At 40.9% G+C, this 72,089-nt stretch overlaps 1 protein-coding gene across 2 annotated transcripts; it reads left to right on the plus strand.

Annotated features, from left to right (window-relative positions):
• Nucleotides 1–23,396: 23,396 nt before the first annotated feature.
• On the plus strand, nt 23,397–58,956 carry DAW1 (dynein assembly factor with WD repeats 1). Of its 2 annotated transcripts, XM_019978043.2 has the most exons (14): nt 23,447–23,513; nt 28,063–28,118; nt 28,993–29,065; nt 30,999–31,143; nt 32,720–32,778; nt 35,590–35,712; nt 39,783–39,882; nt 43,878–43,985; nt 46,531–46,637; nt 48,346–48,448; nt 49,386–49,500; nt 54,211–54,287; nt 56,113–56,275; nt 58,544–58,956. In XM_019978043.2, exons 3-14 carry the CDS (start codon nt 28,998–29,000, stop codon nt 58,576–58,578), a joined length of 1,203 nt encoding a protein of 400 aa, XP_019833602.1. In that variant the 5' UTR covers nt 23,447–23,513; nt 28,063–28,118; nt 28,993–28,997; the 3' UTR covers nt 58,579–58,956. The 2 variants fall into 2 exon arrangements, with proteins under 2 accessions (XP_019833596.2, XP_019833602.1); XM_019978037.2 differs by lacking the exon at nt 28,063–28,118 and having other exon boundaries at nt 23,397–23,513.
• Nucleotides 58,957–72,089: the final 13,133 nt, after the last annotated feature.

Below are 72,089 nucleotides of genomic sequence, written 5' to 3' on the forward strand. Positions count from 1 at the left end.
AAGTGCCTGAATTATTAAAAATAATTGTTCAGGACACTGTATGTTTGTTTTGTGCATCCCTTTCGTATGTTGTTATATGTGACTTTTTAAAGGTTAAATTCATATTTAATTACTGAAATTCAAGTTATGACCAACCTAGACAGCATATTAAAAAGCAGAGACATTACTTTGTCAACAAAGGTCCGTCTAGTCAAACCTATGGTTTTTCCAGTGATCATGTATGGATGTGAGAGTTGGACCATAAAGAAAGCTGAGCGCTGAAGAACTGATGCTTTTGAACTGTGGTGTTGGAGAAGACTCTTGAGAATTCCTTAGATGGAAAGGAGATCCAACCAGTCCATCTTATAGGAAATCAGTCCTGACTGTTCATTGGAAGGACTGATGCTGAAGCTGAAACTCGGATACTCTGGGCACCTGATGTGATGAACTGACTCATTTGAAAAGACCCTGATGCTGGGAAAGATTGAAGGCAGGAGGAGAAGGGGACGACAGAGGATGAGATGGTTGGATGGCATCACCAACTTGATGGACATGAGTTTGAGTAAGCTCCAGGAGTTGGTGATCGACAGGGAAGCCTGGAGTGCTGCAGTCCGTGGGGTTGCAAAGAGTTGGACACAACTGAGCAACTGAACTAAACTGAACCAAAATTCAAATGGCTGAATTTTGATTGATCAGGAGGTAAACCCATGAAGTGATAGAAGCATAGAAGACATGTGACTGACTGGTCTAGGAAGGTCAGAGGGAAGGTGACAGAAAAATCTTCGATAAATGGTGGAGGTTAAGCATAAAAAGCAGGAAAACGTTTTAGGCTGAGGTAAGACTGGCTCAGGAGAGTGAGCATGTGGTCTTGGTGGCCAGATGCCAGGTTTCCGTGTGAAGCTGTGAGGAATGGGCTGGTGAGGCAGGTCTCAGAGGCCAGAAGTCTTGTTCATGTCTAGATTTACTGGAGGTTTTTTTTTTGTTTGTTTTCCCCCCAAACTTTAAACTTTGTATTTTGTACTGGGGTATAGCCAAATAACGATGTTGTGGTAGTTTCAGATGAACAGTGAAGGACCTCAGGCATACATTTATATGTATCTATTCTCCCCCAAACTCCCCTCCCATCCAGGCTGCCATACACATTGAGCAGAGTTCCACGTGCTGTGCAATGGGTCTCTGTTGGCTGTCCATTGTAAATACAGCAGTGTGTACATGTCCTTCCCAAACTCCCTAACTATTCCTTCTCCCCGGGGCAACCACAAGTTCCTTTTCTAAGTCTGTGAATTTCTTTCTGTTTTATAAGTAAGTTCATTTGTATTATTTCTTTCTAGATTCCACATATAAGGGGTGTCATAGGGTGTTTCTCCTTCTCTGCCTGACTTACTTCACTCAGCATGACATTCTCTAGGTCCGTCCATGTTGCTGCAAATGGCATTATTTCATTCTTTTTAATGGCTGAGTAACATTCCACTGTATATAGGTACCACATCTTCCTTATCCATTCCTCTGTCGACGGACATCTCGGTGGCCTCCAAGTCTTGGCCACTGCAAACAGGGCTGCAATGGACACCCGGGTGCGTGTATCCTTTTGGAACATGTTTTTCTCTGGATATACGCCTAGGAGCAGGACTGCAGGGAAAGCTCCACTTCTAGTCTTTTAAGGAACCTCCATACTGTTCTCCACAGTGGCCGCACCAATCCACATTTTCACCAACAGGAGGCCCCCCACCCTCCCTGCACACCTTCTCCAGCAGTTGTTGTTTGTGAATTTTTTTGATGATAGCTGTTCTGACCAATATGAGGCAACATCTCACCTATATTTCCCAATAACCAGTGATGCTGAACATCTTCTCATGTGTCTACTGGCCATCTGTGTGTTCTCATTGGAGAAATGTCTATTCAAGTCTTCTGCCCATTTTTTGAGTGGGTTGTTTGTTTTGATGCTGGTGTTTTAAAATGAGGACATTTTTGCTAGGAAGCAAAAATAGGAAGACCCTTAAGAAAAGCGGAGAAAACTAAGGAAAACTTAGAAAACTGAAGCATAGACAGAAAGGAGAAGAGAGTATAGGGGATGAGTTAGGAGGGAGATAGAGAGGAAAGATATTAAAGACATGAAATCTAAAAACATAGGCAAGAGCGAGAGTGAAAAAAGGGAAGAAGGAGACAGAGCAGATCTAAGACATTGAGTTGTGAAGACCATTTCCCTCTCAGGTGAAGGAAGGGAAAAATAAACGAGAGAAATTAGGAAAAAAATGTTAATTTTTCAATGCCATTCTCCCAAATCATCCCACCCTCTCCCTCTCCCACAGAGTCCAAAAGACTATTCTATACATGCATTGACACATGTATAATATCATATAAGAAACGAATCGCCAGTCCAGGTTTGATGCAGGATACTGGATGCTTGGGGCTGGTGCACTGAGATGACCCAGAGGGATGGGATGGGGAGGGAGGAGGGAGGGGGGTTCAGGATGGGGAACACGTGTACACCCGTGGTGGATTCATGTTGATGTATGGCAAAACCAATATAATATTATAAAGTAAAAAAAAATTTAATTTTTATTAAAGTTTTATATTAGCATATAGCTAATTAACAATGTTGTGATAGTTTCAGAAGCACAGCAGAGCGACTCAACTATACATGTACATGTATCCATTCTCCCCCAAACTCCATCACCCAAGCTGCCACATACCCTTGAGTTGAGTTCCCTGTGCTATACAGGAGGTCCTTGCTGGTTGTGGTGTGTACATGTCCATCCCCAACTCCCTCAAACAGAGTTTTAACAGAAGAAAAGAGAGAAATTGATCAGAAATGTCTAATGGGAATGTGAAAGGTAAAAGTTTGCAAGGCAAAAGTAAAATGAGGCTTATTTTTAGAAGAACAAACATTTATAGAAAACCAAGGAGGCTCAAATTTCAAAGATCGACAAAACCAAGTAGTGGAAAAACCTTTACAAAAGAAACCAGAATGGCATAAGAGAAAAACCCTAATACTTTAATCATTTAAATGATAAGGGGAATAACAAGGTGAAAGGAGCAGAAAAAAAAAAAAAAACATTTGTGTTATGAGGCAGGTGAAGTTATAGACGAAGAAAAAGGGCAAAAACTGTTCAATTGTCTAAATTTCAGGACTCTTTGCATCTTACTCTACTAAAAGTAAAAGAATAATGGAGGGAAAGTTGAAAAACACCACAAAGCCATCCATTTTGAGTCACTCCAACTCATTAAAACAGGGGAAAACCAACCATTGCAGGAAGGAATGGGAACCTGGTGAAAGTTGGGAGGAGGATGGGAAAATAAAAGTAGAGAGATGTCAAAATCATGAGTTTACTTTTCCTTGGGGGTGTGACACTCCCTCAACTGGAAAGTCAAGTTCCACTCAAGCTAAGGGAGCAGCTAGGAACTGACTTCATGAAAGCCTTCCTCCCCTCTGGGGTAATTTGTGCCTTTCATGATTTAACTCAGACTACCACATCATGACCTAGTTGAAAACTGGGTCAGACCATTTTTTCCTTCAACGGAAGCTTAAAAACCACCCTTCTTTAAACAAATTCATATTTTGAACTGTATTCTATGTTCAGTTTCTTTTCATCTTTTTGGAGATGTTAACAAAAGTTGCTTGAGCCAGTTGAAGACCTGGTCTCTAAATGTATAAAGATCTGAAAAGAAATCTGGGATTTTACAAGATAGTAGGATACTTACTCACAGCCCCTCCTTGGATAGCCCTGGGTATTAATTTATGTTACACTTAGCTCATCTTTTGGACCCAAATTTTCTGAGCAATTACAGACGTCTATTAATTCCATTTTGGCTCAGAGATTTATATGAGGTGCTGAAGGAAGACAGTGTGGAAGAAGTTGAAAAGTGCAGAGTGAGTCATAAATGAAGCTGCAGAAATAGGTTAGGGACAGGGATTCCTAGGCAACATAACTATGTTTGAGAGGATTATAAAAAGAGTGGTACTATGCACAGATTAGCATTTGGGTGCAGATCAGAAAGGAGCTAGAGTGGCTGCAAAGTGATGTGGAAGAAATTTTCCTGAAGGTAGAGCTAGTAATATGCTGTTCACCAGTGAGCAGACTTTCATCCTGGCCTGGACCATAAATGCCCCTTTGAGAACGCTTGTCTATGCTCTTTTCCCTATCTGGCTGGTTGGAATGGATATGATCCCCAAGAAGTTTGCCAGATAAGATAGAGGATACCAGTTAATTTTGAATTTCAGATAAGCAACATACTTCTTTAGTATTATTATGTCTTATGCAAAATTTGAAGCATATTGATACTAAAAGTATTATGTGCCATTTATCTGATATTCAAAATTACCTAGAGAATTCCATTGACTGTATAGCCTATGGGGTTGCAAAGTCAGACGAGACTGAGCAACTTTCACTTTCTTTCATAGGCTAAATCTGACAATTGGGTCATCAAGGAAGTCTAGGAAGCCAAAAGTAGTAGAAGATATAGTTAAAAGATGAATTTCCGTTTGCATGGAATACCTTTTTCCATCCCCTGACTTTCAGTCCGTATGTGCCTCTAGGTCTGAAGCGGGTCTTTTGTAGACAGTATATAAATGGGTCTGGGTTTGTACCCATTCAGACAGTCACTGTCTTTGGGATGGAGTATTTAATCCATTTACATTAAAGGTAATTATCAATATATACATATTCCTACTACCATTTTCTTAACTGTTCTGGGTTTGTTTTTGTAGGTCTTTTTCTTCTCATTTGTTTTCCTTCTAGAGAAGTTCCTTGATTAAAATAGTATGTTTTGTTTATATTATGTGACTTTTACCATACCAAAAAAATGCTTTTAAAAGTTTCAAAAATAAATATAGAGTTCCGAGGGGAAAAAGCTGGAAAGAGTCTGGTTCTCTGAATCAAAGGCTGCGTGATGACTACACAGGAGGACTGCCTAGATTTTAGGACTTCCAACCTCCAGAACCATAAGAGAGAAAGAAATCATGTTTTAAGCCAGGAAGGTCGTGGTAAATTGTTACAATGACCATTGGGAGAAAACGCATGATCTAATACTCTGGAATTACTGAACCTCTTTTCATCTCTTTTCTTTCTTTTTCTCTTTCTTTGTGTATTCCAGATACACAAAGAATGTCAGAGCTGAAAAGGACATTGGAGGGCATAAAAAACAATTTGCTTGTTTTCAGAGGAAGAAACTGAGGACAAACTCACCGTTTCATTCACTTGCAGAGTAACTCTCAGCAGTTTTCCCCCTCCATGCTACCTATGCAGTCTCTTCTATTTCACTTCCTTTTCCTCCCCCTCGTCTAATTATCTCCTCTTCCCAATTTCTTCTAGTCTTTCTTTCCTTTTCTCCTTCAGTTATCCAAGCTCCATCCATCCATCCAACACTTTTTTCCCTGCTTTGTTCATTATTTCAGAGAAGCATATTTTCAAATTCATGAATCCCTGCTTCCTCCCAGTAGTCATTTTGATGTGTTACTAGTTATAGATCCATTTGAGCAAAGAAACTTCTTTTTAAAAAATGCAGTATCTTAAGGGGTGGATGGGATGAATTGTGAGATTGGGGTTGGCATATGTACACTATTGATACTGTATATAAAAATCGACAACTAATGTGAGTCTACTGTAAAGCACAGGGAACTCTGCTCAGTACTCTGTGGTGACATAAATAGGAAGGAAATCCAAAAAAGAGAGAATATATGTAAACATGTAGCTTATCCCCTTTGCTATACAGCAGAAAGTAATACACTGTAAAGCAACTATACTCAAATAAAAATTTATTAAGAATGTGTATCTTTGCCCAGTTTTCATATGCAAGAACCATCTGTGGCACTTTTTAAGATGCAATTATTTTGGGGAAACTCGTGTGTGTATGCATATATTCATATATTGGTTAATATATGTGTAATATACTTTGTCTATTTGCATACTGTTTAAATATAGAGAGTCCATGACTTAACAATGGCTTGACTTGAGGTTTTTTTGACTTTATGATGGTGTGATATACACTTATTAGAGACTGTACTTCAAAGTGAATTTTGATTTTTTCCTGGGCTAGTGAAATGTGTGTGGTACAACCCTCTCTTATGAGGTTTGGCAGAAGCAGTGACCTCAGCTCCCCATCAACCACACAGTCATGAGGGGAAAACAACCAACAGACGTACAGCCTCTCTGGATCCAGACTACCGGTCTGCTTTTCCCTGTCAGTGTGGGTTCCATAAACTACACGAGATAGCCAATACTTTTTTATAAAACGGACTTTGTGCTGGACAGTTTTGCCCAGTTGTAGGCTATTGTCCGGAGAAGGCAATGGCAACTCACTCCAGTACTCTTGCCTGGAAAATCCCATGGGTGGAGGAGCCTGGTAGGCTGGGGTCCATGGGGTCATGAAGAGTCGGACACGACTGAGCGATTTCACTTTCACTTTTCACTTTCATGCATCGGAGAAGGAAATGGCAACCCACGCCAGTGTTCTTGCCTGGAGAATCCCAGGGACGGGGGAGCCTGGTGGGCTGCCATCCATGGGGTCGCACAGAGTCAGACACGACTGAAGTGACTTAGCAGCAGCAGCAGCAGGCTATTGTCAGTGTTTTGAGCTTGTTTAAGATAGGCAAGGCTAAGCTGTGATGTTCAGTAGGCTAGTTCAGTAGTATTAATAAAAGCATTTGGACTTCTGTTATTTTAACTTACCATAGGTTTATTGGGACATAACTCCCTCATAAGTTGAGGACAATTTGTACTTTGAAAAGCATTTTCAATAGTCTGCCTTTTTTCCAGACTTTGGAGTTTCAGGGATCAGTTTTTAAAAATTTTTATTGGAGTATAACTGATTTGTTATGTGTTAGTTTCAGATGGACAGCAAAAGTGAATCAGTTATACATGTACGTATGCTCAGTCGCTCATTCATGTCTGAGTTTTTGCGGCCCTGTGGACTGTAGCCTGTCAGGCTCCTCTGTCCATGAGATTTCCCAGGGAAGAATACTGGGGTGGGTCGCCATTTCCTTCTCCAGGGGATCTTCCCAACCCAGGGATCAAAGGTGCATCTCCTGCATTGGCAGGTGGGTTCTTTACCACTGGTGCCACTTGGGAAGCCCATACTTATACAGATACTGACTTTTTTTTTAAAGATTCTTTCCCATATAGGTCTTTACAGAGTATTGAACATAGTTCCCTGTGGTACACAGTAGTTGCTTATCAGCTATCTATTTACATGTAGCCACATATATATGTCAACCCCAATCTTCTGATTTACCCATCACATAAATCAGTTTTAAAAAAGAAGTGAGGCATTCACAATGAAGGGAGGTTGATGAACAGAGTTACCAATCCTTTATTTTTCAAGGCAAAGTCATCAAAAACAAATAGATGAACAAATACACCATGAATTTATTAAAGGAAGGATGCTTCCACACCATAAGTATGGGAAGAACAATTTCAGAATACTGGGAAATCCATCTTAAGAAGCATAGGAAGTAAAGTTCTGTTGATACCTAAAATTTTTAAAAAATAATATATTAAATAATTTGGATAGATAAAAATAAATAGCAACATGACAGTTTTTCTTACTTTATTTGAGTGCACTTTGTTTTATACAAGCTTGTCGATTTGCACATCTATTTTTGGGGTGGTGTGACATGAAGTGACAATATCCTACTTCTTCCTGGATTTAATCTTTATCAGTTATTGTTGAAAATCTGTTCTCACATGCATATATTGACGGAAATAGATGCAACTTTCTTAAGGCTATTTTACTCAATCTAAAGTATTCAGGAAAATTATAAAGAAGGGACTTCATGGCTCCAGTCATTTCTCCTGGCTTTCTTATTCTCAGTGACAGAAGCTGCTTTAGTTGGTGATTTTTCTGATCGAGAAGGAAAGAGCCAGAGGTTGCAGAGCTCCTTGCCTTCCTGGCAGCACTTCCCCGAGGGCTGGTTCCCCTTGAGGGGAGCTGAGCTTGAGCACCTGGGACCAGATGAGAGGAGTCTGGACTGGGGAACACATCGTTCCTGACAGGTACTATATCTCAGACTACTTTTAGGGGAGCAAACTTTTCATCATCACCTTTGGAACAGTGATGAAAATTTGCTGGCCAATGGTTTCCCAAAGGACATTGGAATCACCCACATAGCTTTAGAAATATAGAGGTACCTGGTCTCACTTCAGAACTGTGGGATCAGAGTCCCGTGGAGATCAAGGAGATCCAACAAGTCCATCCTAAATGAAGTCATCCCTAAATATTCACTGATTTTGAAGGACTGATGCTGAAGCTGAAGCGCCAATACTTTGGCCACCTGATGCCAAGAGTCGACTTATTGGAAAAGGCCCTGATGCTGGGAAAGATTGAGGGCAGGAAAAGAAGGGGATGACAGAGGATGAGATGGTTGGATGGCATTGACTCGATGGGCATGAATTTGAGCAAACTCCAGGGGATAGTGAAGGACAAGGGAGCCTGGTGTGCTGCAGTCCATGGGTAGTAAAGAATCAGACACTGCTTAGTGACTGAACAACAATAACAATAGGCATGTATCCACACAAGTGATCTTAAGGCAGAGTCATCAGGAAGAAAGGACTGGACAGTGGGGTTTCAAGGTGGTCTGAAAGGACACTTACAGCCAGCTTCCACTGGGCTCTCTTGTAGAAGATGGATTTGATTTGCTGGGTCCAGTCTCAAAGGCTGAACTGGTAGTGGATGCCAGCTGAGAATTTATCCTATTAGAAGAAAGTTCTCCCTAACTGCCCTGAGAAACGTTTATTATTAGAAAGAACCAAGATAGGCTGAACAATGGCCAGGGTTGGGGTGGGGAAGGGGTTAGTACCTGTCAATATCTTTGCAATTGACTTTCTGTGATTCTGTGATGATTCCCATCCTCATTCAGTCAACGAACAGGGCTTATTGTCCTTGAACTAGGCACAAGGAATACAGTGGTAAACAAAGACTTGGCAAGCAGAGAGGAAAGAAAAACAAACAGCTTCATTCCTATACTTATGATCACTTGCTCTAAAAACCTGAATTGGAATTCAGATTATTTAGCAGTGTGTTTATATCTTATTTTAGACTTACCATTTATTATATTTTATATTTTAGACATTATCTCTCTTGGTTTGTTCATATGCCCTATATTTTCCTCTGCTTTGTCTATTTTTAATGCCTCTTTTCCTCCCCCATAACCATCTGTCTTTTTCTCTCTTTTATCCCTTATTTTCTCCTTTACTTCTTCCTGTCCTCATTAATAAATAGGTGGAATTAATACATTTATTAAATAATATCTAAGTACTATACACATAGAGGTATATACCTAAATGTCAATTCATCCTTTTACCATTCCTGGTTATGTCAGAAGCATCAAATGAATATAGTCTGGGGAAAAAAAAAAAGTTGACATGCAACTCTCTTTAGGCTCCTGAAATACTTTAATAAAAGAGAAAATAAATTTCTTCTCTCCTCCAAACCAGTTCGCAAAGGTGAACTTCTGCCCCTCACCTTGGGTCTGGAAAGTACTGAACAGTTTATAACAGAAAATGCATCACATATTGCATATCTTGTTACTTGATAGTGAATAGCTTTCTTGTTCTGCTCTGGATTATCAGAGACCAGATATTGACAGAACAATAGCCTCAGCAAGACAGGCAGCTCTGAGAGGTAACTTCACTTTGTTGTTTCAAAAGTGGTGGTTTCCACTGTGAAGAAACACAGGTAGAATTTTTATTCTTTTCACCTCTGCAGGTTCAAGCCATGGGTGAATTCTGAGAACAAGCAATTCAAACAGTTCTGCTTTAGCATGAAAGTCAAGAGCATGTAACAACATATTTTAGGAACTTTAACTTGGAAAGTACTAAAATAAAAAAAAAAAACGCTCTGAGCAATTGCTAAGTATTAAATGGCACTTCCTGTTTCATGAGAGAACTAAGTTCTACCATCTGAAAACTATGTAACTATGAGTGATGTGGTCCAATGTTTTAATGCGATATTGGCCCTACATCCTAGTGGGGACTTTTGTCCAGATAAGCTTCTACTTCTAAAAAGAAATCAGATCTTAGCTGGAGAGATATTTCCCCTGGTTTTATGCCCGGTTAGATAATATCATAATTGCTTTTCCTTCCTGCAGTATTGCACATTTTTCACTCGTATCTGGGGAAAAGATATGACCAGTTGCCAAACTAGTAAACAGATCTGTCAATTGTTAGGAGATGAGGAACCAACCTTTAGTGATGTGTGCCAGGTACTATACTAGGTGATTTACACGCACGATCTCTCATTTCTCACGGTAATTTTCCCAGAGAGAGATTATCATTATACCCATGGGATGTTGAGAAGGTCAGGAGATTGCTCACATTCTCATAGCATTTGGTAGCAGAGAAGGGATTCAAACTCCCATCTTTCTGACTCTAACTTCTCTGAACTTTCTATTGTAGCTGAGAACATAGCCCAGACCTGGGTTTAAGCACTTCTTCCCCCATTTTTTTTTTTTTAAACAGAGGGCTCAAGTGGCAAGGTCACGTGGGAAACCTGAGCTAGAAGGATGTCTGGGAAGTGTAGTCATGGGTGTCTCAGCCCTCAGCTTGCAACAAAGCCTGATACAATCAACACAAGGGGCTTGGAAAGCACTTGCTGCAATCAATACCCGGTTCTTGCCAGCGACACCTTTGACTACTGGACACCCAAGAATTTCCTTCTTCTCTCAGAAACTCTTGGATCATAACAACAGCAACAAAAAAAGCGCCCATTATTGCAATGAAAGCTTTGCTTATGCCAATAAAAATACAATTTCCCAACCAAAACAGAGACCCCAAATGTCTTCAGTTGCAGCACTCCCCTCTGGGCATCCACATTTCCCCATTTAGTTTAATCATAGTCTTGATTGTTATATTGTAACATGTGGAGAAAATTAAGCCCTATGTAAAGTAGGAGAGAAAAAGGAGATAAAAAGTAAAAATACAACTTAAAATGGAGAGAAGGAATATGTTAAGTACAACAGTGTTCATTTCTGCACCACTTTTTTTGGGTTTGTTTCTTGTATCTTTGTTACTCCACCACCCATTGCGTGTTGGCTTTGTCTTCAGCCAGCCCATCATCAGGTTAGGCCTCTTTGTTCAGAGTATAACCCAAACCTTCACTCCTAAAGGGTTTGAATCTTAGGAACGTCCTTGTTACATTGGTTCTCATAGTCTTCCATTGATTTTTATCACTTGACAGGGCATGAAATGGGGTCCCCGCAGAATTTCTTGGTTTGAGGAATATTTTTCCATTGTTTTCATAATTTAACGGGAATTTTGTTTCCCCTTGATAACCAACCTACTCTCCCCAGTGAATGTGGCTACCCTCTTTTCTTACTAGTTTATCTAGGGACACAGGGGCCTGAAATGGCTGAAGGGCAGCTCTTAGTTCTGGGAATATGGTTGTGTCTAATTTAATAATTTTGTTCCCAGAACTCAGACTTCTAAGCTAGCAAAACCACACACTTGAAAAGTGTGATAATCAGGCTTTTGCAGGTGAATTATTAGGTGGAATATTGAGAGATGCTGCTCTAACGTCCCATCCTTTGTATGCCAGAACAGTGGATTCTGTGGGAAAGTCAGCACCCTTTATGGTTGCCGGTTCAGGACAGACAAGGAAATCAGGAACAAATCCCTCAAGCTAACCAAGTATTGCTTTCCCCCTGACCTGGAACTAAGTTCTCTGTCGGCCAGTTGCTTCCAGGTGGTGAGGTTGGTATAAGAGCAGGGAGTCCTCTGGCCATTTTAATTCTTGAGCAGGTACGTGGTGCTGTGCTCAGTAGCAACATTGTTTGAAGATCACTACGATGCATGATTTAGTCTGTTCATGCTGCTATAACAAAATACCACTGACTGGGCAGCTTATAATCAACAGAAATTTATGTCTTACAGAGCTGGAGCCTGGAAGTCTGAGACTAGGCACCAGCATGGTTGAATGAGGGCCCTCTTCCAGCTTATAGCTATGTCCTCATGTTGGAGAAAGTGTGAAGGCAGGAGAAGGGGATGACAGAGGATAAGATGGTTAAATGGCCTCACCAACTCAATGCACATGAGTTTGAGCAAACTTCAAGAGACAGTGAAGGACAAGGAAGTCTGGCGTGCTGCAGTCCATGGGGTCACAAAGAGCTGGACCCAACTGAGCATCTGAACAACAACAACACATGGAAAAGGGGGCCTGGGAGCTCTCTATTTTTTATTTTTATGTAATTTATATTTTTATATAGTTTTTAAATTTTTATTGGAGGATAATTGCTTTACAATGCTGTGTTAGTTTCTGCTGTATGACAATGTGAAACAGCTATACATGGACCTCCTTCCTCTTGAGCCTTCCTCCCACCCCCATCCCACCCCTCTCTGACTTCTTCGTAAAGAGAATTAATCTCATTCATAAGGGCTCACTCTCATGACCTAATCACCTCCCAAAGTTCCCACTGTGTAATATCACACCTGGCATTAAGATTTCAACAAATGCATTTTGAAGGGGACACACATAGTCAAACTACGGAAATGCATGAGGCAGGTTGTCCAGCAGGAGGGAGCATGGTTGGGCAGAGAGGGAAATTCTTATCCAGCATCAGCGTTTTTTTTCCACTGAGGGCAACTTTCTGTCCTGTCCATCCTACCAGTAAGGAAAAACAGAACTGAGTGAGCTGAGCTGTCAGCTCTGCCAGAGTGGCCAGGTAAGAGTTTCAGGAACAAAAGTACTTACCAGCTGATTAATTATGAGAAAAAAGAGCACGGAAAGTTTGGGAAGTCTTTGAAGAGGAGCTGGTTTGGGAAAATGATGCCATTACGTAAATTGAGTTGGAAATGATGGCAACGTGGAAGTGAAACACCAGAAAGAGAGAAATAGATCAGAAAGGCCGGAGGAAGCCAAAGAAGTTTTGAGAAGGAAGTGCCAGTGAGGTCAGAGAAAGAGAAGGGGGGAAAGATGTGGAAACTCACCTATGCCAGATCAGCTGAGAGTCAGATACATTTTCCCAGAATCACCCACCTATTAGTGCTGCTCTGAGATGCTGGGGAGGGGATGTGAGGCCTGAGAAAAAAGAACAACAGTGAAAGAGAGCAGCACCCTACGGTCCTTTCCCCACCATGTCCTCTGTCTGCCTTTTGTCTGTGGAATTTAGCCAAAGAATAAGTTTAATCAGAGTACTGAGAACAAGCAGGAACAAAGGAAAACAGTCCAGGGAGACCAAATAGTAATTATGTAGTCATTAAGCAAAGTCAAGTACTTTTAGTTCTTCACCAAGGGCTATAGACAATCAGTTCAGTTCAGTTCAGTTGCTCAGTCCTATCCGACTCTTTGCAACCCCATGGACTGCAGCACACCAGGCTTCCCTGTGCATCACAAACTCCTGGAGCTTTCTCAAACTCATGTTCATCTAGTCAGTGATGCCATCCAACCATCTCATCCTCTGTCATCCCCTTCTCCTCCTGCTTTCAATCTTTCCCAACATCAGGGTCTTTTCCAGTGAGTCAGTTCTTCACATCAGGTGGCCAAAGTATTGTAGTTTCAGCTTCAGCATCAGTCCTTCCAATGAATATTCAGGACTGATATCATTTAGAATGGACTGGTTGGATCTCCTTGCAGTCCAAGGGACTCTCAAAAGTCTTATCCAACATCACAGTTCAAAAGCATCAATTCTTCGGTACTCAGCTTTCTTTATAGTCCAACTCTCACATCCATATATGACTACTGGAAAAACCATAGCTTTGACTAGACAAATCTTTGTTGGCAAAGTAATGTCTCTGCTTTTTAATATGCTATCTAGGTTGGTCATAGCTTTTCTTCTGAGGAGCAAGCATCTTTTAATTTCATGTCTGCAGTCACCATCTGCAGTGACTTTGAAGCCCAAGAAAATAAAGTCATCCATTGGGACTGAATTCCATGATCTTAGGTTTTTGAATGTTGAGTTTTAAGCCAGCTTTTTCACTCTCATCTTTCACTTTCATCAAGAGGCTTTTTAGTTCCTTTTCACTTTCTGCCAGAAGAGATATGGCTCAGAATATGGACATAGACAATATTCTGAGCCATATCCTGTGAGCCATTTTACAGATACTGAAACCCCCCACCAGGTGGAAGAAGTTAACTACATGATGACCAGGCTGTAGGCATGACATAAGCTGCCACAATTCTGAGAACTGGCCCCAAGGAAATGGGAACAAACCAGCCCTGGGATTAAAGATTAACTGTACCTAAAACAATCAAGATGACTCCGGGCAGAATACTGACAACCAGTTTTAAGATGATGGTCAGAGCTGACTGTGCTGTGTCTGCAGGTAGCCTCCTCCCTCAGCCTATAAAAACTCTTGCCCACGGATTGTCAGCCTTCAGACAGACATCTGCCCTCCACCCTGGTTGCTGGTATCCAAAATGAAGCAAACTTTCCTTTCCATCAACCTGGCCTCTTGGGTAGCTTTTGAGCCATGAACAGCTGAACCCCACTTTAAGTTATAATAGAAATGAGAGCAATGATAATAGCACCATAGAGTTCCAAAATTTTTATTTTTGTATATACTCTGATGGAAAACAAAACAACATAAGAGAAGATGGATTCTCTTCCTGTTTTAAAATATTACTTTTTATCAACTATGCATTCACTTCAGTAGGCACAGGTAAAGTCAAAAATCCTGGCTGAGAGGTAGCCTAGCCCTCATGGTCTTGGAGTTTTTTAGATATGATACAGTGAGCCCTGCAGGGACCATAGCTCTTGCGTTGGCACAGACTCAGCTCAGGAAAGTAGTATTATGAGCAGTTCTTCATTTGTGGTGAATGTGTTACTACATTCTTAAAAAAAGAGAGAGAGACAGGAGAAAATAGAAATTTAGGATTTTTTTAAAATTAAAATTTTAGACTAAAAGGCAAGAAAAAAAGTTGGTTAAGTAAAAGCACTATTTAAAAAGGCCATAAACAGGGAGAAAGAAGCTCAAACTATCTTAACATTTTAGAACCTCAGTTTCTTACCTGTAAAATGGGGATCATTTCCATCATGGAGCTTTTGTGAAGATTAAATCAAGTAATAATTTGTGCAATGCACTTAACCCAGTGCCTGGCACAAAGTGGGCACTCATCAAGTGTTAACTATTATTGCTGCCATTGCTAGCATATTTACTTAACATTGCATAGCATTATCTCACATGTTTTGATTTCTTATAGCTATGCCATCTATGGGGTTTCCCAGGTGGCACAGTCATAAAAACTTCACCTGCCAATGCAGGATGGATTGCTGGGTTGGGAGTGGGAAGATCCGTGGAGAAGGAAATGGCAACCCACTCCAGTATTCTTGCCTGGAATATTCCATGGATAGAGGATCCTGGCGGACCATGGTCCATGAGATCGCAAAGAGTCAGACACAACTGAGCACATACACATGCCACCTATATTTATCATTATTATTTTATTATACATTCAAAAATTGATCTTTCTTGTCACTCTCAAATATATTAAGTGACGATTAAGAATACAGCAGTAACTTATTAGGAGAGTTAAGTGCAATAGAAAACAAAAACAAACGTGTACTGCACCAATTTTGAATATTCTTTCAAAACAAGAACACTTTCAAATGAAAAAGCCTCAACAAATAAATACAAAATTATAAAAAGATAAGAGAAATAATAATCTGTCTTCTGAACTTTTCTGGTAATTCCAGAGAGTGACTTTTAAAGATAGTTTTCGAGAAGGCAGAAGAAAGATGCATTCTTGGCACACAGCTTACACTTTTTTGTTGAACCCTGGCTCTGGACTTGGAAAGGAAACAAGTGTAACTGCTCATCTATACCATATGTACACTGCTGCCCCCTGCCGCCAATGGCTTGCTTAGCAGCTAAGTAACAAGATTATTTAAAAAAAATCCCTCAAAGAGATTTTGTATGTATGTATTCCAGAGTGAGGTAATTCAGTTATAGAGACAGATAACTGTATCATGGTAAGGTTTAAAGAGAAAAAATTAGGTGCCTACAAATTGAAAGGGGTACACACTGCAATGCATATATTTACATCATTTAGGCAGAAGGAGAAGAGGGTGACAGAAGTTGAGATGTTTGCATGGCATCACTGAGTCAATGGACACAAACCTGGGCAAACTCTGGGAGATGGTGAGGGACAGGGAGGCCTGGCGTGCTGCAGTCCACGGGGTCACAAAGAGTCGGACACAACTTGGGGACTGAACAGCAACAACAGTCTCTACAAGAATCCCACGGGTGGGTACTATTAAATTATTGTCCGCACTGTAAGTAGAGGAAACTGAAGTTTGAAAACATACTCAGATAGGAGGTGGCAGAACTGCCATTCAGCCTTCACCTCCTCTGACTCCTCTTTGAACCTTTTCTAAGTCAAATCTCCCTGAAGAGAATATTAAACCAACTATGTTCATCGAAAGTATGACCCTTGGCAAGTCTAACCAAACGGCTTGATGTGTTATTTCCCCCCACTTTCTTTTGCATTGAAAAGGAGCTTGCAAGCAAATGCACTTCAGCAGACTACACACCAAGTAGGGAGGTTTAGAGGAGTCAAGGCTACGAGCCTTGGGCAGCTTGTAAGTATCAGCCATCCTCTCCTCACAAGTGGAGGGCTGCCCTGGCTGATGGGTTCTGCAGACAGCCTGGGCAGCCTATGAAGACCTGGCAGCAAGGATGAGTTGGGGGGGGGGACTGGTCTGTGCTTCTCTTGGGTCAGCCAGCTGTGTGAGTGTCTCCTTGAAGCCTGGCCCTGGAAGTCCAGGAGGAGTGAAGAGATACCTTGGTAATCCTCTAACCCATAGGTGACATCTTTTCTTAAAAAATATTTTTTATTTTATTTTTGGCCATGGTGAGTCTTCATTGTTGTACATGGGGATTTTCTAGTTGTGGTGAGCAGGGGCTACTCTCTAGTTGCAATGTGAGGGCTTCTCATTCTGGTGGCTTCTCTCGTTGCAGAGTACAGACTCTAGGTTCCCAGGCTTCTGTAGTTGCAGTGTGTGGGCTCAGTAATTGTGGTGCCTGGGTTTAGCTGCTCCATGGCATATAGGATATTCCCATACCAGGGATCGAACCCATGTCCCCTGAATTGCAAGGTGGATTCTTAACCATTGGACCACCAGGAAGCCGTGACATATTTTTATAATTTGCCCAAAGGCATGCCTTTGGCTGGTGGTGGCACTAAAAAACCCCTGATGGATGTGTTTACCTGCTTGCTCATTATTCACAAGACAAAGAGGGACCTTTTTCTCAGGCAGGCAGAGGGCATGGGCAAACTGATCTTAAACCAATCCCATCCCCCAGGCCCAGCACCACAATCAAAAGCATATTTAGGAAACAATCCTTTCATCTGGGTAAAGAAAGAAGGATGGAGAGTTTATTATGGTGAGTAGTGGAAGGGTAGGGGAGAGCATCTTTGGAGTTTGGGGATCCAAGCAGAATGAAGAAAGATACCAGCTTTCTGAGATGATATTTGGAATTCAACAAACCTCCCAAAGGAGCTTTCATGAATCAAAGGAATGGATGGAAATCAGGTAGAAATGGCCTCTCAATGTAAACTGGAGAGAGCCCCCTAGATTCTCCTGATCAGTCTGGTGAATTTAGATAACTGCGTTTGCTGGACTCCCTGGTAAGGCATGGAAGTTAGCAAGGAGCTAAGGGCTTTTTAGGTGGCACCATGGTAAGGAACCTGCCTGCCAATGCAGGAGACATAAGAGATATGGGTTTGATCCCTGGGTTGGGAAGGTTCCCTGGAGGAGGGCATGGCAACCCACTCCAGTATTCTTGCCTGGAGAATCCCAGGGAGAGAGGAGCTTGGTGGGCTACAGTCCATAGGGTCTCAAAAGGGTCAGAAATGACTGAAGTGACTTAGCGTGCGTGCGCGCGCACACGTGCACACACGCACGCGCACACACACACGCACGCACGCACACACACACACACACAGAGCGCCTCCTAGGTCTCTCTCCTAGAGGAAGCAATAAGAGGTGATGTTTAGTGGAGTGTCCAGCTGGGACCGAAAGCAGGACATGGTTACATCTCGGTAATTGACTGCAACAAGCTGGGAGGGAGTACTCTGACAAGCAGGGGGAGGGTTATACATGCGAGCAGGAGCCGGAAGCCAAGGATAACCAAGACTGAGAATTTTAGACCTTTCCTCCATCAATTTGTAAGAAGTGGCTATGTTGTAAGACTCCTCAGGAATTTAGAATACACTCCATTGGAGACTCCTCTGGAGGTCCAATGGTTAAGAGTTCGCCTTCCAATCCAGGGGGTACAGGTTAGAATCCCTCTTCAGGGAGCTAGGATCCCACAGGTCTCAGGGCCAAAACCCCCAAACATGAAAACCAGAAGCAATATTGCAACAAATTCAATAGAAAGGCTTTAAAAATGGCCCACATTAAAAATATATATATATATATTAAAAAAAACTCTGTTGGAGGAATAAAAAAACAACAGTTCTGAGGGTAATGTGGTTTTAAACATGAAATGACCGAGGAATCAGTGGTTTCTTATGAGTTTGCTTGAGAGTGGCAGATGCAGCTTTCCAAATGCGGGCTTGAGGCAGGACTTGCCTGGAGGTAATAATTCAGAAACTGTGATGTGAAACCCATGCCTCCCACTTACTGTTGAATTAAAATAAGCCTGTGCAGAAGGTGATACAGCCTGGTAAGACTTTAGAACAGGTGAAGTGGGACGCTTATCAGGTGGAAGGAATGACAAGAATAAAGTCCCAGAGCGTGAATAACTAAGTCGTGGTATGCTGAAGCTGCATGGAATGAAAGAGAGTGATTTACAGATGAGTAACCAAGGGTTGGCATGTGACAAATGACTTTCTTAAAGGTCGCTAATGAGAAGGCCAAGGTTGGAACTTCTGTCTTCCAACTAGTGACGCACCGTGGTTCTCCTTTCCACATGCATTCTCTTATAAAAACACATGAGCAGCACAGAATCACAGAATCGTGGCATCAAAAGGGAAACTAGACCTCTCTTATCTAGCCCTGTTCTTGGCCAATTTAGCACTGCATACTGCGATAATCTTGACATCTGGGCAAACTGCCTCAGCTAGAACACTTCCTGTGATGGGAAATTCTCAGCACCTTTTCAGGCATTACTGGACACACTGGCACAAAATTGTTTATTTTGAGCTGAACTCTGCCTCCGGGTATCTGGCTCTCTTTACCCTGCCCTGTCTCTGCACATAATCAGCTCCTTCCTCTTGCCAATGCATCCTCCAAACTCTTGAGCATCGAGAATCAATGGAAGACCTACTGTGTACCAGGCATGGAAGGTAGCATCAGGCCCACCCCAGATATCCTTGTTCATGTTCCAAACATTTTCAGGTCCTTTTATAATATCTTGTTGTTCTTTTCTGGACTATCACTAGACTTGATCAAGCATAGAACCCTCTCCATACTTCTAAATCCTCACCAGCCATTTCCTTAAAAAGACAAATCTATTTGGATCTACGGAGAAAGTAGTTATTTCTTAAGAAATGTAAGCTAGTTTAAATATTTATACTAATTGCTCAGCCGCTCAGTTGTATCCAACTCTTTGAAGTTCTATGGACTGTAAGCTGCCAGACTCCTCTGTCCATGGGATTTTTCAGGAAAGAATTCTGGAGCAGGTTGCCATTTCCTCCTTCTGGAGATCTTCCAGACCCAGGGATTGGACTCCTGTCTCCCGCATCTCCTGCACTGGCAGGTGGATACTTTACCACTGAGCCACCTGTTAGAATAATGCAAAATGTCATAAGTAGTAAAGCATACCTATTGTTAAATATCATACAAAAGACTCCAAATTGAATGTAAGTGATTGCCAGAGTCATTTTTTATCTAGACGATCAGTTTCAATAGGAACAATATGGACACATTCTTTCCCCAATTTGAAACACACAATCATAGGATAATAAGTGCTTATTGTTATCATTATCATCCTTGATAGTTACAGAATGTTTCTGAATGAGCCAGACTCAGCAAGAACAACTCTGTTATTCAGAACCTGTGATCATTCCTGTCATTCCAGTGAGGAAACTGAAGCCATAGGGATTATGGACCATGCCCAAGAGCACACAGCTGGTAGATGGCGGAACGAGGCTTCCAGTCAAGCAGTGCACGCTAAGGAATCACCACTAGCTGCAAAGCTTCGTTAATCGGCCCTGCTGGTATGCCTGCCCTTCTCAGTAGTAGCCCATCTGTGAACGTCAGTGTGGTCTCACCTAGAGATGTGCCCCTCTCCATAAATGCAATAATTTCAAACCCATTTGAGGTCTGAGTCTTCCTATGAATGAGTCCCCTGAAGTACTTTTTTTCAGAATTAGATCCCTTTGTAATTGGAACATGCCTGGAACTCACAGATCACAATACACACTGATTGAATGATAAACTTAGCAGACCTCGGCCCCAGCAGTTTCCTGGTCTTAGGAAAGAGCAGATGCTTTGATAGTCTTCAGTGGGATGGAGGCTGGCTTGGGAAAAAAGTAAAAAGGGATGTGTCATCAGTGTGTCTGTACTCTGATGCAGTTCCTTGCTTGGGGGTCTGCTGGGGCGGACTGCTATTAACTGGGCTGCACAGCTGACCTCTACTATCAGGCTCTGATCTTCTGAAGGGATTGTCTTTCTCTCCAGAAGGGAACTGCACTTCTCTTTTTAACCTACCACTCTCAATGAGGACTAGTCATGTAGTTTTTCACTGATGCCATGACTCTCCAAGATAAACGCAGTCAAAAGGGAAACACCAAGCCCCACTGTAGCGGGAACCCTTCCTGCCCCATCTGTCTCTCATCAGTGCTGAATCTGGATCCCCCAGACTGTCTCCTGCCTCCTTCCCTTCATCCTTTTCCCCTTCTCCCATCTGTATAGATTGCCCTGCTCCCCGCCTTCCTTCCCAGGGGACTTCTTCTCCAGCCCTCTGTATGATGTCCACTGGTCCCTCTCAGAGTCTTGGAGCATCTGAAACCCAAGTATGCAAAGCATTCCCTCTCTTCCCATGTTGTTTCTGGGTCTTATTCACATCTTCTGAGCAACCAGTTTACTGTCCCTGACAATCAGGGAAGATGGTTTGGAATACAAAACAGGCCTGATGGCAGGGGGAGGATGTCCAATTTCACTCAGACCTGGCTGAGCCTACTACACTAGTGCAATGGCTTTCAGACTTCATCATTCATCAGCATCACCAGGAAAGCTAATCTAAACACAAACTGCTGGGCCTCACCACTAGGACTTCTGATTCTGTAGGTGGTGTCAGGTAGGGCAAAAACGTGCATTTCTAACAGGTTCCCAGGTAATGCTGATGCTGCCACTGGTCCAGGGACATACTGTGAGAACTGAATTTCAGGGTGGCTTCAATGCGTTGGACTGAAGTGGTTTGCGGCAATAAAATTATTATCATTAACTTTTCAGTTTCTGATAGTTCAAGGCAGCTGTCAGTGGGAAGAAACCCAGAGTTGAATATTACATTTATATGTACAAATCCGTATGTGTGGCGATTGGTGATCTAGAGGGTCAATGGTCAGATCAGCACAGAATGCCATGAATTGATAAAAAGTGTTCTACAACTTTTCATTGTTATTTTTCAGTTGCCAAGTCCTTTGCAACCCTAGGGACAACAGCCCTCCAGGTTCTTTTGTCTGTCCATGGGGTTCTCCAGGCAAGAATACTGGAGTGGGTTGCCATTTCCTTCTCCAAGGGATCTTCCTGGATCAGGGATCAAACCTGAATCTCCTGCACTGGCAGGCGGATTCTTTACCACCAAGCATCAGAGAAGCCCACAACTTTTAGGGAGGCCTCTAAAGCATTGGAGAAGGACATGGCAACCCACTCCAGCGTTCTTGCCTAGAGAATCCCAGGGACAGTGGAGCCTGGTGGGCTGCCCTATATGGGCTCGCACAGAGTCGGACACGACTGAACGACTTAGCAGCAGCAGCAGCTAAAGCCCTGTTAGAGTCTTAGGAGGTTCTCTGTATACTGAGATGAGCACTCATCATCATCACCAGGACAATGTAGGGGTTTAATTTTGTAAATTTCTGTATATCATTCACAACCAATGGCTCTGATCTAGAGGTGACTTTTAGGATTGACTGGTTTGATCTCCTTGAAGTCTAAGGAACTCTCAAGAGTCTTCTCCAGCACCACAGTTCAAAAGCATCAATTCTTCCATGCTCAGCTTTCTCTATGGTCCAGCTCTCACATCCATACATGACTACTGGAAAAACCATAGCTTTGGCTACACAGATGTCTGTCAGCAAAGTGATGTCTCTGCTTTTTAATACCTTTTCTAGGACTCAGACTTTATTTTGGGGGGCTCCAAAATCACTGCAGATGGTGATTGCAGCCAAGAAATTAAAAGATGCTTACTCCTTGGAAGGAAAGTTATGACCAACCTAGATAGCATATTCAAAAGCAGAGACATTGCCAACAAAGGTCCGTCTAGTCAAGGCTATGGTTTTTCCAGTGGTCATGTATGGATGTGAAAGTTGGACTGTGAAGAAAGCTGAGCGCCGAAGAATTGATGCTTTTGAACTGTGGTGTTGGAGAAGACTCTTGAGAGTCCCTTGGACTGCAAGGAGATCCAACCAGTCCATTCTAAAGGAGATCAGCCCTGGGTGTTCTTTGGAAGGAATGATGCTAAAGCTGAAACTCCAGTACTCTGGCCACTTCATACAAAGAGTTGACTCATTGGAAAAGACTCTGATGCTGGGAGGGATTGCGAGCAGGAGGAAAAGGGGAGGACAGAGGATGAGATGGCTGGATGGCATCACCGACTCAATGGACGTGAGTTGAGTGAACTCCAGGAGTTGGTGATGGACAGGGAGGCCTGGCCTACTGCAATTCATGGGGTCGCAAAGAGTCGGACACGACCGAGCGACTGAACTGAACTGAGGACTGTGAGTTAGAGAATCCCAGGGACGGGGGAGCCTGGTGGGCTGCCGTCTATGGGGTCGCACAGAGTCGGACACGACTGAAGTGACTTACCAGCAGTAGCAGTGGCACAGCGACCCGATATGTAGGCGATCACGCTGAGGTCATTTTTCTTTTGTTGGGGCAGGGACACGAGGGGCCAGGAATGGTAACCGCGAGCGGGAGTTTACTCCCACCCTCCGGATTAGAAAGCCAGCGGATTAAAGCTTGTGTGGTCCAGGCTGCAACTGAGGCCCGTGGTCCTCGGCCGCGCCTCGCCCCTTGTGAGATCACCCTGACTGAAGACACCAGGGGAGCTCGTCCACCCACCCCGTACACCTGCACCGAGAGGTGCAGATTCGGGCCAAGGCGGCGCGGGCGGGAGTGTTCTCCCTGCGCGGCACCCTGGACCCCCTATCCCGCCCCGGGAACCCCCAGGCAGATGCGGGCGGCGGAGGGGGCAGGGTGCGCTCTGCGCCCGCGCATCTCCGGAACCTCCCAGCCAATCCCCAGACGCCTGAGAGGCAGGATGAGCCCCAACAGCTAGAACTCCAAGCCCCGCGACCCAGGAGCTGGCAGTGGCCCCCGCGCATGCGCGCCGAAGCTGTCCGCTGTTTGGACGTTTCCATGGCGACCAAGTCGGTTGGCTGGTCGTCCCCTAGCGAGAAAATGAAGCTCAAGAGCCTCCTGCTCCGGTATTACCCGCCAGGTACGGGCCGGGACCCCTCTGCTTTCACGTGCAGGTCTGCACCGGGAGGGTCTGGGGCAGAGGAAAAGTGCTGGGGCCCGAGCGGTGGTGTCCAGAGCGGGTGATCCCTAGGGAAGCCTGGTGTTTCCTAACTTGCGCTCTTCGCTGCTTCGGATGCTGTACTCGGGTTCGCAAAACTTAAAAAAAAAAAAAAAGACTTTTTTTTTTTTTTTAAAGAAAGTCCTTAATCTTTTAAATGGCTGAGTTGTAATGCTTTCTGGTTACTTAGGAACGAAGTGGAAGGGGAGGGAGAGGGGGCGATTAGTGATGTTGTGGAATATTGTTTATGAAAGGGAAGACGTTGACAAAGGTCACATTGTTTTTTATTTTAAAGGCACCAGAATGATCAAGTAAAGGTTTGTTGAGTATGGGAAGAAAAACGCATACTTAAAAAGCATATTACCTTAGTGACCGAATCCCAGACTGTACATATCAATCCACTGACACATTTACTGAAGCTCTACCTGTTGGCTCAGATGGTAAAGAATCTGCCTGCAATGTGGGCGACCTGGGTTTGATTCCTGGGTTGGGAAGATTCCCTGGAGAAGGGAATGGCAACTCACTCCAGTATTCTTGCCTGGAGAATTCCATGGCAGGCTCTTGTAGGTGGGCTGGCAAGGAGTCGGACGGGACTGAATGACTAAGGCTTTCATTTTACTGTGGACACTTTGTGCTCTTGCAACATGGGGCTTTAAAAAGTTCCAGTGAGCTCAGGAACTATGAAATAAACCCAGAGAATGCTAGAATGCTCTAGTTTTAGAGTAGGCCGTTGCTTCTTGGTCTTTTGGCTAAAATCAAGTGCAGAGTAGGACACTCTTGCCTATCCCTCTTGACCTTTAGAGGATAAGTGAAGTCCACTGGTCATACAGATTGACAAGGATAGAAATAGGAGCAGAATTCTTGGCGTCTAATTTGGAACTCACATTGAAACTAAAAATATAAAGTAAAAAGTCCTCAAAACTTGCCACAAGGCAGTAGAAGACAAAATCCACTTGCTCAATGAAAAGTCTGAACAAAAACTATCTTTAAGATGTCAAATGGGGGGCGATATCACTTTGGACTGGTTTGATTTAGTATAACTTTGGGAGGGGTGGGACTTAAAGAATTTAGCACTGAATATCTCACTGTTCACAGTAATGCATCCAACTGCTTACTCACAGTCTCCCTGAAGACGTCTAATAGGCACAGACCTCATGGGTCATTTTCTCCAGTCCCCTCCTAGTTATGTAGCTCTTTCAGGCTGGGCCCAGTCCATCGATGGCATCACCACCCCATCCACTTTTTCTGGCAGAAACCTCAGCCATCCTTTGTTTCTCTCTTGTGATTCACTGACCCTCTCTGCACTCCCACACCCAGTTCATTAACAAATGCTGTCAGCTCTACTTTCAAAGTATTTTGTGAGTCTGTCACATTCTTCTCATTTCCTTGGCACGAGTTCCTTGACCCCACACACTTTCCTGCTTTCACCTCTATCCCTATCTCCATCCCACCTGCCAGCGCTTCTTCTTCCTTCATCCCTGGGCTTGTCAACTGGATTCCTGGTTTAACTCCATCCTCCACAGTCTATATGTCACTAACAGCCAGTGGAATCTGGACTCAGCATCTCTAATAGTTTTTCATTATATTCAAAATAAGATCCATACTCTGTAGGATTTAGCTTACACTCACTACACTTCAGATTTCTTTAAATGCTCTTCCAAGACTTCATGGAGGGCATTTCACTCATCAGTCTCTCTTTCTGGACTCAGACGTCCCTAGACTTTGGCCACTTTTCTTCATTTGGTCTTGATCAGTGTCACCTACTCAGAGACCCTCCATTATCACTATTCAAAGAAGCACTTCCCCTCATTGATCTTACTCTCAGCCATTTTGTTTTATTGTCTTTTATTTATCAAAGTACATTTATTGTCTGTGCTTTGAATGACTCCCTCTTTCCCATAAAATGTAAGCTCCATGAGAACTGAGACCTCGTCTCTTCTTCAGCTGTAAAAGAGACTCTGGCTTATAGGAGGCCCTCAGTGTTTATGGAGTGAGTTTATTAGTAAATGAATGTGTATCATAAATGAGGTTGATCCAGACATAGTACTTGTGATTTTAAAATAAATGTTTAAAAACTCAGGAGATCTTCCTTCTGCCTCCCTGCATGAGTGCAACTTTGACATGAAGCTATTAGCAAGTTTGTAGTAAGGACACTCAGTTTTTTTCCCTCTTAAGTTTCCAATTAAAATTAATTAAAAGAATAACTGGATATCAGCATGTGAAAATGTGGAACTTAAGGATGTTTGGTTTTGATTTGTTAAGGCATTAGTCAGGTGGTGGTAATAACACTTATCCCATACGTCTACTGACTCCCTTTAGCTAGTCTCTCAAATCTCTCTTGGGAGTGAACCTCCTTGAAAAGAATGTTGTCCCCAATTTCTCTTTTCCCTTTTGTCTTGAACTCACTCCTATCATGGTTTCACCCTCACTGATCCACTGAAACTGTTCAAGATCCTCAATGATCACCTCCAGTAATGCTGAATCCACTGGCCACATCTCATCTCAGTCTTTGTCTTTTTTGACCGGGCAGCAGCACTTGATCCATTGGCTTCACTCTGCCCTCCTGTGACTTCCAGGACACACGTTCCATGTTTTCTTCTGCCTCATTGTCACTCCTTGGTCTATCTTGTTCACTTGTCCTCTTCTTTCTGATCTTAATGTTGGAGTGTCCCTGAGTTTTGTCCTTGGACTTCTCCCCATCCGTCCATGGTCATGCTCAGTCATGTTGGACTCTTTGTGACTCTTTGGACTGTAGCCCACCAGGCTCTTCTGTCCATGGAATTTCCCAGGCAAGTATACTGGAGTGGGTGGCATTTCCTCCTCCAGGGACACCTTCTCAGCCTAGAGATTGAACCCACATCTCCTGTGTCTCCTGCATTGCAGGTAGATTCTTTATCTGCTGAGCCATTGGGGACTTCTCTAACTCTATTCATTTGCTGGACAGTCTCATCTATTCTCAAGGCTTAAAAATCATCCTGAGTAGTCCTAAGTACCTGACTGCCTGCCTGGTTCTTCATTCAGATGTCCAACATAACATCTCACATGGGGCCTCTGATGGTCCACCTCCTGTCAGTCAATGGAAGCTCCATTCTTCCACTTACTTCTGCCAAAACCGTAGACTTGTCTTTTTCTCCTTTCTAGCTCACTCCCTGTTTGGTCCAGGGACAAACTCTGCCAGTTCACCTCCAAAATATATACAGAGTTCAACAACTTCTCTTCAGAATCATGGCCACCATTCTTTTTATTGCTAGAGGCTCTATACTTGCCCCGCTTCTGTGGAGGTGAGTCTGTTAAAGCAAAAATCTGATTACGTCACCATTCTTCTCCAGCCCTTCAGTGGCTTTCATTTCTTTTATTTATTTTTTTTTTTTTTGGGTTTTATGGGCTTTCATTTCTTTTAAAATGGAAGGGGCATGATGCCCAAGACCAGATAGGATGCACCCGCTTTGGCCTCTCTGACTTCACTCCCTCTCCAGCAACACTTCTCTGCTTTGTGTTCCTCGGGTGGGCGAGGCATGCCCCCAGTCAGGGTCTCTGCAGTTGCTGGTTTTTTGCTTGGAATAATCTTCCCCTGGATATTGTTACTTTTAGCTTCTTTAGCTTTTTTTTTTTTTTTTTTTTAAATAAAACATAAGTAAAGTGAATAAAGTAAAGTCCCCTCCTTCCTAGAATTTGCAACTTCTCCTCATGGTATTTCAGAACCCTCTTCCTTGCTTTGTCTTTTCTTAGCATTATCTCAATTCAACCAAAATAAATTTTACTTTTTTATCTTGCTTAGTCTCCCCGACTAGAATATCAACTTCATGAGGGCAAGGACTTTGCTAATTTCACTTACAATGGTATCTGTAGCTCCTAAAGTAGAACCTCTAAATGAGCCTCTAGTAGAGCTGGGTGCATAAATGAGTGCTCACATATTTGTTAAATAAATGAATGGTTTAAATGAGATGATGTGGGTTAAGCAGAATGTGTAGAATCCACCTTGAAATGTGAGTGGGTCAGACTCTAAATCCAGAATTCTAAAAGCAAGTAAACTCAAGTAAAAGCTTTAGACTTATGGTTGTGACTATTGCCTTAATGATTGTCTTATAATAAATAAGATCATCTCACTTAGCATGTTAGATACTTAAATTCTGATCTTTGGAAAGCCACATGATATTGCAAGTTTCCAAGGTACTACTGAATAGCAGGTGGGTGTTAAATAACATTATCAAATAGGAAAAGTATGGCTCACCACTGAATAATTTTCATGTTATCTTTATCCCTTCTGTGCATAAAGCAATTATGTCTCACCTCCTAATCTTTTAATTTCAGTCCTCCCACCCTCTTTTGAATAGCATATAGGTCAGGAGCATTCTTTTGTTGGCATCCACTGAATAATTCCTCTCCCTAACCTAGATTCCCGAAGACTAAAGGAACGTAGCAGTAATGTGGGTAATCAAACTTGGGGCTTTCCCTATTTTTTATTCTTCAGAATCTCGTTGCTTTGTAAAGAGTAGGTGTTGAATACATGCTTTTCAGTTGACTCAGGTATGACGATCTTTGTCATTTATTTATTGCATGTGGGCCCCTTGTTCTTTGGCCAGAAGAAGGATCTAAATAAGCGGCAGGGTGAACTGGTTGGTATTTTGTGCACTTTAAAGGTTTCTGTTGATTGAATATGAGCTGGGTAAGCAATACTATTTTACCTTTTGAAGCTTGGCCTTTTGGTACATTGCAGATTTGGGGAGGGGTGGTCATCTTCTTACCCAAGTGTTTTGGAAATCACACATTACCTATGGTTCAGCCAGGAGAAGATCAAGAATATTAAGATACTGTGTGAAACAGTCTCTGACGAACAACGTGTATTCCTGGAAGCATCTTTATCTATTTTCTGCTTGTACTTTTCATTGCACATGTCACAGCCTCTTGCTGGTATTGGAGTTCAGTGAGCATACTGCCGTAATGTCTTGTCACAGTGAAGCAGTCGTATAAATGTACACGTTTCAGATTTTGCACTCTATTTTCTGGATTCATTTTTACAGAAACCCAACTAATTTTTAGTAGTTGGCATACAAATGTTTAACGTTTTTCATCTTATTAAGAATAAGATAGTTGTGAATAAGGAAAACAATTTTGCTAATTTGCTTGCTAGATTTTGAAAATGCACCTATTTAGGAAAATGGATTATGCTGTGTGGGCTCTGAAGTGCTAAGTTCTTTCCAACCTTTCTTTGAGTTATGAGTGATTATATTACTTAATGTTACATTATTTATTTACTCAATTATTTATTGAATATATGCATATGTTTTATGTTGAAAAATTTCAAAAATGGAAAAAAAAGAAAAAATTGTATCTAAGTAGGTTAACTTTTGGCCTAGGCTGTCATCATAAGTGTTTTATAATATATTTGTTTATTTTTTAGGAATTATGTTGGAATATGAAAAAAGTGGACAATTAAAGACCAAATCCATAGACTTGCTTGATCTTGATCCCAGGTAAGGTAGCTATATAATGCAGCATGTATTTCATATCCAAAATCATTATTGGGAAACCCTGACATAGGATGGTGTGTAGACAAGCTCATAAAACTACAGACAATACATTACTAAAAAAATTGTTCTGGGTGTATTATTTCCTGTTTGTTTCAGTGAGTTTTATATTAGTGTCTTGCTGAATGGGCTTCTGGGGTGGCTCAGCGGTAAATGTAATGTAAATGCAAATGCTTGCAATGTAGGAGACACAGGAGATGTGGGTTTGATCCTTGCAATGTAGGAGACACAGGAGATGTGGGTTTGATCCCCGGGTTGGGACGATCCCCTGGAGGAGGGAATAAAAATCACCCCAGTATTCTTGTCTGGGAAATCCCATGAGCAGAGGAGCTTGGCGGACTACAGTCCATGGGGTCCCCAAAAGTTGAACATGACTGAAGTGACCATACGTGGCTCTTGCTGAATGAGGAGGGCATGGAAAAAGGATTATCAGTCTGTCCTTTTCTTCTTCCCAAACCAACCTTATTTAAAAAAATAAACCTTTTGGTTTGAAAATCTGTTTTGATTCATAACATTTGTTGAAAATCTTTCCAAGAGGCATTATTATCTTTTGAATTCTTATGCAGGTCTAACTCTGTTGACCCCTGAGTTTTTCAAAGTCATCGTCAGGAACCATCTCTGATTCATTTCCATTCCAAATATTCACTCTTATTCTGAAAGACTGTATTGCTTGAGAGCTGGCACCATATCTTGGACATTCCCTGAGCCTAACTTTTGGCAAGTAATCAATGTTAATTGAATAAAGGGTCTCCTAGTTCAGTGCCTTGCACAAACCTGGAGCTCAGGACATGTTTATTTATGAAAAGGAGGATGCCTATTAGACTATGCATTTCTAATGCATATGCTGAGACAGAAGTAGGCGAGTACAAGGTTGCTGGGAGGTGACCCCAGGACAGATCAGAGAATTAGGCAGGGTTGGGCAGAAGGGGAAATGGCCAGGCTCAAGGGCAGAAGTGGCCAGGCTCTTGTGTGGCGCTCTTGCTTAGCCAGGGGCTGAGGGCTGCAAAGAAGAGCAAGCCCTCGGCTCAAACTCTGATGTGAATCCTGAAGGAGCTGCAACTGGAGGCCGTTGGCCAACCTCTCCCACAGCAGCCTGGTCCGTGAATCCTTTCTTGATTTGGGGATGTGTTTTGCAAAATGACTCTATTCTGGATGTTTTGTGGTATACAGACATTATTATTTGTCTTGAATTAATATTCTGAACTAGCAAAATTTACTAGAATTGCTGCAGATTATTTGAATGCTGGAGAAACTTGCATCTGTATTTTTCACACTGGTTCTCTTTCAGGGAGATAATGTTATAGCATTAAGAAATTAATAATCATGATAGTTCTTTGAATGTTTTAGTGAGGTACTTTCTCTTTCCCCCAAAATACAGCAAATTAAAACTTTCTGAACCTCAGTTTCTTCATCCCCGAAATAATTATGAAAAGCACTAAATTTTAGAGGGTTGTTATAGGATTACATGGGAGATCATAGGTAACAAGGTAAGTAAAGTAGGATTGGGCAACTTTAATATATATTTTTTTTTAAAAAAAGAGAGAAACAGGAAAAAAAAAATAAAAGAGCTCTTGTTTAGAAGCAGCACTTGGCCTTCTTAGATGAGCAAATCAGAATCTTTGCACACCTTCCTCGAGCAAAGTCTCAGGTAATGGAAAGGCATTGAAGAGAACCCAGGCAGCTTTCATCCGTGCCAAGATGCTCTTTATTGATTTCTGTGATTTTTCTTTGCCCTGGAAATCTCTTGGTGAACATGATGATGCTGTTGACAATTTATAAATCTTGAACTTCATAAAGCAATGCAATCTTTCATGTAGTGAATGTATATGCAATTTCTGACATAGAAAAAAGTAACTTTTTATTTTTTGATGAATTTCAGTACAGATGTCAGTGCATTAGTAGAAGAGATACAGAAAGCAGAACCTCTCATCACGGCTTCACGATCAGACCAGGTCAAACTTTTAATACAGAGATTACAAAATAAACTCGGACAGCACAGCAACCACAAATTCTATCTGTTTAAGGTAATGCACGTTTAAAGATACTAAGTAGAAGAACTTTAATGAATTACTTAATTCTGATAGTCTGAAATAAAATATAAATCATGTTTTCTTTCAGGTCCCCCACATTTTTGCTAAGACTAAATCTTAAATGTTTGTTGAATGAATGAATAAAATTCAAAAATTGGTTTCTTGACAGGTTCAATAAATATTTGCATTAGTAACTTTAACTTTGCTTTATAATGATAAGTCTAAAGAATAATCATTAAAGTAGCTCTAAGTTATTGAATAATTAAAATTTTTTTCCAGTTGGAGTAATATTAAGATGTATTTCATGGTGTATCAACATTTCAAATTTTTTGCTTCCATATGAACTAAACTATATTTCAGTAAATTATTTATTGATATGGATTGTATAATAATTTTAATTCCATAAAGATATGCTTATTTTCATCTATAATCTTGGCAACTAAATTAAAATAAATGTCATTTATTACTTCAATAACAGCTTTCATTTTTCTTTATTATTTAACAACATTTAATGCTTTATTCTAGAAATGATTATATTACACTGATTTTATTTCTTATGACTTATATATACTTGTTATTTATATACTCAGCATATTTTGTCTGATGTGAAGTATTCAACAATTTTCTGTATTCCTTCTTTCAGCTTAGTGAAAGATGGTCATTCTTGTAATAATTCTTTTTCCAGCAGGTGGCACTATTTTACTTCAAATATGAGCTCTATAACTTAGATGGCCTTGAAATTTATCTTTCAAAGGGAATATTTTGATAGTGAAGGAGGACACTATTAATAGTTACACTCTGGCAGTAGACATAATTAGGACTGTTCCAGTCTGGCCAGTCATCCTACCTAAAAACAGATGGTCCAATTTAAGTATATTCATTCAATAAATATAAAGCATCCACTATGCGCTAGGCAACGTAGGGATGGGAATATAAATTCCATGACATATCCCGACTCTAAAGAAGCTTTAAGATTCAAAAAGTAATAATTCGTTGTTAATCTGTATTTGCAACATCTTTGGTTTATTTCCTATATATACTGTTTATACATATATACAAACCATGTACAATATGTGAAAGAGAATATAAATTAGTGAAAAGACCCTGGTGCTGGGAAAGATTGAGGGCAGGAGGAGAAGAGGGCAACAAAGGATGAGATGGTTGGATGGCAACATTGACTCAGTGGACATCAGTTCAAGCAAACGCTGGGAGCTAGTGAAGCACAGGGAAGCCTGGTGTGCTATAGACCATGGGGTCGCAAAGAGTCAGACACAACTGAGCAACAGAACAACAGCTATTTGTATCTCATAGCTATAATCTATCTCAAGGCAAATTGATAGAAAACATAGAGTTGATCATGCTTCTGTAATTATTTGTAACCTCCAGATGTTACTGGTCTTAATAACAGGAAGTCCTATGTATTTTCCTCCTTTGTTCAAATATTGGATACTATCCATTTATTGTGTATAATTAAGATGCATTTGAATGTCTTCATTGGTTGGAAGTTAAAATGAATGAGCTGAATAATTTTGTTCGAGTTTGAAATAAATGGTGTTTTCTTTTATTGAAGGTTCTCAGAGCACATATACTGCCACTGACTAATGTTGCACTTAATAAATCAGGCTCATGGTAAGGTCCTCTGTTTATTAAAAAAAAATTATTGAATTTATTTTCTTAGAGCAGCTTTAGGTTCACAGCAAAATTGAGCAGAAGGTGCAGAGATTCCCTCTCTATGAATAACTTCTGCCTTGCATCCCCACCCCCCAGCAGCTTCTGTCACCATCACCATCTCCCACAGAGACCTACATCTGTTGCAACTGTTGAGCTATATTGACCCGTCAGTATCACTGAAAGTTCATAGTACTCATTAGGGTTCGCTCTTGGTTTTGTACATTCCGTGGGCTGGCAAATGTATAACGACATCAATCCAGTGCTATGTTATCACACAGAGCCGTCTCAATGTCCTAAAATCTTCTGTGCACTGCTTATTTATTTCTGTGTGTATGTCTATTTCTGTTTTTTTTTTTTTTTTTTTTTTAAATTTCCAGTTTTTAACAACCAAGGGATACAAATCTTTTTTTAAAGTAAAAATTGCCTACCCATAATGTGAGGAGGGTATGGCAACCCACTCCAGTATTCTTGCCTGGAGAATCCCCATGAACAGAGGAGCCTGGCAGGCTGCAGTCCATGGGGTCGCCAAGACTCGGACATGACTGAGCAACTGAGTGCTGGCACCCATGATATATGCAACATGTTGATTTGATACATATGCATAGTGAAATGTTTAGGATAGTCAAGGATATTAACATCTTATCTCCACAGGGTTACCATTTTTGGTGGGCCTGAAATCTATTCTGTCAGGGTATTCCCAGTATTCATCACAGTATTATTACCTACAGTCATCCTGGGTGTACAGTAGATCTCTAGACTTACTCCTCTTACATAACTGCAACTTTGTACCCTTTGACCAGTGTTTCCTCATTTCTCCCACCTCCCCAGCCCCTGATAACTACTGTTCTGCTTCTGTGAGTTCAACTCTTTTGTTGCTCTTGTTTAGATTCCACATATACGTGAGATTATGTGACATTTGTCCTTCGGTGTCTGGCTTATTTCACTTAGCATCATGTCCCTCAGGTTTGCCCATGCAGCAGCAAATGGCAGGGTCACCTTCTTTCTCAAAGGTGAATAATATTTCATTGTATCTATCGATCTGCCTATAGATATATACCACATTTTCTTCGCCTGTTCATCCTTTGGCAGATATTCAGGTTATTTCCATATCACAGTCATAGTGAACAGTGCTACAGTGGACATGGGAGTATAGGCATTTCTACAAGATCCTGATCCCATTTCCTTCAAATATATGCCCAGAAATGGGATATAGTTTTAATTATTTTGGTAACCACCATACTGTGTTCCATAATGGTCATACCAATTTACACTCCCCAAGAAGCTAGGAGGAAAATACCAAGAAGAGAAGGAAAAATATACTGCCTTGTTAACTTTCCTGTTTAGTTGGGTTTAGATAGAGGAATTTGTTTCACCTTTTATCACCACCACTTGACATGAAGACTGGTTTTTCAATGTTGTGCATTTTTTCTGTACTTGGGATTTTTTTTTTCCCCTAATGGAATATTTAGGAATAATAAAGATACTATGATTTTTAACTCAAGAGAACAATATACTAACAATTCCTGTAGTAGAACAGTAATGTTAAAGGATTGTTAAATGTTAAACAGATATTTAGTGAACACCTCTTAGTGTGCCAGTCACGTTCCAGGGCCTGGCAGTGATGGTGGTAAACCACATGGGTAGAAAGACGAACGTTTATGAAAGAAACAATCCAGATCCTCAGGGACTAGCTTTGGGAATGTGACTGATCAGGCTATGCTTTTGGGTGAAGTTGAGGTCCTGGAGTTAGCCAGGGCTGCTGGTCTTATGGATCATGAGCAGAGTTTGCATTTTCCTCTAGATTACTAGGAAGCCATTTGAGGAAGTTTAAAAAAGTAAATGCAGTTTCTATGAGGAAAATAGATTTGTAAGAACCATGTGTGAGCCACACCCTAACAGAAGATGGTTTTGTTTAGGCAAGACATGGAGGCAATGGAGCCAGTGAGACATGACCATCCTAAGGATGTGTGCTGAGATTGGGCGAATAGAATGATTTACTGATGGATTGTGTGTGGGATGTGAGGGAAAGAGGCGTCAAAGACGAAGCCAAGATCTTATGGTCTGACTGACTGGAAGAATGATGTTATTTATTAAGATATATTAGAGTTTCAGAAAAGGTTACTGATTATTAACATTTTTTAGTTATGTAACTATAGTATAAGAATGATTATTGGAAGGATTACTCTTTATTTAGTAACTCCTTTTTGGGTTTGGTCTACAATTGAAAAGTTTCCAAGTCAAAGGGTTTAGATATTGTTCTTAGTTCAACTCTGTTCTGCATACACAATTTCCATTGTAAAAAATGAGATAAACGAGATTATGAGGGCTTCCCTGATAGCTCAGTTGGTAAAGAATCTGCCTGCAATGCAGGAGATCCCAGTTTGATTCCTAGGTTGGGAAGATCCCCTGGAAAAGGGATAGGCTACCCACTCCAGTATTCTGGGCTTCCCTTGTGAATCAGCTGGTAAAGAATCCACCTTCAATTTGGGAGACCTGGGTTCGATCCCTGGTTTGGGAAAATCCCCTGGAGAAGGAAAGTCTACCCACTGCAGTATTCTGACCTGGAGAATTCAATGGACTGTATAGTTCGTGGGGTTGCAAAGAGTCAGACATGACTAAGTCACTTTCACTTAACTCTTTGTTTTTCATACACAATTTTCAGTGTAAAAAGCAAGATAAACGAGGTTATAGTTTTGCAGGCAAAAACATGAGGTCTTTACTAACACACTGCTGGTCTCACCTTTGCTGTATTTCCACTGCTTGTGTTAGCTTTATCACGGGAAGCTATGATCGGACATGCAAGCTCTGGGACACTGCCTCTGGAGAGGAGCTTCACACCCTGGAGGGTCACAGGAATGTGGTGTATGCCATAGCGTTCAACAACCCTTATGGGTAAGAAGACATCCACTTGTCCAGTGATTCCTTATTAATCCACTGGTTCTTTTATTCACTGCTCCCTCCATCTAGTGGGGAAGGAAAAGAGGAAGATGAAGAACCAAAAGTTGTTGAGTGTCTGATGTATGCTATAGTATGTGCATGCTAAGTCACTTCAGTCATGTTCGATTCTATGTGACCCCACAGACTGCAGCCAGCCAGGCTCCTCCTTAAGTGGGATTCTCCAGCCAAGAATACTGGAGTGGGTTGCCATGCCCTCCTCCAGGGGATCTTCTCAACCCAGGGATCCAACCCATGTCTCTTATGTCTCTTGCATTGGCAAGCACGTTCTTTACCACTAGTGCCACCTGGGAAGCCCAACTCAGCCATAAAAAGAAATGAAATTGGGTCATTTGTAGTGATGTTGATGAATCGAGGTCTTCCCAAGTGGCGCTAGTGGTAAAGAACCCGCCTGTCAATGCAGGAGATGGAAAAGACGTGGGTTCGATCCCTGGGTCAGGAAAATCCCTGAGGATGAGCATGGCAACGCACTCCAGTGTTCTTAATTGGACAATCCCATGGACAGAGGAGCCTGGCGGGCTGTGGTCCACAGGTTCGAAAAGAGTCAGACACGACTGAAGAGAATTAGGATGTTTGCAGGTTCGGATGAACCTAGAGTTTGTCCTACAGAGTGAGGTAAATCAGAAAGAGAAAAACAAATATTGTATATTAAGGCATATATATGAAATCTAGAAAAATGGTATAAATGAATCTATTTGCAGGGCAGGAATAGAGAATGCAGACATATATGGACACTGAGGGAAGGAGAGGATGCGATGAATTGGGAGAGTAGCATTGACACACATATGTGTATGTGTGTATAAAATAGATAGCTAGTGTATAAAATAGATAACTAGTGTGCTGTATAGCACAGGGAGCTCAGCTCGGTGGCCTGTGGTGACCTAGAAGGGTGGGATGGGGCAGTGGGAGGGAGGCTCAAGAGGGAGGCAATATATGTATACATTTAGCTGATTCACTTCATTGTACAGCAGAAACTAATTCAACTTTGTAAAGCAATTATACTCCAACAATAAAATAAAAAAAAATAAATTTAAATATCTTCTTCAGTGTTCAAAGTAGCTTTGGGAGAGGTATTACTGGCCTCACATAACATAGATAAAATTCAGGCACCCCTCCCAGGATCACACAGTAGTACAGTGGTGAGCTCGAGTTCCTGCTGATGCAGGGCTGACTCTCTGCCCTTGGAAGTTCTCTGACTGGAAGATGAACCCTGACCGGAAGTTCCTGCTGATGTTCCTAGCAATGGACCACAAGAGGATAGCTGTACATGCATGACATGGTTTGCTTTGTGTAGCAGTTAACTTATAGTCTTATCAGGTATAAAACCATGTATAGTGACATGCTAAATAACAGTACAAAATGCAGCAGAACCATTTTTAAGCTAACTTCTAGTTAACCCGTTCAGTAGATCTTACCAAGGTCCTCTATCCTGAATGACACACTACTTATACCTATAGCTGTTTGAATGCCTGTAGCAACTAGTCTATCCACCAGTACACTTAACTTCTCTTTCCACTGGGGACGTTTTCAGCTTACCAAGAGTTAGTTGTATTTGTCCACAAACCTGCTTGTCGGGGGTTGTGCTTTCAATGTGTAATAATCTAACTTAATTAGATATTGCTTAAGCTAGTGAAATATGATGTGTGAAATTAAAGCTGTTATCTCCTATGAAAACACAGATAAGGTAAATATTTGAAAAAATTGTTACTAAATGAAGTTGTAGATGACACCGTAATAAAAATTAGAGAAGACATTGTAGAAAGGACCCTCTTTTCATTTAGTATTAGAGACCACAGAAAACCATGTCTGGGGACTGAGAACAGAGGAGAGAGCCAAGGCATTAGAGTTAGTCTGGATAATTATAAAGTCTGCAGCTGTACTGAGCACTTATAATTTTCTGTGGGGTATGTATTTTGGGCCATAGGACCCCTCACATTTTTGTTTTACAGAGGAAAAGACTGATGGACTTCAGTACATACAACTTAACATATGTATGTTTAAAAAATTAATACATAAAAGAAAAGTGATCACTGTGAGAAAATTTGTAACATATGCAACAAAGAGTTATTATGGAGAACATGTAAAGAACTCCTTTACAAATCAATAGAAACAACACATCGGAAAAATAGTCAAAAATATGAATAGACATACTTAACAACTAGGTAAATACGAATTTTAAAATTATTTTTATGTTTGGCCATCTGAATGGCAAAAATTAAGAGGTTAATAAATTACACGCCATATTGTTGAAGAGGAACTAAAGAGCCTCTTTGATGAGGGTGAAGGAGAAGAGTGAAAGAGCCAAGCTTAAAACTAAATATTAGAAAAACTAAGACCATGCCATCTGGCCCCATTACTTCATGGCAAATAGAAGGGGACAAAGTGGAAGTTGTAGCATATTTCCTCTTCTTGGACTCTAAAATCACTGCAGACAGTGACTGCAGCCATGAAATCAGAAGATGTTCGCTTCTTGGTGGGAAAGCAATGACAAACCTAGACAGTGTATTGAAAAGCAGAGACATTACTCTGCTGACAAAGGTCCATATAGTCAAGGCTATGGTCTTCCCAGGGGTCATATATGGCTGTGAGACCTGGACTGTAAAGGAGGCAGAACGCCAAAGAATTGATGCATTCAACCTGTGGTGCTGGAGAAGACTTCTGAAAGTCCCTTGGACAGCAAGGAGAGTAAACCAGTCAATTTTAAGGGAAATCAACCCAGAAAACTCGTTGGAAGGATTGATGCTGAAGCTGAAGCTCAAGTATTTTAATCATCTGATGTAAACAGCTGACTTGCTGAAAAAGCCCCTGAGGCTGGGAAAAATTGAGAGCCGAAGGAGAAGAGAGAATCAGAGGATGTCGTGGCTGGATGGCATCACCAATGAAATAGACATGAACTTGGGAAAACTTTGGGAGATGGTGTGGGACAGGGAGGCCAGGCGTGCTGCCATCCATGGGGGTCACAAAGAGTTGGCCACGACTAGGCAACTGAATAGCAACATTGTTGAGGATGGGGTAAAATGAACACTTTCCTACACTTTTGAACAGTGAGCTTGCAGTGCAAGTGATGGCCCAACTGTGTGAACTTTTGATGACTTGCTATTAGTACAAAAGACAGACAGGGTTCAGGGTAAAGGAAAAGATGTTAGTTTCCTGGTTGAGGGTTGAGCAGGCTAATTTACTCTTACTTGTTGGGTGTTGATCAGTAGCCCTGATCCACAATAGGTGTGTGAAGCTTCTTGCTTGAAAGGAACTGAAGTCTTTATTGTATTTCCTCTCCAAATCCTCTTTCTTCTTTAAAGACCTTACAATTGGAATAATACAGGTTTTACTTTTTCAAGGAGACACTTACTGTCTAACTTCTCAAAACCTTATCTAGCTACATGTTTAATTGGATTTATATCTTTCCATTTTCCTTCTTTTAAATTTGATATTACTATCTTCAGTATATCTAACAGAATTTTTCCATATTCCTACAACCATATTACACATTATTAATTTCCACTTATTAGTAATTTTCTAAACTAAATCCTTTACCATATTCATTAATGAAAAAATTATTGCAATCTTAAACACAATTTATATTTAAAATGTAAAATATTTAAAATTGAACACATAAAGAGATATTATTCAAAAATTAGAATATTATTTTGTTTTCCACTGCAACAGATACAGGATTGCTTATTATTTTAGCTTATTTAAAATTTTTATTTTACATTGGAGTATAGTTGATTTGCTGGATTGCTTATTATTTTAAAAGTGAAATAAAATTTTTTGTGGGGGTTGGGTGGAGAGGGGAACTTCCCATCCTCAGGACTCCTGAGGGAAAATAAATTACTGAGTAATAAATTACTTACTTATTTTTTAAAATTAATTTTTATTGAAGTATAAAAAGCAAAGTAGATTTCTAAATAGAGATCCATGTATTAATATCTTGTCTTAATTCAGTGTATCAAATACTGTGATTGACTTTGTTTTCAAATTCCATATGTATATTTTTTAAATCTTAGTGACAAAATTGCCACTGGGTCCTTTGATAAGACTTGTAAACTATGGAGTGTAGAAACTGGAAAATGTTACCATACCTTTAGGGGTCATACAGCAGAAATAGTGAGTATATTTATTTTATTATATTTTTATGTTGTCATTCCTTTTGTTTTTGCTTTGTTTTACTTTTTTGTTTTTATCTTTTTCAGTAGATCTTATTTTTTAGAGAAGTTGAGGTTGACAGAAAAATTGAGTGGAAAGTGCAAAAATTTCCCATATATTCCTCCACCTCTCCTCCAAAGCATGCCCACTGTCAGCATTCCCACCAGGGCAGCACATATATTGCAAGTGATGAGTTTACATTGGCACTTCACATAGTTGTTATTTCTTTTTAGGATTCCATTGCAAAAGTAGTTGTTATACCTTTATAACTAATTTAAAAATCTGTTATTTTAAATTTCTCTATATTATATATGATGGTGTTTATATCATTCACAAACTACTCTAGTTTTAATATCTTGCAGATACTGTCAAAGACTCATATCCTGCATTGACTAAAAATAATGAGATAAGTGTATGAGTACAATAGCCAATCTGATGTCTTTTTCATTGACTTGCCTTTAGAGAATTGACTTGATTGAGGATTGGCGAACTTCTTAAAATAGCTTTTAAACTAACTTTTTTATACCATGTAAAATATCTAAGCTGATTGTTTCCTGGATAAAATTAGAACTCAGATTTGCATAAGTGGTTTGATACTCTAAATTGCTTTCACTATTGGGAAGCCCTCATCCTTAATTAATTCTGTGTTAAATGTCTTACAACAATTAGTGAGATCATTTGCACCCTGTGGAACAACTGATAGCTTTGAAAGAGTTTGCTTATTTTAGGAGTAAAATTTATTTATATTCATTCTTCATATTTATTGTATTTTCATCCAACAAGAGCTATGTTCAAGGTACTTTGCTGGGGATGCTGCAGTGAAAAATTATACAGTTTTTTTTTAATGTGTATTGGCTTAGTTGTTCCTCGTAACAACCCTAAGGGGTAGCTATTTCTCCATTTTTCAGTTGAGGATGCTGAGGTATACAGAACTTAAGTAACTCGCACAAGGTCATAAGAAAGACACAATCCTCATTTTCATAGTGTGGCCGTGTTTCCACACTCCCTTGGAATTCTGAAGGTTTTCTTTTTTTTTATAGTTCCTAGGAAGACATTCATATTTTGGAATCAATGACATCAACCCAGTGAATATTTGCTAAGTATTGACTGTGTGAAGCCGTGGTCTATGTGTGGGGGGCCAAATTGTAGTTCTTGGCCCCCGAAGGTTTTGCAGTTTTCTAGAGGGAGTAGAGGTGTCCATGGTTAAGTTCAAAGATGTATTGTAGGTGGGCTAGAAGTTGGTGTGAAGTTCTCCACTGGTGAGAAGTGGAGTGAAGCTCCACTGGTGTGCCCCAGTGAGAGCACAGAGGGAACAGCCAAGCCTCCTTAGCCAGGAGACGTATTCAGGGAAGACTCTGCAGAGAAGTGGCAGGTGTGTTCTGGACAGAGTGAGCTGCACCAACAAATGCCCAGCGGAGGTGTGTAACCATGGTACGTGCTTGAGAACTCAGTAGGCTGACTGTTCAGAGCAGCACTCCCCCAGCTTCACTGCACAGAAAGTGCTTATATGGAGATACACACACTTGTAAGCACTGCCTGCCCATAGTCAGATGTGATGGGCAGGGATCCCAGGTGTTGCCCAAAGGTGTCAATGACTTGGCATATGTGTTGACCTGCAAAGTTAGATCCCAGTCTTTGTGTGATGGAAGTAGGGGAGGCAGGAGAGGCTACACTGCAGATTTATAGAGGGTCTTAAATGCTGTGCTAAGGAATTGGGACTTTATCCTGAAGATATTGCCATACTGTTGAGAGTTTTCACCTGAGAGGGGCATGGTCAGTTTTTGCATTTGGGGAAGATGGTTCTTTTGCCATTGTGAAGGAGACACGGGGGAAGGATAAAATGGGAAGTATGAGCCAGTGGGGATCTGGTAACTATGCAAAGAAAGATATCAAAGCCCTGTCATGAGGAGAATGTGAGAGAAGTCAAGGGGTGGGAGGGGTAGGGCTGGGTTACCAGGGAGATATGAGGCACGAAGGAAGAAAGTATTTAGGATGATTTCCTGATTTCAGACCTGGGCAACTGATAGTGTCATTCACCAAGTCTGTGCATAAGAGAGAAACAGGTTTCTTCATTTGATTTGCATGTCTTAGACAGGGTGATAAAAATCTCCCTGTGTGATGTCCAAAAAGAGGCATCCATTTGGCAGTTGGCTCTTTGGGGCTGAGCTGAGCAGTGAGGTCTGGGTAAAAGACATGGATGTGTGAGTCACTGGCATCTGGGTGGCAGTAGAAACCACCAAACAACTGTAAAGTTTCCAGTGGGAAAGGTAGACTATGAGGAGAAAACTGGCGGGATCCTGGAAAGATGGAGAAGAGAAACTTTAAAAAGATACAACAAAAGAGATAAGAAGTAAGAGGAAAAATGCAGAGCATTATCAAAATAGTCAAGAAGGAAGAAAACATCAGGAACCTCAAGGAGGTTAAGTGAGATGACCAAGACCAACCAAGCCTCTCAACTGGACATTTATCCAGAGTGGTCCCAGTAGAGAAGATGGAAAGCGAGTGCCGGTAGACAATTTTTCCAAGGAATTTGGTTGTAATGGGAAATAATGTTAGTTTAAAAAGGGACAGATATTGTCAAGGGAGAATTTGTTTTCATGTGGGAAGAACTCAAGCATGTTTATAGGCTATTGGGAAGGATCTAGTTTAGAGCGAAAGGAAAGTTGGTGAGATCATCTCCCCGTGGAGCGCAGGGAATGCATTTTCTTAAAATGGCAGCGATCTCTCTGAATCTGAGACTTGGGGAGAGGAAAGTGAGGGTCAGGGGAGGAAGTTCCCACCAGACAGGTAAGGTTTTTTCAGGGAAGTGTTAGGAGACAAAGTTATCTGATGAGCAGGAATAAAGATGGGAGTGTAGTCAAGAGTAGGGAATGGTAGAATGTACTGAGTCAGAGGCATGTTGGGCAAAGCAGGGAATGGTACTGAGGTCACATCTGAGGATGGAAGGCACGAATGAGCAACACTAGTTGTCTGCCATGCTGCTTTCTTAAACTACCTTGGTTGAGTGATGAGGTAGGGCTGGCAAATGAGTGGATAAATACAAGTAAATAAATCCCAGGCTAATACAAGTTGTTAGGAGATTTGTGAAGGGTGCAGGTGGAAGATGGGGGTAGGAGTTTTGGGCATGCTAGCAAGAGTGATTCTCCAGGTGTCAGTTGACTGGGGCATGATGGACCAGGAGAAAAGAGAGGGGTTTACATGAGATGGAAGTCATCCTGCAGCGGGTAAGGGGTCTGGGCTTGGTGAAGAAGACAAAAAGCAGAAGTACTAGGAAATTGTAACTAGAGATTGGTGTATCAGGAGTGAGTTTCCTAGAGGAGGTGATGCCAAGGTCAGGGTGTAGCCATGGGGGTGATTATAAAAGGAGTCCGGGATCATGGGTCCAGGGGTGTTGGATGAACGGCCCACAGGAAGGGTACTGGGGACTTGGAACTGAGACTGTAAGCCAATAACCAAAGTCTTAAGCAAGTGAGGGGTGTGATTGAGAGGAAGATGGGGGCCAGAGGGACTTCTCTGATGGCCCACTGCTCTTCCACTGGAGGTGGTATGGGTTCAGACCCTGGATGGGGAACTAAGATCCCACATGCCCCGAGGCCTGGCCAAAAGGTGAAAACAAATAAACAAAATGGAAGGGAGCCAGACAGCATGAATCTCAAAGGAATGGGCTTTGCTTTTGTTCTTGATCTTCTGTGGTCTAGAAGTGACTAAGGGGAATCAGTGCCCCTCCAAGCCTGAGCTGGGTGACGTGGAGAACAGTAGCCTCTGCTCAAGCAGAGAATGCTTCCGGGTCAACCTGCAGACCGATGGCTACTCATATCTGGTATTTTGCCTACTTATCTGTGCAAAGAATTAGGCTGAATTTGCTAAGGGAGTTGCAGTTTCAAGCTTCTGTATAATAGGATTAACAGTCTGAAACTCTTATCTTTCTAAAATCTCTCCCATTTCATGTAATTCAGGTATGTTTATCATTTAATCCTCAAAGCACATTGGTGGCTACTGGAAGCATGGACACGACTGCCAAGCTGTGGGACATTCAGAGTGGAGAGGAAGTTTTCACCTTAACAGTATGTTGCTAATGTTAATAACTTTAAAACCTTTACATTTTCATTAGCTGTTCCTTTGGATAAGATTTTTACCTGAGTTTTTTTTAAATTGGTACTTTTATTGCAAAATGAACTCTAAGTTAGAAGATGTTTTTGAGCAATTGGTTTTCAGACTGCAGTAAAAAAGTGTTTCAGTTCGTTTGCTAGCTATTCCCAAAGACTTAAATGGACACACTGGGCTTTGGGCTTTTTAAAAGCCCATAAAAAAGCCTGATGGGCTTTTTACTTCAACTAGCTTCAGTCTAAAAAAGGTAGTAGCTATTGCTTAAAACCTATGGTCATCTACCTGGTTAGAAGCAGAGGATGTGGAGGCTGGCACCTTTTGGAAGAGGCAGAACTTGAGGAACCTGCCAGAAAATGTCTTAAAAGAATGACTGTTAACTCCCTTCTTCTCTAACCTCCAGTCCCAGAAGCTTCCTGTGTCACAAAGAATGAAGTATAAGGGGCAAGCGGAAGGAGGTGACAAGGTCAAAGGGCACTGCCCAAAGAGTGGATGCTGATGTTGTATCTCGGTGGGGGTCCTGTCTGTCTCCACCACACGTCCATTCAGCACCATCTTTAACGCTACCCTCCACTTCTTCCTGCCCCAGCCAAACGAAAAAGGGTGATTCCCAGTGGCAATAGGTGGGAACAGTTGAATGGGAAATCACGTTATCCTATTCTTCTGAATTATAAATGGATTTAAAAAATAGAACCCATTTTATAGGTGAGCTTTTTCTCAGAAAGTTTAAAAAAGGACTAGAAAAAGAGAGGAAAAACAGTGCTTTTAACTGACAGCAAGAGTTTTTCTTTATTAAATGAATGTCTTGTTCTAGTTACATAAGCATATTTTTCACATCTTCACCTTCGTCAGTTTTGTGCATTGGGCTTCTTCACCACCTCTTCTTTCAGACAAATGCCTAAGAGCATTGGAAGGCATATGTCCTGCTCTGCACACTGTCTGACACCAGGGAATACATTTGTGTGCTCAGAATTTTAATGTTCAGCTCCATTTAATCTTTGTCATTTGGAATCAACCAGAAATTTTATTTGTAAATGAACTTTTTTATTATGAAAAAAGTAACTAAGTGAATTTACTGAAATCATTAAGCAAAATGAGGGCCACATCCAAGCAGGATCTACAGCAGAGGGGGGGCCCTTCTTCCCACTGTCTCATACAGTTTGATTCATCCACCCCAGAGGACATCCAGATGAAAGTCAGGCCAAAGGCTAGATATTTATTAATCTATTTCATGTTAATTCACTATAAGAATTTTAGTTTTTAAAACATTAGCTTTATTTCACAAGCTTTTTGTCTTTTGCCCATCACCTTTTATTAGCTCATAAAGCATACAGGGTGTTTTCCTGCTGGCTCAGATGGTAAAGAGTCTGCCTGCTATGCAAGAGACCTGGGTTCAATCTCTGGGTTGGGAAGATCCCCTGGAGAAGGGAAGTGCAACCCACTCCAGTATTTTTGCCTGGAAAATTCCATGGGCAGAGGAGCCTGGAGGACTACAGTCCATGGGGCTGCAAACAGTTGGAGATGACTGAGTAAGACTTAAAAAAAAAAATTAGCCCATTAAGCATACAGACCTTTTTAGCGTTTCCACAACAGTATGAATGAAGTCCTTTGATTTCCCAACACATATCTTCTTCTTTTTCTTTTTTTTGTAAAACAGCTTCAGTTCAGTTCAGTTCAGCTGCTCAGTCATGTCCAACTCCTTGTGACCCCATGGACTGCAGCACGCCAAGCCTCCCTGTCCATCACCAACTCCCGGAATTTACTCAAACTCACGTCCATCGAGTCGGTGATGCCATCCAATCATCTCATCCTCTGTCATCCCCTTCTCCTCCCGCCTGCAGTCTTTCAGGGTCTTTTCAAATGAATCAGCTTTTCGCATCAGGTGGCCAAAGTATTGGAGTTTCAGCTTCAGCTTCAGTCCTTCCAATGAATATTCAGGATTGATTTCCTTTAGGATGGACTGGTTGGATCTCCTCAATTTTTACTAAATTTGCAGAATTGCACAACCATCACCAAGACACTAGTGTTCGACCATTTCCATTACTCCCCACCCCCATCCCCCAAAATACCCTTGTGCCCTTGGTTTACAGTTTTTCTTTATTCCCACCCCCCAACTGCTAATCTCTCTTCTCCCTATAGAGCTTTGTCTCTCAATGGCAAGCCACTCCAGTACTCTTGCCTAGAAAATCCCATGGATGGAGGAGCCCGGTGGGCTACAGTCCATGGGGTCGCCACGGGTCGGTTGAGACTGAGCGACTTCACTTTCACTTTTCACTTGCACGCAAAGGAGAAGGAAATGGCAACCCACTCCAGTGTTCTTGCCTGGAGAATCCCAGGGACGGCAGAGCCTGGGGGGCTGCTGTCTATGGGGTTGCAGAGAGTCGGACATGACTGAAGCGACTTAGCAGCAGCAGCAGCAGTGCTTTCTTTTGGACTGTTATGTGATACATGGGTAGAAATTGTTTCATCTATAGATATGCATGTGGATATGTGCTCTTTTCCTAGGGACACTCAGCTGAAATCATCTCCTTGTCCTTTAACACGTCAGGAAACAGGATCATCACGGGCTCTTTCGATCACACAGTTACAGTGTGGGAGGCTGATACTGGAAGGTATCCTTGATTTTTAAGAATTTCTTTAAAACCTGGATCAGAAGATTAAGAAAACACTTGCTATTGATCAGCTTAATATTAAACCTATTAACTGTGCCTTGGATTTCATAGGAATAGGGCAAATTGGAAGCAAATCAGTTCATTCTTTAATGATATTTCTTTTTTATTTTAATTTATTTTTAATTGGAGTAAAATTGTCTTACAATATTGTGTTGGCTTCTGCCTTACAACAACATGAATCAGCCATAAGGCTTCCCTGGTGTCTCAGATGGTAAGGAATCTATTGGCAGTGCAGGAGACCTGGGTTCTGTCCCTGGGTTGGCAAGATCCTCTGGAAAAGGGAATGGCAACCCACTCCAGTATTCTTGCCTGGAGAATTCCATGGACAGAGGAGCCTGGCAGGCTAAAATCCATGGGGTCGCAAAGAGTCAGATCTGATGGAGCAGCTAACACTTTCACTTTCATGCATGTATCTCCTTCCTCTTGAGACTCCCTCCCAACCCCCAGCCCATCCCACTCCTCTAGGTCATCACTGAGGACTGAATTGAGCCCCGTGTGTTAAATCAGCAACTTCCTACTGGCTATCTATTTTGCATATGGTAATGTATACGTTTCAATGCTACTCTCTCAATTCGTCCCTCTCTCTCCTTCCTCCTGCTGTGTCCAAAATCTTTTCATTATGTCTGCGTCTCTATTCCTGCCCTTCAAATAGATTCATTGGTACCATTTTCTAGATTCCACATATACGTATTAATATATAAAATTTGTTTTTCTCTTTCTGATTTACTTGTTACATATGCTTCCTCAGAATTCTGAGCAAATAATGGCAAACAGCAACATAAAGGAGAATGTTAGCAATAGCCTGGTTATATAGCTATTATTTATTCTATGTATTGTGTAATCAAATTTCAATGGCTTGTCTTTAGGGTCAGCATGGAAATCATGAATAAATAACATCACGGCTAATGATGCAAATTTAATTTAGTCCAAGAACTTCAGTTTTCTCCGTAATTATTTTTGGTTCTAGTTGCTAAGAAGTTAACTAAATTAGCTTATTTGTGTTGTAAAACTCCACTCAGTTTTCAGGGATCCCAATTAAGATGCATGCATTGAGAAGGAAGGGTTCTTAGACAACTGATGGATAGTTTCTGAACTACAGAGGGGTCCACCCATCTGGTGTACAATTAGTTCCAGGATTCAGATTATCCATGCCTTTCTGAAGCATTGTCTTAAGTAATGTTGTTATTTTGGGTTGTTTAAATTTTCATTATGTGCTTATGTGAGTCGCTCAGTTGTGTCTGACTCTTTGTGACCCCATGGACTGTAGCCCACCAGGCTCCTCTGTCCATGGGGATTCTCCAGACAAGAACATTGGAGTGGATTGCTATGCCCTTCTCCAGGGGATCTTCCCAACCTAGGGATCGAACCCAGGTCTCCTGCATTGTGGGCAGATTCTTTACCATTTGAGTTAGCCAGGAAGCCTACTTGAGTTTCCCAGGAAACCTACTTAAGCCTAAAATTTTAAGTATGTTTTTGTTGAGATGAAATTAAGAGGCTAGTTGACTCTTTTTGAGCTACAGTTAAGCCATCACAGATATTTTGTGAAAACTGAAATTCACCTTGTACACTGATGGCTTGACATCTTTCTTTGTCCACATATCCTGAATGAATGCATCTTTCACCAGTCTGAACTGTTTCTGTTTTGTAGGAAGGTGTATACCTTAATTGGACATTGTGCTGAGATCAGCAGCGCCGTGTTCAACTGGGATTGCTCTCTGATATTAACTGGCTCTATGGACAAAACCTGCAAGGTAAGCTCGAGAAATACCTTTGCTTTATAACTCTTGTGTCTGGGCTCTGTACTGTGTCAAGTATTCATTGCAGCATTAACACATTTTAAAGGTGCTAGAAAATTAAGATATTAATTTATCCAAAAATTGGTAATTTTAAGTTTCAAATTGATGATCCTACAAGTTTGAAGGATTTATGATGTAAAATAGCTTTGATGATTCAAAGGTATTAAAAGATCTTTTTTATCAGAGAACATTTGCTTTATAGTATTGTGTTAGTTTCTGCTATACAGCCAAGTGAATCACCCACACATATACACGTATCCCTTCTTTTTTGGATTTCCTTCCCATTCAGGTCACCACAGAGCACTGAGTAGAGTTCCTTGTGCTAAAATATCTTTTTTTATGAAGGCACATTATCTTTGTTTAATGTCTCTCTATTCCTTTATTAAACTTCCATTAGCATAAACTTCAAGAAGTCTCAACATGACATCTCCCTGCCTTTGTGTTTCTGTTCCTAAGAGCTTATGCTCTAGAATTATTATTAGATATATAGATTGTATATTAAATGTATTATAATCTGAGTGTACTTTTTATTTCCTAGCATTGTAGTTTTAGATCAAGCTTTTTATTACTTGATGACCTTCATATGAAAAGAGGTTGCTTCTACTCCATCAGTGAAGCACGCACTTTGAGATTTTTTTTCCTAAAATAGTGACAGATTTGTATTCTGAAGTCTGTCTTTGATCTTCTCTGTGTCAAAAGCTTGCCTTGTTAGATGGTTGGTTGCAGTCTCTGGTTGTAAATCAAAAGAAAATGAACAAAAAGTGAAAATTATACACATGATTTTGGTACAGTTTATTTAATCAGCTGTAAACATGTCATAAAGACTACTGGCCATCTTTGTGTGTTAGAGAGGAAGTCATAGTCTGCATCATTTTTTTTTTTTTAATTGTAGCTATGGGATGCTGTAAATGGAAAATGCGTGGCAACACTAACAGGCCATGATGATGAAATACTAGACAGCTGTTTTGATTACACCGGAAAGCTTATTGCAACTGCCTCAGCCGATGGTAGGTAATCTGCCTGTACATTTAATTTATGGAAGGATTTATGTTTTGTTTAATAAACATAGGTGAGTCTGCATCATAAGTCATCTCCCTGATGACCAGCTATGATAGAAACGACATGTGCCTCATCTCTATGATGCCCACGCATGTCACTACACTGTGTCTGGATCATATTCTTGATATTGCATGCAATGCTGTAGAAGGTTTGTATACCTCCTTGACACCACATATGATGTTAAACTATATCTCTATCATCTTCTTGATAACTATATATACACATGTACTATATATACTAGTACACCTCGGGTCATCTCCCTGATGACCATGCATTATACTACCCTATGTTGTTCTCATCAGCTTGACTGCTATCAATGGTGATATAATAAATCTGCATTTTCTCCTTTATGATCACATTTGCTACTCTACCAGAGAAGGCAGTGGCACCCCACTCCAGTACTCTTGCCTGGAAAATCCCATGGGTGGAAGAGCCTGGAAGGCTGCAGTCCATGGGGTCGCTGAGGGTTGGACACTACTGAGCGACTTCACTTTCATGCATCGGAGAAGGAAATGGCAACCCACTTCACTGTTCTTGCCTGGAGAATCCCAGGGACGGGGGAGCCTGGTGGGCTGCCGTCTCTGGGGTCGCACAGAGTCAGACACGACTCAAGTGACTTAGTGGTAGCGGTGCTGCTCTACCATGTCTAGCAAATCTTCATGATGAACATATATAATTCTGTGCTACCCCTCATCTTCTTGAGTACCACTTATGAGTCTACGCTATGCCCATGTCATCTTACTGATAACCACAGTCAGATGCTCTACTGTCTAATCATCTAGACAGCATGTATAGTTTTATTCTTTGTCTGCACCATTTTCTTGACAATAACAAATGAAGTTATGCTATATCTACATCCTTTTAAAATAATTATGTATGTTGTTATTGTCGGGCCTTCCCTGTTGTCTCAGTGGTAAAGAACCCACCTGCCAATGCAGGAGATGCGGGTTTGATCCCTGGACCAGGAAGATCCTCTAGAGAAGGAAATGGCAACCTACTCCGGTATCTTGCCTGGGAAATCCTGTGGGCAGAGGAGCCAGGTGGGCTACAGTCCAAGGGGTCACAAAAGTGTTGGATAATAACGAAGTTATGCTATAGCTACGTTCTTTAAAATTATGTATGCCACTATGCTGCCGGTTATCTCACTGATGACACTAGATTGTGCAGTAAGATGTTTGTGTTGTCACCTGGACAACCATACATGATGCAGTGCTGTGTGCAAAGTCTGTTTAGCAAGCACACGTGATGCTATATTATCTCTTTGAGAACTATATCTCTTTGATAATTCCACATGATGAATGTCTGTGTGCATGTACTCAAAAGCTCAGTGTGATGCTTTACCTTGTTTTATCATTTCCTTCACAATCATGTGGAGTGCCGCCCTATTTCGCATCATCTCCTAGACAACTGTGTGTGATGATTCAGTTTGCTTCATATCCATGGAGGCCATGTATGGTGCTGCAACATACCTGTGTCATCTATTGATAACCACATATGTTGCTACGCTGTATATGTGTTATCTCCCGACAGGCCACAGATGACTATGTCTCCACTATCTGCTTGATGGCTTGTGTGATGCTACCCTATGTCTTTTCATCATCTTGAGAAGCACACATCATGCTATACTAAAGCTGTGTTAGCTCTATGGTTGCTACACACACAATGCACACCGTGTCTGCATCCACATTCTGACTGCCATGTATGACCCCACATTACACTTGAATCGTCTTATTGATGGTCATGGATCATGCTACGCTATGTCTGTCTCATCTCTTGATTCTAAACTGTATCCTTGTGATCTTCTTGTCAGTAACCTATGACACTATGCTGTGTCTCGGTCATCTCCCTGACGGACATGTGCGATGCTACACTCTATCTGCATCATCCTTCTGATCACATTTGACCCTAAACTATGTCTGTGCCATGTCCCTCATGATGCCATCATGCTTGATGCCCTCCTATGTCTACATCCTCTCTGTGATAACCACAGGTGACTCTGAATCTGTCACCTGCTGTGAGTGCATGTCCTGCTACTCTATGACTGTGTCATTGCCCTGACAATGTGAGCAAGCTTTCACTCTAAGTCACCTCTGATAGTCATGTATAATGCTACTGCTGCTGCTGCTGCTAAGTCGCTTCAGTCGTGTCCGACTCTGTGCAACCCCACAGACGGCAGCCCACCAGGCCCCACCGTCCCTGGGATTCTCTAGGTAAGAATACTGGAGTGGGTTGCCATTTCCTCCTCCAATGCATGAAAGTGAAAAATGAAACTGAAGTCGCCCAGTTGTGTCCAACTCTTAGTGACCCCATGGACTGAAGCCTACCAGGCTCCCCCGCCCCTGGGATTTTCCAGGCAAGAGTACTGGAGTGGGGTGCCATTGCCTTCTCTGGTATGATGCTACACATATGTTTAATTCCCTTACTGAACATATGTGACTACATCATGCTTGTATAAATCCTTAATAGCTTTTTAAGAAATTCTGGCAAAAATCAAATGCTGTTTCTAGGCTGTTTCTGTTCACCTCTTTGCCTATATTTGCTCCTTGTGACTAGCATACTTTTAAGTAGCTACTTTGTGTTATAATCAGTTGTAGAATTTTGCCTGTGATTCCTTTTTATTACAGTCTTTATTACTGTCTCACTCTTCAAAATTATATTTGCAAACTGTTCTCTTACTCATTAGGACTTTTCAAAGGTGATCCTTTGATCATACACACATGTTTTTTTTTGCATCCTGAAATACAAACACCCTGAATCTGGAGAATTTTATTTTTTAAACTAACTACTTATTTTCTCATCTTCTCACAGATCTTGGCTTTTAAAAATCATCCCTTAAAAATAATGAATCTGCCCTTTTCATTTTAAATATCATTCTCATTTATACAAAAGAATCTGTTTATTAAATATACATGGAGTGTCTACTTTGTGCCAGGAATTCTTTAGGAACACAGGATATATCGATGGAAAAAAGAGATGGGCATCTCTTCCCTCCTAGAGCTATGTTTCAAAGGGGGAGACCACAAACAATATCATACACGTGTCTTATATAGAATATTAGATTATATAGAATGTCAGGAGTTGTCAGTGGTATAGGGGAAGAAACAAGCAGGGACAAGTGATCAGGACACTGAGGGATGGACGTGAATAAAATATAAGCTCAATTCTTTTAGTTTTGTCCTTTCTATCATCTGCTGTTTTCTCTAGCAGTGATTCTGTTCTTTCCTTTCTTCAATAGCACATTACTTTCAAAAAACATCTTTCTCTTTTGGTTTGTGTTGTAAACCTCTTTTCATTCTGTCCCTCCTAAGAAGCCTTGATGTTTAGAGCCATTTTTTATTTACCTTTGGTCTTTGCTCCTCATTCGCATCTTAAAATTTGATCTCATTCAAAAGAGTTAGTTGCCTGTGCGGCTACAAGCTGTTTCTTTATATTTATTGCCTCTTTCACCTTCACTGGAGTTACTCTCAAGGCTGAATTTCTTTGATGTCTTATTCATAGTTGTATCTTATAAAAAATTGCAATTTCAGGCTATATTATTTTTGTGTTTTCTGAAACTTAAAAATACTTTTGCAAAATTTGATGTATTAGTCTATACTGCATATTTTTGTCTTATTCACAAACTCTTAAAACAAGTAGATCGCTTTCCTTTAAAGCTTTTGAAGTATCCAATGAAGTAGCACTATTATATTTTCATCATATTAATTCTACTATAGCAATTTTTGTCTACTTCCTCTTGAAGTTGTCAGAGAGGAAAGTTAAAAATTAAGATATTTTGCTTCTCTCTAAATGGAAATTAAGTAACCAAAATTCCCTGTTTTTGCAAATTTTACCTTGATTTTATACTTTGTGTTGAGACAGCATCCTTCACCTGGCCAGATAAATTTTAATTTTTTTATGGCAACAATTTTATTACTTCTGTTTTTTCTCCTTCTATGCTTATGTAATGACTCTATTCCTTAATTCTAAGGAAATGTTATATCTATCCATCCATTCATCCATTTGTCTACCTATCCTTCATCCATCTACCCATCCATCCATCCATCCATCCATCTACACATCCATCCATCCATCCATCAATCCATCCATCCTACATCTATTTATTGAGTGTTTAATACGAGTTTGGCATTTCTAGGCACTGGATATACAGCAGGGAACAAATCATTCTATTTGCCTTTTCTATTGAAAAGGTTTTCCTAGCACCTATTCTTCATTCTTTGTAAGTAGTGGCTGCTGACCCCTCTCAGAAGGCCTCTTGTGTCTTCTGTAACCTTAGACTCATATTTGGTGTCTGATATAAGTCTTGCTGTTTATTTCTGTAGGTAATCAGAATCATCAAAACTTGTTGTGAGTCCCCATTTCTTCTCCTTAAAATTTGATTCTTTTTGATTTCCTGTCTCTGCACCTCCATCTATCTTGGAACCTAGTGTCTCTTCTAATAAGCTGGGGCTAGAGAGATGCTTCTTTCCCCTGTTCTTCTCCTGTAGTGGGATCAGCTTGCATTTATAGTATTAAGTGTCTGGCTCTCACCACAGGCAAGAAGACAAACTTAGCACAGAGCTTACATGTCAGAGGGATAGATATTTGGAAAATTCAAGTCATGTGGTCCAAAGTCCTGCATTTCTGATGAATTTATATATATCTCCACTCCTTTCAAAAAGGAACAGCAAGAATTTTCAGTGCGGCCACAAGAGAATGTGTTACCAAATTGGAAGGCCATGAAGGAGAAATTTCAAAGGTGAGTTGCTTTTCTCGTTTGGAGCAATTTATTTATTTTCAAAAATAAGCATCAAGCTTAATACAAATCGGTCTATTGTTACTGATAGTATCAAGGTTTTGCCCAGTTATCTCATTCTTTGTAGAAATCAGTTACCTGAAGAGTAAGTTTTCAAATGTGTCCTCAAACTCAGTGTAATAAAATGATTTCTAAAACCTTTTACAAAGTATAAAACAGCATTCTCCTCAGCCATGAAAAAAGTTTCAGTTAACAAAGGATACTCATTAAAGCTATTCAGAAGCTAGTGAAGTGCTTTTCCTGGTTCTAGTAAACACACCCCTTTTATATTATGCAAAAGAACAGGCTGCACAGCAAATTTCAAGTGTCCTATAGAACACATGCCATTGAGGAAGTATTTCCTAAAAGTATTTACCACTTAAAAATGTTAAAAATGAAAAAAAAAAAAAGTTAAAAATGACCTATCTTGAAACTTGAAAGCTGTAGTTTAGGATTTCATATGAACTCCTCCCAAAAGCTTATCCATGCAGTATGGCCATCCAGTCAGTGATCTGAGGTTTAGAGATGTCCTCAGAAAATTGTAGAGAAGGCTGGGACCGGTGACTCTCACCCCCAGCTCAGCCCAATTCCTTGGTCTCGTGCCTAAGATGAGATTTTTCATTCTTTTTAATCAGCTCAGTGGATTCAGGTCTCTGCAGGCTCCCCTGCTATTGGTGGCCCTTGCCCTCCTGCCCATCAGGGTTGGTCTCTTAGACATTGCAGAGCACATCCTCTGCATTAGGCTGGGAGGCCCGGGAGATTGGTAGTACGAGGGCTGAGGGATGTGGCCATGGGAAACAGGCCACAAAGAGAGACTGAGCTATGTTTCCGAGTGTCTGGCGTGGCACACTCAACAAACGCACATGTTTTTGTGTGTGTATGAGTAGAAAGAGTTCTCAGACTCTACATTATTGCATTTTATGCTTGTTAACTGATATATTATCTATTGAATTGCCATCCAGTAATGGCATTTCTATGGGGTGCCAAGCTAAAGCATTCTTTCATTCATTTTGAGAGCTCCCACTATGCTAGGTAGCATGCTGGGCCCTGGTGACACTGTGATGAAAAAAGCCATAACCTGGGGGCTTGCCCTCATCAAACCAATAGTCACAGAGGAAGTGACCCACATCACCATCTTCTGATGATTTAGGAAAGGTTATAAACACGACCTCCAGAGGAGCTGAGGACTGGCAGTTTTCTCTGCTGCTCACATACCATGTGACAATGCCTGGCCCGTTGGGGCTCTCAAGCCCACATAGATGGAAACTGCTGCACTTTAAGTAGCAACACAGAAAGTCCTCTCCTGTGGACCCTGACATTCTGTGCCACAGATTGAAGGACCATCTCTACACTCGTGATGACAGAAAGTTAGTCTGTAGAGGTGACACCGAGGTTTGGGCGTGAAGATGCCTGACTTGTGTTCTCATCCACACTGGGGCTCTGCCTCTTGGTTTGAGTGGAGAGGTTGGTGTCACCAGCCTTTGCTCCTGAAATGAAAAGAAGCTGGGTGGGGAACACTCCAAGTATAAGGGAGCTGTGGTCTTTATCCTTAGACTTGTGTGTGAGGGGTAGGCAATCAGACACCATTGTCTAGATTTTAATTTTCATGTATTAGTCTCTGCAGTCTTTTTCCCACCCTGAAAGAACTGTTCTAGGTAAGAATAAGTACCAGGCTGGGAAGGTGAACAGGTAACTTAGTGATGTCTGCTTTTTATTGAAGAAAAATATACTGGGAATCAAATTACACCAACCTGTGATTGCTTCCCCTCAACCCCTTGCTTGCCTGTAGATTTCTTTCAACCCCCAAGGCAACCGCCTTCTCACTGGCAGCTCTGACAAAACAGCTAGAATCTGGGATGCTCAGACTGGTCAGTGCCTCCAGGTTCTTGAGGGACACACGGATGAGATCTTCTCCTGTGCTTTCAACTATAAAGGCGACATAATCATTACAGGTAGGGGAGAAATAGACCTCATCAACTCAGCTTTCCTTTCAATTGGCTGTTAGAGTTTCTGAGCTGAATACCAAAAGGAGCCCACTCCTATTCCCACCCTTCTTCCAGGGTCCCTAGCTCACCTGGGGCCATTATTTAGGTTTAGCTGCTTTGCAGGACCACAGGAATAGGCTCTGCCTGTGACTATAAGGCTTTGTGAATCCTGAATTTCAATTGCCCCAGACAGGGTAAGAATTTAGTAACCTGCCTTACTGTTGACTACATATCCCCAGGCATCATCCATCCAGTGGTTAATATTCAGTTGATGGCAGTAAGTCTTAGTAACTAAAACAAGTCAGGACCTGAGTTCTCCAGAGTGGGATTTACAGCCCATTAGAGATTTATTCTTTGGGCAAAACTGTTTTCTCCTTGGATGTCCCCTTGTAACCCATTAATATGTGGGGCAAAGAGCACATATTGAACATTTTTCCAACCATGAACAATTTATTGTGAGTGAATTATATCAGCAATGTTTCATAAGAACTGGATTAAGAGTAGGTTAGTTGAGATTGTAGAAAAGGGAGAACATGCCAAGAATATGGCGTAACGTGAGTAGGTGCCTCTGGAGGAAACCCTGGCAAGGAGCAGGGTGCTAATGATAGTGTGGGGTGGGGATACCCACAGGGGAATGAATCTGATTAACTCTCAATGATTCTCATTGTGTTGAGAAAATTTTTAAATTGCTTAACTGGTCTAAGGAGTTTAATGTCTCATATGCAAACTTGGCTGCATACGTTGGCTGATTTTCTTTATTTTAATCAGACAACTTCAAAGGTGCTGAGAATAATCTCTGCCTTTGCCCTAAAATTCCAGTCCTTTCTACTAAATTATGGATGATTTCTAAAATTACAGATTACTTTCTTCGGGCCTATGGTTCGTAAGTGTTACTATAATGTTGGTATTCCTAAGACAATACCATAGTAAATAGCATCAAATCCTTTCTCCTGATGATGGAGGATGTGAGTGGTTGTGGCAGAGGACACTGAAGTTGGGGCTGCTTTGTCAGAGGACCAACCTTTCCTAGTCTACCCTGTTTGTGTTAAGCCGGGCCAGCCCTGCAATACCTCTTTCCTCATCCACAGGAGGCCCTGGATTTAGGGAAGGAATATTAGTAGTTTGTGCCTTGTTTTAATGCTGGCCTTCAAAAGCCTGAGCTCTTTTAAGATATTATTAGTTTATTTAGTATTTCCCAAAGCAAACTCCCAGAGATAGTGAAGGAAAAGGAAGCCTGGCATGCTATAGTCAATGGAGTTGCAAAGAGTCAGATATGACTTAGTGACTGAACAATACCAAAAATAAATAAATAAAAGCACCAATATGCTAAATATTGGTCCGCTCGATGACAGCGTTTATGAGAATGGGAAGTGACATGTCTTCCTTGCCATCAGCAGAGCGCTTTGTTTGAATATGAATCTGCCCTGTTCTCCTGGTGGACCCTGGTGTGGTTAACTGCATGCATTTTCAGTGGACTGCCTGAGGGTTTAGAATCACAAAATGGAAGCAAACTGTCCAAAGTGGTCAGGACACTTTCAAAAAGATGAGATACCTTTGGGTACAATGTACAGTCTGCACAGGCTTTTACAGCCCCCACACTGCTAGTATTGATGATACATGCCTGGCACCTGAGGTGGAAAAAATCAGCAGAGCCCAGCAGTGCTTCATACTGGGGCTGCCATTCCCAGGGCCCAAATGTGGATGGGGTCCCTCGGGAGGAGTGTATCAAGGCTGCTTTGGAAGAGTGTCTATCGCTGTCATGGGGAGCGCAGGAGCTTCACATTTTGACTGACGAGAAAAATCCACTGTGATTTTGAAACAGTCCAAAATGGAATGTGCTGCTTCTTCATAAACTGATCACTCAAACCTGGAGATGTTCAAAGTCATCATATTTGCCACTTGGTGGCGATGCGTGAAGCAGGACGGGGATAAGCAGAGGGGTGGGTGATGTGGTTGCATTCTCAGGTCCTCTGTAATCCTAAAATGCCATGAATCTTACATAGGGGAGTAGACTGTGAATTTGCCCAATTTATGACCAATGGGCAAGAGAAACAAACAGATCCCCTCTCCCCAAACACCTGAATTGCTAACGGGCTCTGCAGCTGGACACCCGGGAGCTAGCACATTGAGCACATTGATCATCCACAATGACACAGAAAATGTCAACCTGTAAACACAGAGAGAGTTAAACGAGTAAAACAAAGAAAAATAACTTTGTGAAATTTGCTTTATTAGGCAGCAAGGATAATACCTGTAGGATATGGCGGTGATTGAAGAGAATCAGTCAGCAAAGAAACTTGCCAACCATGGTGATCAAAGCTGGAGTGTCACACACAGCCAGCAAGCTATTTTGATATTTCAAATGTTTTCTCTTTGTCCACAAATCAACCATGTGTATACTGTCCTTAGTTTCACAGATATGACCATTAAAGTTGATGAAGTTATATCATTCCTTGATGTCTGATGGAGATGATAGGAGTGAGCATACTGCTTGGCAAATTGGTTATTTTTATTTTCTTTTATTTCTTGATAGCATCACCATACTGATAAATGAAACCAGAATGGTTTAACAATGTGTCTCCTACATTCTACTTTGCAGCCTATTACAATTTCTGTTGAATAAAGTTTCTGGAGAAAATTTCTGTGAATTTGCATGTCTGTATGATGTATGCTTTCTTTCTTATGATGAGAACTTCAATGATGTACTCTTTCAGCAGCTTTCAATATGCATTACAGATTTATTAACTATAGGAACCAAGATGTACATGACACCCCCATGACTTACTTATTTTATAACTGGAATTTTGTACCTTTTAATCCCCTTCATCCATTTTTGCCTCAGTTCTCTGTATAAGTTCAGTGTTTTTTTTTGTTTTGTTTTAAATTCCACATATAAGTAAGATCACATGACATTTATCTGTCAGACTTATTTCATTTTAGTCTTATGCCCTCAAGGTTCATCTGTGTTGTGGCAAATGACAAGATTTTTCTTTTTTATGGCTGTATAGTGTTCCATATACAGCCATAAACACACACATATACAGTGTGTGTGTGTGTGTGTGTGTGTGTGCGTGTGTGTGCATGCGCGTGCACGTGCATTTTCTTTATCCATTTTTCCATCTTGACTATTGTAAATAATGTTGCAGTGAACATGGGGTGGATATAGCTTTTTCAGTTAGGGTTTTTGTTTTCATCAAACATATAATCAGAAGTGGATTGCTGGATTATATTATATTTTTAATTTTTGTGAGAACCCTCCATGCTACTTTCCTTGTTGGCTATACCAATTTACATTCCAACATTTTCTAGGAGGATATGTAAGTTTGGAATGTGATTAGAAGTTTTATTATTTATTTAGCTATTTTACTTTTTTCCAGCTCAAAAAGAAATAGGCAATAGGAATAGAAGCTTTATCTTCCTTCCCTCGTATTCAAGAATACACCTACTCCTCCTTCCTCCAGTGGAAAAAGTTGAGAAAGGACACTGAATAAAATATAGGGAAATATAGAAAAACTTATGGGGAAAATAAAATGGATCTCACTTTGTAGCAAATGTATTCTGATTTCATAGTAGACTGGAGTGTAAAAAATGCAGACATATTTTTCTCTGAGGAAAAGCTAAACAATATAAATTCAGACTATTGAACTTAAAAATCTGGTTGTTAAACAATTGAGGTACCAGAGAAATCATCAAACACCAAGCTGATTGATGCTGAAACACTAGACAATGTTTTTAAAAAGGCTTTTCTATGTAAAAGTGCCACAATGCATTTTAGGAATTAATGTTCAACGATAAAGCACAAGATTTATCTTTACAACTGTTATCTGTTACAATGCAGATAGCAGTCCTGATTTTACACTGAGAAAGGTATATCACAGTGAAGTTAAATAATTTACTAAAGACATCAAATATTGGTTAGTGAAGTGGGATTTAGAGCCCAGGAATTACACTCCATTATATTATGTTCTCTGACGCTCCCTGGTGGTCAGGAAAGCCTTCCTTGGCCTTCCCTGATGGTTCAGATGGTAAAGGATCTGCCTGCAATGCAGGAGATGCAGGTTTGATCCCTGGGTCAGGAAGATCCCATGAAGGGAATCACAGTGCACTCCAGTATTCTTGCCTGGAGAATTCCATGGATAGAGGAGCTTGGCAGGCTACAGACCATGATTCTTTGTGACCATGGGGTCACAAAGAATCAGACAGGACTGAGTGATTAACACTTTCACTTTCATATATTACGTTCTTAAGTGAAAAAGTCTTAACTATGACCCAACGGTATCAGATGTACCAGTAGGAAGGTTTGGGGTGAGAATTACCTCTCAGATCATCTGTGGATGCCTCAAGAAGAAAAAAATAAAACTTTAGTGCTGGAAAGGAGTAAGTAAGTTTAGAGGTGGAACAGCCAATGAGAGCTTGAATTAGAGAAAACCAGGCCAAAATTTGGGCTTCCCTTGTGGCTCAGCTGGTAAAAAATCCACCTGCAATGCGGGAGACCTGGTTTGGATTCCTGGGTTGGGAAGATCCCCTGGGGTGGTAAAGGCTACCCACTCGAGTATTCTGGCCTGGAGAATTCCATGGACTGTATAGTCTATGGGGTTGCAAAGAGTTGGACATAACTCAGTGACTTTTGCTTTCAGGCCAAAATTTAGCTGCTGCTTTGAAAATTCTAAAGAATCAGTGGACCTTGATTTTTCCTTCTAACCCTTTGATAGCTTTGGGAAGGGTGGTGATAAACAGAATATTTTCTGCCATATCAGTAAACAAAGGATATCATAGTCATCAGCAATTGCAGCCATAGCCAATTGTAAGCTGGGGGGCCTAAGGGCACTCAGCAAGGAGAAGAATAGCTGCTATTTACTAGTCATCATACTGCAGCCACTCTCCAAGGTGAACCCTGAAGAAACTCTGAATGTGAGAACACAGGATACTGGCCCCAGATACCTGAGATGCATATCAAAAGAATGATTTCAGTGAGTTCAGACTCTTGCATCTCCCCATAAGTAGAAAAGTGATAAATTCCTTGAGGTTTTTAGTTTTCTTTAATTAACAGTAATCTTTTGTTTCTACTACCTGCTTTTTGTTGGAAAACTCATATATCCTAGCTTTCAGCTTGCCTCCTTGCAGCAGTTCTCACAGTTATTTGAGATGCTGCCTCCTGGCCTTGAAGTCCTAAAAATTCCCACCAAATAAGACATAATGCTCAACTTGTATACATATTTTCATATGAATACCTACTTTCAGTCCACAGTGAGAATACGATTTTGCTAAATCATTTAAAAGACTCAGACAATGTGCTGACCCAGGTTCATGTGCCTGACACACGGTGAGGCCAAACAATCTGAAATGTCAGAGTTTGGAGCAGACAAAGTTTTCTTGCAGGGACATGCGAGGAGGTGGGTGACTCATGCCCTAAAAAGCCCCAAGCTACTTGAAGGGTTTTGGCAAAACATTTTAAAAAGCCAGGTGAAGGAGGGGAGGCACAGGGTATGTGATCATCTCGTGCACCATTCTCTGATTAGCTGATGATGTGGAAAAGGGTGGTGTCACAGACGTTAACTTTATCAGTCCTTAGGCTCCAGGAGGCTATGTGCTCACAGTCATCAAGCAGTTATATCTTCCATTTGGGGGGTGTTTTCACATCTGCAAAACAACTCAGGAAATATACCTCAGATACTATTACCTATTCAATAGGTACTTTAGAGAGGAGCTAAAGCAGAGGATGAAATTAAAAGACATTTGCCCCTTGGAAGAAAAGCTCTGACAAACCTAGGCAGCATATTGAAAAGCAGAGTTATCATTTTGCCAACAGCATTTAATTTAGTTAAAGCTATGGTTTTTCCAGTAGTCATGTATGAATGTGAGAGTTGGACTGTAAAGAAGGTTGAGCATCCAAGAAATGATGCTTTCAAACAGTGGTGCTGGAGAAGACTCTTGAGAGTTCCTTGGACAGCAGGAGGTTGAACCACTCAATACTAAAGGAAATCAATCCTGAAAATTCACTGGAAGGACTGATACTGAATCCCTAGTATTTTGACCACCTTGATATAAAGAGCCAATTCTTTGGAAAAGACCCTGATGCTGGGAAAAATTGAGGGCAGGAGGAGAAGGTGGTGACAGAGGGAGAGATGTTTGGATGGCATCACCAACTCAATGGACATGAGTTTGAGCAAACTCTGGGAGATAGTGAAGGACAAGGAAGCCTGGCATGCTGCAGTCCATGGGATCGCAAAGAGTTGGACACAACTGAGCAAGTGAATAACAATAAAGTAGAGGACATGGGAGAAGACCTGTCTCAGGAAGGTTCCATAGGGTCCTGCTGCTGTGCAGATGTATGGTCATGGAGATTATTCTACGTCTTACAGACCAAAGTGAAACTCTTGGCCATAAAATGACTTAACCTCCTAAGTTTTATGTTTTGAGGAATTGTTTCTTTATAGAATGCTTGTGATGGCTTTCAGATATCCCATTCTACTTTAAAAAGTGGTTATTAAGATCATAGGGAAAGCAATAATAGACTGCTGGGTGTTGGTCTCAGCCCACTGATCATGATGCTATTGGCTAGCAATGCCTGAAATGCTCACCTGAGCTCCTACTCCTTGTGGTGAGTCCTCATAGACATTTATCCACCTGAAAACAGTGTGGCTGGATTGGCCCTTTGGTTCTTTATATGGTTCTAATAGGGAAGAACAAATCGAACTCCATATTAGATGTTTCTTTTAGTTTAACCTTTGCTCTCTGTTCCTTTTATTTATTTTTTTTTTTGAGATCCAGCCAGTCCATTCTGAAGGAGATCAGCCCTGGGATTTCTTTGGAAGGAATGATGCTAAAGCTGAAATTCCAGTACTTTGGCCACCTCATGTGAAGAGTTGACTCATTGGAAAAGACTCTGATGCTGGGAGGGACTGGGGGCAGGAGGAAAAGGGGATGACAGAGGATGAGATGGCTGGGTGGCATCACTGACTTGGTGGACGTGAGTCTGAGTGAACTCCGGGAGTTGGTGATGGACAGGGAGGCCTGGCGTGCTGCGATTCATGGGGTCACAAAGAGTCAGACACGACGGAGTGACTGAAGTGAATTACTAAAAGGACAATGTCTATAGTTAGAAGCAAATATAATGGCACATATCAAGGAACCTTCCCCTTCTGCCTGAATGCTAAACTGATATACCTTTGTTCAGCTCACAGAGAAACATTCTGACCCTGTTCACCTGTGAATGGCTTCAGGAAAGAAGAAGGGGAACACATCCCCTCCCAGAGTCTGGTCAAATCAGGAAATATTTGCAAAATTTTGGGGCCTTTCTCTTTACCTCCTGCCCTCCCCCACCCTCTCTTTCCTATAAAAGAAACTAGCATCCAGACCCTGGTAAGACAGTTCTCTAGGACTGTAGTCTTCTGAAGCTCCCAACCTTCCAAATAAAATCTTTCTTCCTTGCCCCAACACCTCATCTCCCAATTTATTGGCCTGTCATGTGGCAAGCAGAATGAGCTTGGACTTGGTAACATGATTGTAAGAGGCACTTCAGCAACAACCATTAGGGAACTTTGAAAAAAACAAGGTTTTATTACACACAAGTCCTGGAGGGTACAAGTCACACCCAAGGTCACACAGGAGGCCAGGTGAAAGAAGAGGTTTCACAGGTTCACACTTTAGTGGTGAATTTAAAACATAGGAGTGGGAATTAGGGCTTGGGAAGAAAAGAATCAGGGTCACTCAAGTGAAGTTATCTGGGTCACCCAGGGCTTTCTAAAAGAGGAGCATCATAGATGAGGTCACCTGGCTCCTTATCTGATTGTCTAGCTAGTGTATGTGTCATCATAGAGCTGTAAATATGCTCATTTGAAATGGACGTCTTTGAAATGGATGCCTCAGTAGTCAAAAGCTTATTGTCAGCCACTTTCACTACATATCCCCACTTTATTTTCATCTGGAGTATTGTCAGGTACAGTGAAGTGTGTGTGGGGCCTGGAGTCAGATTCTCTACGTATATATTCTGATTCAGACTCTAATTTTTGGACGAGTTATAATACCTTACCACTATGTCTGAGGTTGCTCATCTGGAAACTGGTGGCAATAAAAGTTCCTGTTTTGAGGATTAGGAATACATGGCACATAACAAGCATGAGGGTAATGTTTTCTGTTATTATTTATGATCAATAACTTAGGAGACCTCTTCAAAACAAATTGCACTTCATATTTGAACACATTTTCCAGGGAAGAACACAGTGTTGTTTTCTCTGAAATAATAGTTGTAATATAACTCATTTAATTTGTTAAAAGCATCTTAGGGAGGATTATAAATCAAATTTTTGTCAATTTAAAATTTAAGTCTTTTATAACTTCCTTTTAAAGGTTTTCTTTCAGAGGAGCTGAGATGTGAGGAGATCATTAATGTAGATGATTATGGTCTAATCTATCCTCATGCATTTAGATTTCATATAGAATTTTATGAGAGTGAACTGTCCTCATAAAAATGAAGTATCTTTTCTAACAACTCATCTCTAAAACTGCAATAGCTCAAGACTTAGCATAATGTCTGATTTAAAGGCAAAATAAATGCTCTTTGAACTAAACAGTGCTTTTTATACACAGAAGTCTTCTATTGCCATTTTAAAAAGGCATCAGTAATCTTTTAAACTACAAAGTAATTTATTATGTTTTCCCATTGCTTCTGGTTCTCTTAAAATAATTTTGGGTTTTGAAATTTGAAGTTAAAAAATTGTGAATATAATGAAAGGCATACTCTTTTTCAAAAAATGATTCATAAGCTAACTCAAAATACCTACAATCGTTTTAGTTATCTTACCAAGATTATCTTAGGTTTTGTTTAATTTAGCTTCTCTGTTATCTCGGTTTGGGCTATAAGTAACGAAATACTTAATTGCCTTAACCAAGGTTAGTTAGTCCCTTAGTGAGCTATTCAGTGGCATGGTGACCAAAGGACACAGCCTTTGGGGGCTCCCCCTCTACCATCCTTGTTGGCTTCTGTCCTGTGTGTCTTTCCTAGCTGCCAGATGGGTTGATGCTATTTTCTTAGTTTATGTGTCTTGCCATCTCTTTTAATTTCATCAAATCCAGAGGAGAGTTTCTTACATCTCTTATTATTTCAACTTGCTGTTCTTAGCAGTTCTATTCATGCTGACAGTGAAATCCTCTCTTACTTCTCCACCTTTATTTCATCTACCCACTGAATCACCGGCACTTTCCTCCAAAAACAAACCCTAGGTCTCCAGTCTTATTACCATTTTAATCTGTAATCTATCATCTCATTACCCCTGCACCAGAAACTGAAAACCAGCGTCTACTTAATTACTTTAGCTTCCTTTAGTTCCATCAGATTATTCCTTTCTAAAATAAACAGAAAAAATCTCCAAATGTTTATAGGTTTTACAGTTTACAAGACTTTTGCATACATCAATTCATTTAATGAAGAGGAACAAAGTAGGAATGCTTAGAAACTGAATTTGGAGCTGATAACACATACTTTGGAGAGGGAAGAGGTGGTTTACTCCAAAATCAGTTGGCTGATAGTTGGTTAGACATGGACTCAAATCTTGAAAGGCTGTGTCTTACAAATAGAGAAAAGAAGTTATGAAATATTAATGTGAGGCTTATGTTTTTTGAGAGTGCATTTCATGTGCTGGTGATACACATATCTTTTTCTTTTTTGGTCTGGATTTCTTTCAAATTCCCTGAATAACTTTTATAAAATTAACTTTATAAAACATGGTGTTGTTTTTCCAAGTAATAAGAGTTTCAGTTTGGACCTTTATTATACATACAATTATTTAGTGACAGAGTCTCAATTCCTTGTGATCTGGTAGTTCTGAATTCACACTTCCCCTGGCAATTATATTGTAACAGATTAGAAATGCTTTTTTCCAGATGTTACAGACACTAAATGCAAATATTCATAACAGCTTTTGGAAATGTAAAGAGCAAAGGCTGAGATTCTGACTGTTCACACTTAGAGGCTGAAAGGTAGATATGGCAGTGACATAAGAGGTCCATTTAGCAATAGACAGCTTGTGTGAAGTGGTGAAATCAAGTAATTCATTCTCAATTAGAAGTTTCTGTACTCTGTAAGCAGTAACTACCATAGAGGTAGTCCCCACTTAGTATTCCTGTGGAATGTGAAAGTGTTATTTGTCGGTCGTGTTTGACGTTTTGCTACTCCATGGACTGACTATAGCCTGCAGGCTCCTCTGTCCACGGGATTCTCCAGGCAAGAATGCTGGAGTGGGTAGCCATTCCCTCCTCCACGGGATCTTCCCGACCCAGGGATGTAACCTTCGTCTCCTGCACTGCAGGTGGATTCTGAGCCACCCAAGGACACCTCTATTACTGTGGAGTTCATTTTAAAAATGCATGGTGTCAAAAATCACTCTTTCTGAAACAATGGAAAAAAAGACAAAACCATGAGTGTGTAAAGTTCAGTTCAGTTCAGTCGTTCAGTTGTGTCAGACTCTTTGCGACCCCATAGACTGCAGCACGTCAGGCCTCCCTGTCCATCACCAACTCCCGGAGTTTACTCAAACTCATGTCCATTGAGTTGGTGATGCCGTCCAACCATCTCATCCTCTGTCACCCCTTTCTCCTCTCGCCCTCAATCTTTCCCAGCATCAGGGTCTTTTCAAATGAGTCAGCTCTTCACATCAGGTGGCCAAATATTGGAGTTTCAGCTTCAACATCAGTCCTTCCAATGAGCATTCAGGACTGATTTCCTTTAGAATGGACTGCTTGGATCTCTTTGCAGTCCAAGGGACTCTCAAGAATCTTCTCCAACACCACAGTTCAAAAGCATCAATTCTTCGGCACTCAGCTTTCTTCATAGTCCAACTCTCACATCCATACATGACTACTGGAAAAGCCATAGTCTTGACTAGATGGACCTTTGTTGGCAAAGTAATGTTTCTGCTTTTTAGTATGCTGTCTAGGTTGGTCATAAATTTTCCTTTTGTGTTGACTGGTTTGGTTTCCTTGCTGTCCAAGGGACTCTCAAAAGTCTTCTCCAACACCACAGTTCTAATGGTTGTTACCTATTACAATAAATGTAATTTGTTATATCCAAGGTAGTAATTTTTGACTTATGAGTACAGTAAGCTTAGTGGCAGATTATGATCACCTTTTCTCCTTTCCTCATATTACAACACATTTCTCACTCTTATTATGGGTCCGGTCTATTCATATAGTAAAAAAGAATATAGATTTTGAAAAGTTTCCCCTCATCCTGAGGACAGTTGTACTCACCCTGGAGATTCCTGGGTCCCAGTGAGATTATAGTATGGTTTGTCCTCACTTGATTCATGGTATCATGACCTACTCTCTACTTGGCAAGCTTCAACTTTTGCGTTGTTATTATTCTCAACTTAAAAATCAATACTGAGATTCCTGAGAAAGGTAAACTCAAGTTACCATATGGCCCATACACCATTTTCACTTCTAAATAAATACCCCCAAAATTGAAAACTGGTACTTAAGGACATGTATGTGCATTTTCATTAAGGCACTATTCCCAATAGCTTAAATGTCCATCAGTGGTGCAGAGATAAACAAGTTGTGATATATATCTATATAGTGGAGTATTACTTAGCCACAAAAATGAATGAATATTGATAAGGTGAATCTTGAAAATATTATGCTCAGTGGAAGTAAGACCAAAAGCTCACCTCTTGTGTGATTTCCTTTATGTGAAATACCCAAAATAGGTAGATTCATAGAGATAGAATGTAGATTGTTGCTTGCCAAAGACTGGGGGTAGGGTGGGGCACAACTGTTTCATGGGTGTGGTGTTTTCTTTAGGGGTGATGAATATGTTTCAGAATTAGAGATGCTTATTGCACAAAACTCTGAATACACCAAGTAGTAATGAATTGCTCAGTTTTAAATGGTTCATGTTACATTTGTATATTTTGGAGATTAAGCCCTGTCTATTGCATCCAGTACTTTGGCCACCTCACGCGAAGAGTTGACTCATTGGAAAAGACTCTGATGCTGGGAGGGATTGGGGGCAGGAGGAGAAGGGGACAACAGAGGATGAGATGGCTGGATGGCATTACTGTCTCAATGGATGTGAGTCTAAGTGAACTCTGGGCATTGGTGATGGACAGAGAGGCCTGGCATGCTGAGATTCATGGGGTTGCAAAGAGTCGGACACGACTGAGCGACTGAACTGACTGACTGATTGCATCATTTGCAAATATTTTCTTCTATTCTGTAGATTGGCTTTTTTTTTTTTTTTTTAATGGTTCCTTTGCTGTGCAAAAGCTTCTAAGTTTGATTAGGTCCCTTTTGTTTGTTTTGTTTTTATTTCTTTTGCCTTGGGACACTGACCTAAGAAAACATAGGTACAATTTATGTCAGAGAATGTTTTGCCAATGCTCTCTTCTAGTTTTATGCTGTTTCTCTTTATTCCTCTTGAGTTTTGAGCTTCAGGTTCAGTTACCTGGAACTTAAATATGAGTTTATGACTCTCTGTGGTCATGCAAGATATGAGAACCCCAGAAAAGTTATCTAGAAGCTGTAAATACAGTGAGCACAAAGACTTTTTATTCTATTTTTTGGGAAATGCTGGATGAATCTTTTTGATCAAAAGTTGCCTTTGCTACTACTTTGTTGGGACTGTGAGGTCTAATCAAGTGATCACCACAAGTCGATGTCCTTGTACTTTACTGAGAAATGACAAGCCTGCTTTTCACTGATCTCACTAATGAAAAGTAGAAAATATTGTTTTAAAAGTACGTAAGCTTACTCACTTTTATTCTCTTATCTCAGCAGGTGGCAGTGTTTATCTTTTGGCAAATAAATTCTTTACTTACAGCTACCAATGAAGAGTCTAAAGAGTAAACTTTGTATTCTGGGTTCTTTAAAGCTCAAGCTACATGCAGCTATATAACAATGCTCAGATTGTGGTATGGCTTAAAGCATAGGACCATTTTGGCATATCTGGGGCAAATGACATATCTCATTAAACCTGATGCAGTATAGAGATGTTTTTCCATGTATTTATGAGAACACCACCCACTAAAGTGGATAAGAGATAGTTTTATTTGTTCTCTATAGATCCCTCTATTGGAAACCATGTTCTAATTATTTATTTTATAATGACATAATCTATCAAGTAAACAAACATTCAATTAGGATCAAGAAATACTTGATCAGTTTTTATGTTTTAATAAAATTGATTGTAATTTCATTGGGTCAAGAGCCCAAGAATTGTGGATATTTTGAATGTAATTATTTTAACATAATTGTAAATCGAAAGGGTCAATCTGGTTTGTGTTTGATTTTCAAAGGCAACAAAATTCTGAGACGAAAGGAACAGAGGCTATTTATTAATAAAGGAAGACCATCTGCTGTCACTTTCATTTCAGCAGGAGTTCCAAGTTTCAAAGCAGAGTCAGTTTCATAGAGTAGAAAGATGAAATACAGAGATAATCTCTGATTGACAGGTTCTTTATTAAGGCGGCAGCTTCAGGGTGACTTTCTAACTGGTTTTCAGGTATATCTGGCAGAATTTCATGGGCTACAATGGACAAGAAAGCAGTTTGAAGACATTTTTAAAGAAGGAAGGATTACTCAGTGTCATGGGTGGAGGATTTTCTGTAGAGGCCTTGGGTGCTTTGTGGCCATTAAACTGTCATGAAGGTTCTTATTTGATGGTAGAGGTGGGGCAGCTGCCATGACAGCCGGTTTCTCAAGAGTGACAGTATTTTGGTGATTAAAAATGTAGACTCTGCAATCAAAGAATATTAGAAGGGATAGGGTACCCACTCCAGTATTCTTGGGTTTCCCTTGTGGCTCAGCTGGTAAAGAATTTGCCTGCAATGCGGGAGACCTGGGTTCGATCCCTGGGTTAGGAAGATCCCCTGGAGAAGGGAAAGGCTACCCACTCCAGTATTCTGGCCTGGGGAATGCTATGGACTCTATAGTCCATGGGGTCACAAAAAGTTGGACATGACTGTGTGGTTTTCATTTTCACTGCAATCAAAATGTCTGTTTTAATATCCTGCTCAAATACTTCCTTGATTTGGGACCTTGAGATTTCAAACACTCCTTGACTCCATTTTCTCATCTATAAAACGGGACTGATAATAGTGTGTGGGGAGTTTGTGAGGATTAAATAAGTTAATAGATACATGAAGAACTTGGAAGGAAAGCTATGACAAGCCTAGACAGCATATTAAAAAGCAGAGACATCTCCTTGCCTACAAAGGTCCATACAGTCAAGGCTATGGTTTTTCCAGTTGTCATGTATGAATGTGAAACTTGGACTGTAAAGAAGGCTGAGTGTTGAAGAATTGATGCTTTCAAATTGTGGTGCTGGAGAAGACTCAAGAGTCCCTTGGACAAGGAGATAAAGCCAGTGAACCCTAAAGGAAATCAACCCTGAATATTCACTGGAAGGACTGATGCTGAGGCTAAAACTCCAATACTTTGGCCACCTGATGTGAAGAGCCACTCATTGGAAAAGATCCTGATGCTAGAAAAGATTGAAGGCAAAAGGAGAAGCAGGTGGCAGAGGATAAGATGGTTGGATAACATCATTGACTCAGTGGACATGAATCTGAGCAAACTCTGGAAGATACTGAAGGACAGCAAAGCTTGGTGTGCTGCAGTCCATGAGGTTGCAAAGAGTCAGACAGGACTTATCAACTGAACAACAACAGCAACAGAACTTGATACATCATAAATATTCAATTAATGAATAGCTAATATTATTTGCATACAAGGCTTCAGTGGCTTGGATTTAAAGGACTTAAGACCAGAGAAAGAATTCACATATTCAAGGCAGATTTTCTCATGAATTTATTATGATTTGGAATATCTCTGCAATAGATATTCAAAACCTCCCAGTCTATGTTCTCCTAGGAAACTGATAGGGAGTAAGATAAATGCAGCGAGTATCAGTGTCCATCTCTCATAAATTCTTATGGACTGAGGCATGAGAATAAAGTTTTGGTTCAGATTAATCCACATGTAGTGACCATGGCTCTTAATTAGCCCAGTGTTTCAGTATTTTCCTCCTTTTGCAAAGCTGCGACCTTCTAAGTAAAGCCTCATCCAGCCCTCACGGCCACGGGAATCACTACTGAAGAGGAGGAAAATGCCATTAAGTGAAATTTTAAAATTCTTCTTGAAGTTATCCTCTTGGTTTTTGAGAAAAGATGTTTTTATTAGAAAATTTATCAAATACTTCTTAAAAATATCTTAAAGGTGGCAATATTCCCCAAGGTGTTCTGATGTGCCTATTAAAATTCCAGTGATTCCTACATATTGGAGAAATTGACAAATGCCCCTAAATTTGAGTTTTAATTACTCACAGTGTCAATCAAAGACTGATGCTGAAACTCCAATACTTTGGCCACCTGATGCGAAGAGCTGACTCATTGGAAAAGACCCTGATGCTGGGAAAGATTGAGGGCAGAAGGAGAAGGGGATGACAGAGGATGAGATGGTTGGATGGCATCATCAACTCAATGGACATGAGTTTGACCAAGCTCTGGGAGATGAAGGACAGGGAAGCCTGGCTTGCTGTAGTCCATAGGGTCACAAAGAGTCAGACATGACTTAGCGACTGAACAACAGTGTCAATCAATCAAAGAAGCTAGCACCTCTTCAGTAAGGGTGATCACAGACACACTTTCCTTTGGCACCTCCAGGGCGTCGACCTGTAATATTTTGGGTGCAGGCTTACACCGCATGTGTAATGATCCCCTTGGAATCTCTTGTGGTGTGGTTCCTGCTTTAGTATTTTTCTTCATCTTATACACCTTATTATTTG

Source organism: Bos indicus, chromosome 2 (genome assembly GCF_029378745.1).
Source record: "Bos indicus isolate NIAB-ARS_2022 breed Sahiwal x Tharparkar chromosome 2, NIAB-ARS_B.indTharparkar_mat_pri_1.0, whole genome shotgun sequence".
Lineage (NCBI taxonomy): Eukaryota > Metazoa > Chordata > Mammalia > Artiodactyla > Bovidae > Bos > Bos indicus.

Bases quoted from the DNA above. Each gene is read 5' to 3' on its own strand.
- DAW1 (XM_019978037.2), top strand. From the start codon at position 23,432: ATGGCGACCAAGTCGGTTGGCTGGTCGTCCCCTAGCGAGAAAATGAAG. The intron at 43,986-46,530 runs GTATGTTGCTAA...CTCTTTTCCTAG, and splicing joins AGGAAGTTTTCACCTTAACA to GGACACTCAGCTGAAATCAT. The intron at 48,449-49,385 runs GTAAGCTCGAGA...TTTTAATTGTAG, and splicing joins CTATGGACAAAACCTGCAAG to CTATGGGATGCTGTAAATGG.